Consider the following 72,089-nt stretch of genomic DNA (forward strand, 5'->3'; position numbering starts at 1 on the left):
TTCCATGAATCCAAATTAAAAGCAGCAAGAAACGTCAGTTTAAAAAAGAAGGAAAGAAGCCAGCACAATACTGGAATACGAAGAAAGGTAGACTGGTTCACCAGTCCGAAAGCCATAGGCCCACAGAGTAAATATACACATCAAAAAAAGTTTTGCATCACTCCGGTTCCAAGAGTTCCGGAATCTGTACAGATAATTGGAGTAGAGATAAACATAAACATCATTTCCGCCCTTTTTATTGCTCATGAAAACCACGCATTGCATGTTGTACCACCATACAGCGAGGCCTTCAGAGGTAGTGGTCCAGATTGCTGTACTCACCGGTACCGCTAATACCCAGTAGAACCTCCTCTTGCATTGATGCATGCCTGTATTCGTCGCGACATACTAACCACAAGTTCATCAAAGCACTGTTGGTCCAGACTCTCCCACCGCTTAACGGCGGCGATTCGGCGAAGATCTCTCAGAGTGGTTGGTGGGTTACGTCGTCCATAAACAGCCCTTTATCCCAGGCATGTACGACAGGGTTCCTGTCTGGAAAACATGCTGGACGCTCTCGAGCGAGGTCGTTATCCTGGAGGAAGTCATTCACAATATAGGCACGACGGGGTCCCGAATTGTCGTCCATAAAGACGAATACCTCGCAGGTCAATAAGCTAGCAGCCTGCTTATCCTCCTTTACAGCAAGAACTGAAAGGAAAACTATTCACGTTCGTGCATGACGATAACCGTTCTACTAATAACAGTAACTGCATGTAAGTGGCGCGCTAAAAGGTTTCGTCACGATTGCTTCACACAGTAAAGAGAAAGACTGGAAATGATGAATGCTCAAAAAGTAATAAGACTCCTTCACACATCGAAAGTAAAATTATTGTCTGCTACAATTTCAAGAGAACACATTCAAAAATCTATCAAAAATTGCGAAGAATATATAAAAATATCTGCATTGGGGTAGCCATTTCGATGTCGATATATTGATATATCGGCGACAGATATATACCTGACATATAATGATGCTTAACTAAAGATCAATATATAGGAATTTTATGAACTGGCCTAACGCAGATGACCTCACAAACGATGCTCTTGTTCAGCATCACCGGCACGACAGTCTTCTTATTTACCACCTCTCCGGAACATACACCATGGATGGCATTTTTCTTGGGAGCCAAGATGCCTGACACTGTCCACCCACTCATATCAAGAACCGATGTCTGTGCGTTGATAACAATTTGATTCTAGCCGCTAGCTCAGGTCTGGACTCCGCTGCCACCCATTACACCCAAATGAACTCTTAGCTTTACTTTTAAAAATATCAACAGCGCTTGTCTGTGGCCCGGCTGTGATTCATTAAGAACTGGTGCTAGTAGTTGTAGCTCCGTCCACAATGTACCCGCAGCAGTCTCTTTTTATCCCTTATTGAGTTCTTCCGCGTTGACACTCTACACACTGGCCAATTGCTCCTTCTATTCGCCGAGGTAGCCGTGGCCACTCCGTCCTCCATACGTACCAGCCCACTAACTCAGGTCGCTGGCACCCAACCTCCACTCGTCTCCCCACGTGCACGCTACCAGAATGCACAGCTTTGCTGCCACGCCGTCTTATTGGAAAAATTGCGCGCCATAGCTTACATGTTGGACTTCCATAGTGTAATGTATGTATCAAAGTCTCCGCAAGCGAGGAATGATTAGCGGAGCCATGTGATATAGTTATGGAGAGTCACTATATGATCAAAAGTATCCGGACACCTAGCTGAATATACAAGTTCTTGGCGCTTTCCTTCGGTAATGCTGGAATTGATTATGGTGTCTTCCCATCTTTAGCCTTGATGACAGCTTCCACTGTCAAATGGTTCAAATGGCTCTGAGCACTATGGGACTTAACATCTGTGGTCATCAGTCCCCTAGAACTTAGAACTACTTAAACCTAACTAACCTAAGGACATCACACACATCCATGCCCGAGGCAGGATTCGAACCTGCGACCGGGGTGATGCAAAATTTTCTTGTGCGTATAAACAAATGTTAACCAGTTCAAATGGTTCAAATGGCTCTGAGCACTATGGGACTCAACTGCTGTGGTCATCAGTCCCCAAGAGCTTAGAGCTACTTAAACCTAACTAACCTAAGGACGTCACACACACCCATGCCCGAGGCAGGATTCGAACCTGCGACCGTAGCAGCAGCGCGGCTCCGTACTGGAGCGCCTAGAACCGCACGACCACCGCGGCCGGCTGTTAACCAGTCAAAGATAATATAACCATAACATAAGAGCAGTCAACCCACTGGGATCTACTTTAACATAGAACCTTCCACACCTGCCACACATTTCAAGCAAGCACATCATGAGCGGGATGTGTCACTAATGTAAAGACAATAGTAGACAGGATAACACTGAACGCTAAAAGTATCGGGAATCTGATATATCGATATTTAGAGTGTATCACTCTCTGCCGTCAATATATCATAAAAGGTACCTGTATGTCTATGTATCGACTGAAAACTACCGTCATATCGGCCTATAAAAATACCGGCTGTATATTTAAGTATTGATTTATTATTAGATATTCCGCACGTCATACGTCGGATTTGTCCGGAACACTTCATGTCGACTTCCCTGTTTTTTATTTCTGTAAACGCTCAGGATTGGAATCACGTTCTCTTGCCTGCAACCGTCACCTCGCCAATATGGTGCCGATATGGTTGCACTATCGGTCGAGGGATGGCATCCACGTATTGTACAGCCGTTATGGTGCCCTCCATGACCACCAGCGACGTACGTCGGCCCACATAATGCCACCCCAAAACAGCAGGAAACTTCCACCTTGATGCACTCGTGGACAGTGTATCTAAGGCGTTCAGCCTGACCGGGTGCCTCTGAACACACGGAGTTTGTTGTGTCAAAATTGCGAGGTGAAGTTAAACGTTGCAGTGTCCATTGGCAGCGGCGAGTGCCGATTAGGTGAGCATTTCCCCTCACACGTCGCCGCCCACAGCAAAGACCAATCTTGCCACCATTTTCAGCGACTGTTTTTGAAGAATGCCGATGTGAAGAAATAGAACACTTCCTGTATTAAAAATTGTTTTCTTCACTTTGAAAACCTTGTTATTCCATTCACACCACAAGCTTCCCTCCCATACAGTGCAATCGGACTTCTTCTTCGCGCCACACGAGCACACCATAACACCACGCCTCCAAATTTTACTGTTGGCAGTACATACGCTGGCAGATGACGTTCATCGGGTCTTCACCATACACATACCCTGCCATCGGATCGCCACATTGTGTACTGTGATTCGTCACTCCACACAACGTTTTTCCACTATTCAATCTTCCAGTGTTTATGCTCCTTACACCAAGCAAGGCGTCGTTTGGCATTTACTGGCTGTGAGCAGCCGCTCGACCATGATATACAAGTTGTCTCTCCTCACGCTTAATTGTCATAGTACTTGCAGTGGATCCTGAGGCAGTTTGGAATTCCTGAGTGATCGTCTGGATAGATTGCCTCTTCAACCGTCGGCGGTCTCTGTGAGTCAACAGACTATGTCAGCCTGTACGTGTCCCTTCATGTGTCCACTTCACTATCATCGCCAACAATGGACTTAGGGATGTTTAGGAGTATGGAAATCTCGTGTACAGCCGTATAAGACAAGTAATACCGAATCACCTGACCACATTCGAAGTCCGTGAGTTCCGCGCAGCGCCCCATTCTGCTCTGACACAATAGCTACTAACTACTGACGTCGCTAATATGGATTACCTGGAAGAAGGTGGCAGCACAATGCACCTAATATAAGAAATGTATGTTTTTGGGGGTGTCCGGATACTTTTGATCCCATGGTGTATATGGAACCCCTACGTCAAGTGCACTATTGCAGCTGCTACTGCTGTTGAAAGCTGCTGATGCTGAAATGAGACGCCGTGTGGTGTTTGTCACTGATAAATTGGCCGCAACTCGTATAAGGCTTTCTCCAATGACGTTGTCCTCTTGTCCAGGCTGCACCCGGCTATGACTGTGGCATCGCCAAAATGGAGACGTGTCGCCGTAACATGCTTCGGCATAGACACCCGTTGTCCTGCTGGACTCAGTTCTTTTACACGAATCGCATACTAACTGACTTTCCAACAGGGCCGGCCGGGGTAACGGAGCGGAGGGGCATGGATGTGTGTGATGTCCTTAGTTTAGTTAGGTTTAAGTAGTTCTTAGTTCTAGGGGACTGATGACCTCAGATTTTAAGTCCCATAGTGCTCATAACCATTTGAATTTTGACTTTCCAACACATAATAGGAATCAATAACTAGGTGAGGTGCTTCCTTTCCTGAATGTCGCCATAGCTGTTAAGTTCAGTCATACCCTTTGAAAAAATTGTAAATCTTTGTTTTCTGAAAGAATATTTTTTTCACTCTCTTGCGATAAAAGAAATGCCAGTGACATAATGCTTGTGTATGTCTTCTGCTAGTTTTCCATTTCCTAATGCTCTTCACTATATGGGGGGTAGATGGTGCTTTTGCGCCAGGAGACCCACTGAATATGACAAGTTATTTTCTAGCAGTCGTTTTTGATTCCTTTTCTATCGTTTCAATAGTTTCAGTGTGATCTTTGTTAATATCACAATTACGTGTTCAGAGGTCGGTGGAAACTATTGTGAAAACCTTAGACGCTGTGCGTTTGCTCTTTTTACCGTTAACACACAAGCGGAAGCAAATACAGGCGGTTTCTTGTCGTTAATTTTTGTTTTTCCTTCACATGACGATTTTCTTCTTCAACTCTTAGCTTTTCCTTTCCTTACAGTACAAGGCATGGTCTCGACTTGGCTAAGCCGGCAGAGGTGTCCGAGCGGCTCTAGGCGCTAAAGTCTGGAACCGCGCAACCGCTACGGTCGCAGGTTCGAATCCTGCCTCGGGCATGGATGTGTGTGATATCCTTATGTTAGTTAGGTTTAAGTAGTTCTAAGTTCTAGGCGACTGATGACCTCAGATGTTAAGTCCCATAGTGCTCAGAGCCATTTGAACCATTTTTGAACCATTCATTGGCTGACGCTTGCTGTAGTACATTCCTCACAGTACACAACTGACATGTTAGTAAATATTTGACATTCAAGGAATCTCACTGGATTCAGTATAAACGCATGTATGACTGGAACCAACAGTTCCATGAATAGTTACTTGACAACCATTAAAGTGGTTGCCACATCTTATTCCTCTTTCTGAATGTAAAACAGCCACCTTTTCAAAACTACCTCCCTTTTCCTTAATCGCAATAATTTGATTCTGACACAAAACTGTCCAATTAGTACATTTTATTTTTTTAGGGGCTCTCAAATTAAAGCCGAACGCCCCCCACAGAGGGACAATGAAACGGTTCCATTCATCAGTAGTCGCCTCACGTGTTGAGACATTTATCCCACTAGAAGATGAGACGATCAATTCCTCTTTTGTAGGACGCGTTCGGCCTCTGAAGGAACCAGCCACTCTTGCACTTCCTCATCCGGGTGAAGCCGAAGTTCATTCATGACTTCCTTAGTCACCAAAGATGTGAAAATCACACAGTGAAAGATACAGGCTGTTCGAAGTATGTTTCAAAATATCACAGGCAAGTTGCCTTCTTCCAATCGGCACTCTGGGAGCGGGCGTTGCCGTGCAACGGGGGGATTCCAACTGACGCCTTTCCAGACGGTTCGGACTTTAAGGTGCTTCGAAGTTTCTGCAGAGTCTTCAGAGCGCTGCGTTTTGATTTTTATGCCACGCTGCAGAAATTTGACGAGCGGAGGGCCCCTGGAATCGAAGAACGCTGATAATAATAATGTCGTGTGGCTAGGGCCTCCCGTCCTGTAGACCGCTCGCCGAGTGCAAGTCTTTCGATTTGACGCCACTTCGGCGACTTGCGCGTCGACGGGGATGAAATGATGATGATGATTAGGACAACACAACACCCAGTCCCTGAGCGGAGAAAATCTCCGACCCAGCCGGAAGTCGAACCCGGGCCCTTAGGATTGACAGTCTGTCGCCCTGACCACTCAGCTACCGGGAGGCGGACAGAACGCTGATGATCACGATGTTGAGCGCCCCACGAACCAGCCAACCAATGGAATCGAAGAAGAATGAGGTCGTCATGTCCGTGTCGTAACTTGTGTGAATAGCTTCGGATTAGTTTTACGGGGTAGATTTGAGGTGTTTCCACTGATGGATTTGTCGTTTGCCCACGGGGTGTCGGAATGCTGTTGGGCAAAACAAAATCGGCGTAAAAACTTATTAAAAACTAAACTCTTCTCGTTGTATGTACGTGATGTAATGCTGCATGGAAATAAACATAGAGCCAATTTTGTAACTAATGTGAAACCAAAGGCAGACTACTGCAAAGTGGCGGGGTGTTGAGGGTAGTCCAGTATAATCCAGTGAAACCGACAAACAAACGGTTTGTCAGACCGTTCATTTCAAACAACAAACTATATAGTGAAATTGCATTGATACTTGCGATTATAGAGCACTATAAAGTGAAGCAGTACGTAAATAAATTACGAGGAGTGACGTTACAGATAAAGTGGAAGAACCTGTTTGCCGTAATACGATGACAGAACTTGTGCAGCAACGAGGAAACGTTGTAGGACAAGAACAAAATTAACCTGGTGTTGTTAGGCCGTATAGAGGGAATTGGAACGTAGATCTGAGAGTTGTGCTATAGGTGCGTACATGTGAAACAAATTGTAGAGGAATTTCGGTGTGCCTAATACAGTGGAATCCGATTTATCGTCAGAGATGAGAATTAAAAATTCTAATTGCGCCAAATAAAGTACCGAATCAAAGTAACCTATAGATGATTTGTGCTCGAATTCCCCGATAATCAACCAATATCTATGCATCCACAACTATACCCGCACACAGCAAACCACTTTACGGTGTGTGGCAGAGAATACTTCTGGCACCTTCGCTATTCCATAAGCGAGCACCGCTTTGGAAGAACGACTGTCTTTAAACCCCACGTTAAACTTAAATTCTCATTTCCCCTTCGCGGTTATTTCGTAAGACTTGTGTAGGAACACACAAAATACGTGTCGATTGAAAACCTGTCCGTGATGTACAACACCTTTCTAGTGGAATCTACACTGGAGCATATTTGAGTGTCACCTCGACGCTGTCGCGGCTTCGTCACTGTCATGTGACAGAATGGATTGCCCTTCTTTCTATTTATTCCGCTCAATTCTGCTTTCTGATGGCCACAGATAGAAAAGCAATACTTAGTTATTAATCCACGAGATTAGATTCAATAATTTCGACTGTCACCAAACTTTCTTCAAGATGTTATAAGTTTTGACTTGATGATAAAAAAATGGTTCTGAGCACTATGGGACTCAACTGCTGTGGTCATTAGTCCCCTAGAACTTAGAACTACTTAAACCTAACTAACCCAAGGACATCACACACATCCATGCCCGAGGCAGGATTCGAACCTGCGACCGAAGCAGTCGCACGTTTCCGGACTGCGCGCCTAGAACCGCGAGACCACCGCGGCCGGCGACTTGACGATAATGGCAGCCGCTGAAACGTCGTTATAAATGAAGAAATGTATCAAGTGATGTTGGCTTTATTGAAAAAATGGGCCACTTTTGCAGTGTCACGTGAGAACATAAAGTGAAAAGCTTGCCTTACAAAGCGGATGGCTTCGGTTGTACGTATTTCCTACCAACGGTGTGCTTTCTGTTCTGCGAACAGTCGTAGTGCTGAAATGGAGAGATGTTGTCTCTGCCTCAAGATTTCAAGTCACATAATTTTGTGGCATTTTCAAAGCGCATTCATTTAATGTGGGCCGTACGCCAACCCGAGTTTGATTTCTTCCTGTTACAACTTCCATTATATTTGATACAAATTTACTGCCTTTGGCGTGGCTCTCAGCAGAAACGGTATTATTTTTTCCCGTTTGAAGAAAACATGCTGAATGTGCAGTGAAAGAAATATATAAACTAGGAAAATGTATCACGGAAAATCGGCAACCTCTCGTAAAACGGTGTTTAGGATTTTTTAAGCTAATTCTTTACCTTGGCAGCGTACTTAGTATCGGTAATCGTGCAGTAATGGGTGGTTACGTTGTATCCGACAGAAAAAGAAACCTTTAGCTGCTAAAATGTTATCTAAATTATTTCATCGCTGTTGCACGTTTTGTGCGCTGACCGGGCGTAATATTTAAATAAGTTCCGTACGTTTTAAGCATTAGTGAGATGCAGATGCGTTTAAGCGTGGATGAAACTGCACCATCTCGAAGTAACATTCACTTTTTATTAATCGCGCCTTGGTTGCAATACACCTTAAGTTTCAATGCGAAGAAATTAGACTGAAATTTCCCATAATTAGAGATAAGAGAAGGCGACGTGCAGTTTCTTCGCAGAAAATTTTGTAGCTGATTATGATGCTGTACTATTTATATATTTTTTGATTGGTCATCGGGAATAAATGTTTCTGCCTGCGATCTTGGCTATTAAATATTCTGTGAAGAAATTCGTTATGTGTCGTATCGAATTCGATCTAGGATAAGGAGCATTCCGCATTGTAAATAATACTTTTCTAATCCGTCATTAATTGTTATTAATTAAGTCCTTAACTGTCGCCGGCCGGAGTGGCCGTGCGGTTCTGGGCGCTGCAGTCTGGAGCCGAGCGACCGCTACGGTCGCAGGTTCGAATCCTGCCTCGGGCATGGATGTGTGTGATGTCCTTAGGTTAGTTAGGTTTAATTAGTTCTAAGTTCTAGGCGACTGATGACCTCAGAAGTTAAGTCGCATAGTGCTCAGAACCATTTGAACCATTTTGAACCTTAATTGTCCATATAACAATATGCTACTGAAGAAACACATACGATTGGCCGATAAGAGAAATGGATGTGGAGATGGGTAATGTAACACTGTCACTTATATCTTCCAGGCAGTATTTCAATGGGAACAGAAAAATACTGCCTAAGTGAACATTTCCAGTCACAGCGAGACGAATGGATCACGAATGGATACTATTCACATCATTTCTTTCTCTTCTCGGTTTATTCGAAATCTATTTTAAAAAAGGTGTATTAACGATTACTAGAGAAAATATGCGTTCAAGAACCGAAAATGTCCGAAATCGCCTTCGTGACGCTATGTTATTCATGTAATAATTGTCATTTTCAGTATTTAAAACAGCTGTAACTGGCAGCCGACAGAAATAATAAACAAGAAGCAATCGTAAACAACAGCAGTCTGCTAATTTTCTGGACTGCTTAAGATGGTGGAGCACACCCCCCCCCCCCCCCACCACCACCACCACCACCACCGCGCCACGCACTGACATTCTGGCTTCGAAACAACGTACTGCGTAAGCCTACGTCCATGGATGATGTAGGGTCTTTGCAAGGCAAGCACTTATTTTTGTACCGTATGAATGTAGCTATGTAGGATAACGATGTTGACACTACGAGGTGTGTACATAAAATGTTAAAGATCGGCTCGAAGAAAATAAAGAAACGAAATTGTATGATTCCTTATTTGTTTATTTTCTGGTACACGTCTTCAGTTCTGGTAAACAATGAAATACCGGCAACACCCTGCCGCAGGATACTGCTAGAGGACTCAAAACAAAAAAGGGCATCCCACTCATAAGATGCGTTTTCCGTAGCTGAAAGGGAACAATGCTGCAAAGCAAAAACGTCATGAGTTTGTTCAAGTATGCGGTGACAATGCACCAACGTAACGGCTGTGTCAGTCGTAAAGGGCCCCGGGAAAAATTTTGTATAAAAATGGTTCAAATGGCTCTGAGCACTATGGGACTTAACATCTGAGGTCATCAGTCCCCTAGAACTTAGAACTGCTTAAACCTAACTAACCTAAGGACATCACGTACATCCATGCCGAGGCAGGCTTCGAACCTGCGACTGTAACAGTCGTGCGGTTCCAGACTGAAGCACCTAGAACCGCTCGGCCACCGCGGCCGGCATGTGTTGTATAAATCTTAATAAAAGAGGATATGGAACCCAATTTGTAAGTGACATACCTTCATTGTTCATGAAAGAGGAGTTCGCATCAACCTCGCCACCTCCCATCTGTATATGCAGTTCAATACGGCGCTGCTGCATGTTCGTGAATGTTACTGGACAGTGTTGCCGTGACTGCGTGGACATCACCGCGGATATTCTCACGTAACATTCGATGGAGCTGCAGGCAGCAGCAGCTGGCTGAGATAGACGCAGCAACAGAAGTAACCGATTTTGTTACTAGTACGAGTTCCTAACTAGGAGCTAATTGAATAATTTCGGCTGTGTGCTTTCATAGTTTAGTTTCTTGAGTTTCAGCGTGTTAACTTAACATCTAATAGCCATAGTTCTCGCGTTTTCAATTTATTTGCGAAGTAAACCGATTTTGTGATGTATTACAAGTTCCTCATCGGGGGCGAATTTATTTAGCTTCACCTGAGTGCTTCAGTTGTTAGAGTTTTGAATCTCTGCATGTTAATATAACTTATTAGACATAGTTACCAGGTTTTAGTCAGGGTCTACACTAAGGTTCCGCAGCATGTACCGATAGTCCATTTATCTGGATAGTTCAGTTTTCCACAGTCTTTAGTCTGGATAGGGACTGTGATTATTGCGTGCAGATGCGAGTCGAGATGGTGACACTTCATTCCCAGCTCCAGGCTGTGATGGGTTCGGTTACACAGCTTGAAGCTGCAGTGTATGGGCACCACTGTTTCAGTCCGGCCGTGGGGTTCCAACAGACGTCCAGCACGTCGTCCGATCGGTCCTCACCGGTGGCCAGTCCAGTTACTCCTCGCACTGAGGTTGACTCCTCACCTGCAATCGAGTGGGAGGTCGTCCCAGGACGTAGCAGGTGGCGAAAGACTTCCCAGGGGACGGCACGTAAGTCTCCCCAGTTAGTCAGACAGATTCCACGTGCTGTCTGTGGCTGACACTTCGCTCAGCCAGATGCTGTGGCCTGTCCTGTTTCAGAGAAAACCTCTCAGCTTGCCAGATACTGGAAATCACAGAGGGTAGGATTATTAGTAGTTGGGAGCTTCAACATGGCGCACTATGGAGCCCCTTATGGACATGCCTGCCAAGACGAGAAAGAAAGCCAATGTGCATTCTGTGTGTGTCATTCCAGACTTGGAACAGGTCCTTCTGGATGCCAAGAAGAGCACAGGATGCAGCCAACTGCATGTGGTTGCTCACGTCGGTACCAATGATGTGTTTCACTTTGGAACAGAAGATATTCTCTCTGGTTTTGAGCGGCTAACAGAAGTGGTAAAGGCTGCCAATCTTGCTTCTAAGATGAAAGCAGAGACGACCATTTACAGCAAAGTCAACAGGACCGATTGTGGACCTCTGGTACAGAGCCTAGTGGATGGTCTGAATGAGAGGCTCAGACGGTTCTGCGACCATTTAGGCTGCAGATTCCTCGCCTTGCGTCATAGGGTGGTTGGGTTTCGGATCAACTACAGTCAGCATGCGGCTACACGAGTGGCAGGGGCTGTGAGGAGTGGACTGGGTGGGGTTTTAGATTAGAGGGTCTCGGAAAAAAAGGGGCTCCAGTCACAAAGGGTGCAGGCCGCGCACAAGAAGAACGTTGGTACAGGAACCAACGGTGTAACAGTCGTAAATTGTCGTAGCTGTGTTGGGAAAATACCAGAGATTAAAGCGCTAATAGAGAGCACTGATGCCCAAATCGTTATAAACACTGAATACCGGTTAAAGCCGGAGATAAGTTCAGCCGAAATTTTTGTGAAAAACCTTACGGTGTTCCATAAGGATAGGCTAAACACAGTTTTCGGTGGTGTGTTTATTGTTTTATAAATAGTTTACCTTGTCACGAAAGCGAAGTTGATAGTTCCTGTGAGTTGTTATGGGCAGAGGTCATTGTTGGAATAAAATATAATTATTCGATCCTTTTATCGACCTCCCAAGTCAGATGATACAATTTCTGTAAGGTTCAATGAAAACTTGAGTTTGATTTCAAACACTTAACCGACCCATACAATTACAGTTGGTACTAACTTTAATTTACCCTCGATATGTTGGTGAAAACAGATGTTTAATTCCGGAGTTACGCGTAAAGCATACGCATAAAACATCATCCGAAATTGTGCTAAAGGCATTCACTGAAAATTATTTCGAGTTGTTAGTTCATGAGCCCACGAAATAGCAAACGATTGTAAAATCACACTTGACCTATGAGCATCAAATAATCCTGAGTTCATAATGAAGATCAAAAGGGATTAGTGAACATATGGTTTTCGTAGCGAAATTGAATATTGTAACCCCCAAAATCTGCAAAAGTAAACAAACCTATACCTTTAAAAAAAGGAGATAAAAATTCACTGACGCCTTCCTGAGAGACAATCTCCACTCCTTCCAAATAAACAATATACATGTAGACCATATGTGCCATGAATTCAAATAAATAGTATCGGCAGAAATTTAAAGATTTATACCAAAGATATTAACAAACGACGGAGGTGATCTTCCTTGGTCCACTAAACGGGTCAGATCACCGTTGCAGAATCAACGAAAGAAAACATGCCAAATTCAAACAGACGCAAAATCTCCAAGGTTGGTGATCTCTTACAGAAACTCGAAATTTAACGCGGACTTCGATGCGAGATGCTTATAATAGTTTCGACAACGAATCTTTGCCTCGAAACATGTCAGAAAGAGATTCTGGTCATATGTGTATGCCAGCAGCAAGACACAATCAATGCCTTCTCTGCGCGATGCCAATGGAGACACTATAGAAGACAGTGCTGCCTAAGCAGAGTTACTAAACACAGCCTTCCGAATTGCCTTCACAAAAGAACACGAAATAAATATTCCAGAATTCGAATCAAGAACAGCTGCCACCATGAGTAATGTAGAAGTAAATATCCTCGGAGTAGTGAAGCAACTTATTCACTTAATAAAAGTTAGTCTTCTGGGCCAGACTGTATACCAGTTAAGTTCCTTTCATAGTACGATCAAGCAATAGCTCCTTACTTAACAATCATATTGAGCCGTTCGCTCGACGAAAGATCCGTACCCACAACGCGGGCAGTAGCACGGTTCACACCAATATTCAAGAAAGGTAGTAGGAGTAACGCAACAAATTAAAAGTCCATATTATTAACGTCGATATGCTTGGAACGTATATTGTGTTCGAACATTATAGATTACCTCGAAGAGAACAGTCTATTGACACACAGTCAACACGGATTTAGAAAACTTCCTTCTTGTGAAACACAACTAGCTCTTTACTCGCTCGAAGTACTGAGTGCTGTTGATAAGGAATTTCAGATTGATTCTGTACTTCTGGATTTCCGGAAGGAATTTGACATCGTGTCACACAAGCGGCTTGTAGTGAAGCTGCTTGCTGATGGAATATCGTCTCAGATGTGTGAATGCATTCGTGATTTTGTGTCCGAGAGGTCACAGTACGTAGTAATTGACGGAAAATTATCCAGTAAAACGGAATTCATTCTGGCGTTCCTCAAGGTAGTGTTTTAGGATCTTTGCTGTTCCTTATCTATATAAATGACTAGGTAGACAATCTGAGTAGCCGTCTTAGGGTGTTCCCAGATGATGCTGTCTTTTATTGACTAGTTAAGTCATCAGAAGTTGAAAACAACTTGCAAATCGATTTAGAAAGATATCTGTTAAATCTAAAGGCCGCAAAATTCAACTAAATACCTAGGACTTGCAATTACAAACAACTTACACACTTGGCGGGCACATAGAAAATGTTGTGGGAAAGGCTAACCAAAGACTACGTTTTGTTGGGAGGAACACTTAGAAAATGTAGCAGATCTACGAAGGAGACTGCCTACACTACGCTTGTCTGTCCTCTTTTGGAGTAGTGCTGCGCTGTATAGGATCGTTGCCAGACAGGATTGGCGGATTACATCGAAAAAGTTCAAAGTTTTGTATTATCGCGAAATAGCGAAGAGAGTGCCACTGAATCGACACAGGATTTGATATGAACATCATTAAAACAAGGTCGTTTTTCATTGCGGAGAAATCTTCTCACGTAATTCCAATCAACAACTTTATCCTCTGCGAAAATATTTTATTGACGCCGACCTGCATAGAGAGAAATGATCACCATGATAAAATAATGGAAATCAGAGCCCGTACGGAAAGGTATAGGTTTTATTTCTTTCCACGCGCTACACGACACTGGAATAATACAGAATTGTGAAGGTGGTTTGATGAACCCCGTGCCGAGCACTGAAATGTGATTTGCAGAGTATCAATGTATATGTAGATGTAGACGTAGCATAATGGCGATGTCTCCTGCCCAATATGCTGGGTGGTTGTGAAATGAAGCGTCGCACGAAGCTGTTCAAAATGATGCTTTTGTTCCACGGCGATGCTCATGCTGGTAATCGCAGGGTATACACACATGTGCTGTTTCTCTGATTGAAGTTTGCGTCAGCGCCTCCCGTGCAGTGTGTTTCGTTAGTGATACGATCGCCGACTGTTGGCTCCTCACAAAGGATGTGAGAAGAGATTGAAAATACAGCACAGGATGGACTGAATAGAGACAGCAACAGTAATTAACCCTCGATGAAGGCCCCATATTTTGGATGCTCTGGACACCCCAGAAGAAAAAGAAATGAAATAAATTTAAAAAAATTGTACCCTTTCGTACACTGCATGGTTGTGAATTATCTTCTGTATATTAGTTTCCTATTTGTCTTGTTGTGATACATCACTACCGGTCAGCCTTCTAACTAATGGAAACAGTGCTGTCAGAACTTCATGTGATTTCGAAATAATTTCCTGGAGTCTATAATCTGATGGGGGACATCTCCTACTCGTCGAAATAAGGAGCGTTCAAATGCTATGTATGGAAGTCTGAAGGAGTCGTGAGAACGCGGCAGGAAAGCGATACTATAACGAAAGAGGAGTTGAGAGGTGTGCTCTATATCGATTCTTCTATTGTGGACAAACGTATTACAACCTCTCATATAGGTCTCGCGAAGTGACTGGAATGAGAAAATTAGGGGCTAATACGAAGATTTCTACAGAGACAATCAGCAGCAGATATTCCATCTTTCATTTTCTTGATAAGTAGGGGACAACATTCTTCCACGAGTTATGTGTGCCTATAAATGGATGGACTAACATCTTAACACGTAGACTTAATTTTCATTTACATCTTTACGGTTACTTTGCAATCCATCAAACGGTGTGTGGCACAGGGTACCCTGTATCACTTCTAGCCATTGCCTTCCCTATTCCACTCCCAAAGTGAAGGAAAAAGACAACCCATATGCCTCCCTATCAGCCCTAATTTCTCGTATCTAATCTTTGTGGCCCTTATGCGAAATGTCCGTTGGCGACAGAAGAATCCTTCAGTGTGTTACTCGAAAAGAAAGTTGTCTTCCCTCCAGGGATTCCCATGAGAGTTCTCGAAGCATCCACCCACTAATTTGTTGTGGAATTTTGAGAGCAACACTGGTCTGCGGACCTATAGACATCTGGGATGTGGCGGCCAGTAGACAGGTATTTAGTTATTGCTCATTGCGTCAGCCTTTGTGATATTACAAAAACCCCCCTCAGAACGTTTTGGTGTGCAGGAAGCATGATGGGAAGCATGTTGTTCACCATGCTGGTATTTACCCCAGCGGTATTTAAGCGCCCCGTCCTTCTGAGAAGGACTGGACAACCTTTGCGAGTCTGGAGTCATTAACAGCTGTCCGGCGCAAAAGGGATGGGTTGTAGGCTGCGAGAGGGACAGTCATGATACGCTGGTGGAAGTGGCAGCTATTCACATGCAATCTGATCTCGAAGGCGTCATAGGGGTGGAGAAGAGAGTAGAACGTTCTACACCTCCTCATAGATCAACAGGTATCAGAAGGACTAGCTTGGGAGCAGTGTACTAGGATTCCCTGTGACTTATTTCCACCAGCATGACAAGGCAACTGAGAGACAGAACGCAGTTGTTGTTGGGTGTCTTCAGCTATTTAACTACGGCAACAATCCGTTTTGGCAAGAGAGGAGCAGAGGAAGTGGCTACCTAGCATCTGGGTAGCCTCAGGAAACGTCACGAAAGCGTCTGTAACGATTACTTGGTGAGTGTAATCCGACTGCAGGAAAAAGTAACACACCACGCAGAGGGACTTTATGATCAAATTAATTAATTAGTCTATCAATTCTCTTTCGATGACGTGCCACCAGGCAGGTAGAAGCGAGGACAAGAGACATGAGTTAAGGGTTCGAGTGGTTATCAAGTGATCCGGAGAAATCTTTTATCGGAAGTTCAGTCTCCCATCTATACAGAGAGAAATGATCATCATAATAAAATCTTCTATAATATCGATTTTATAAAGTGTGTGTAGTGATGAAGAGTAGGCTGAAGTTCAAGACATTAGTCAGGAAGAATCAATACGCAAAGAAGTGGTATACGGAAGTACAAAGGAATGACGAGATACGTTTGAAGTTCTCTAACGCTATAGATACAGCAATACGGAATAGCGCAGTAGGCAGTACAGTTGAAGAGGAATGGACATCTCTAAAAAGGGCCATCACAGAAGTTGGGAAGGAAAACATAGTTACAAAGAAGGTAACAGCGAAGAAACCATGGGTAACAGAAGAAATACTACAGTTGATTGATGAAAGGAGGAAGTACAAACATGTTCCGGGAAAATCAGGAATACAGAAATACAAGTCGCAGATGAATGAAATAAATAGGAAGCGCTGGGAAGCTAAGACGAAACGGCTGCAGGAAAAATGTGAAGACGTCGAAAAAGATATGATTGTCGGAAGAACAGACTCAGCATACAGGAAAGTCAAAACAACCTTTGGTGACATTAAAAGCAACGGTGGTAACGTTAAGAGTGCAACGGGAATTCCATTGTTAAATGCTGAGGAGAGAGCAGATAGGTCGAAAGAATACATTGAAAGCCTGTATGAGGGTGATGATTTGTCTGATGTGATAGAAGAAGAAACAGGAGTCGATTTAGAAGAGACAGGGGATCCAGTATTAGAATCGGAATTTAAAAGAGCTTTGGAGGACTTACGGTCAAATAAGGCAGAAGAGAATGATAACATTCCATCAGAATTTCTAAAATCATTGGGGGAAGTGGCAACAAAACGACTATTCACGTTGGTGTGTAGAATATATGAGTCTGGCAATATTCCATCTGACTTTCGGAAAAGCATCATCCACACAATTCCAAAGACGGCAAGAGCTGACAAGTGCGAGAATTATCGCACAATCAGATTAACAGCTCATGCATCGAAGCTACTTACAAGAATAATATACAGAAGAATGGAAAAGAAAATTGAGAATGCGCTAGGTGACGATCAGTTTGGCTTTAGGAAAAGTAAAGGGACGAGAGAGGCAATTCTGACGTTACGGCTAATAATGGAAGCAAGGCTAAAGAAAAATCAAGACCCTTTCATAGGATTTGTCGTCATGGGAAAAGCGTTCGACAATATGAAATGGTGCAAGCTGTTCAAGATTCTGAAAAATGTAGGGTAAGCTATAGGGCGAGACTGGTCATATACAATATGTACAACAACCAAGAGGGAATAATAAGAGTGGACGATCAAGAACGAAGTGCTCGTATTAAGAAGGGTGTGAGACAAAGCTGTAACCTTTCGCCCCTACTCTTCAATCTGTACATCGAGGAAGCAATGATGGAAATAAAAGAAAGGCTCACGAGTGGAATTCAAAATACAAGGTGAAAGGATATCAATGATACGATTCGCTGATGACATTGCTATCCTGAGTGAAAGTGAAGAAGAATTAAATGATCTGCTGAACGGAATGAACAGTGTAATGAGTACACAGTATGATTTGAGAGTAAATCGAAGAAAGACGAAGGTAATGAGAAGTAGTAGAAATGAGAACAGCGAGAAACTTAACATCAGGATTGATGGTCACGTAGTCAATGAAGTTAAGGAATTCTGCTACCTAGGCAGTAAAATAACCAATGACGGACGGAGCAAGGAGGACATCAAAAGCAGACTCGCTATGGCAAAAAAGGCATTTCTGGCCAAGAGATGTCTACTAATATCAAATACCGGCCTTAATTTGAGGATGAAATTTCTGAGGATGTATGTCTGGAGTACAGCATTGTACGGTAGTAAATCATGGACTGTGAGAAAACTGGAACAGAAGAGAATCGAAGCATCTGAGATGTGGTGCTATAGACGAATGTTGAAAATTAGGTGGACTGATAAGGTAAGGAATGAGGAGGTTCTACGCAGAATCGTAGAGGAAAGGAGTAAGTGGAAAACACTGATAAGGAGAAGGGACAGGATGATAGGACATCTGCTAAGACATGAGGGAATGACTTCCATGGTACTAGAGGGAGCTGTAGAGGGCCAAAACTGTAGAGGAAGACAGAGATTGGAATACGTCAAGCAAATAATTGGGGATGTAGGTTGCAAGTGCTACTCTGAGATGAAGAGTTTAGCACAGGAAAGGAATTCGTGGCGGGCCGCATCAAACCAGAGTAGACTGATGACAAAAAAAAAGTGTCATGTAGCATAATCCTGAAGTTTAGAACTTCTCTGTGCTGTTAACTTGAGAGACTTTGCATATGATGAGAAATTTGTGAATTCTAAAAGAGTTAGAAAGTGAGGAGACATCCTGTGGCATAGGTATATCATGCTCTTAGCACTCCGTCATGAGCCATAAAAAGAGTGCAATATTCTAGTCCTGTGATGCAACATATGGCGAATATTAAGCTTATAAGAACAGATTTTTCTATATAATGAGAATATACTTAGAGGAAATACAACCTATGCCATAGTGTTGTAAAGGATTTTCACAAGTAACGATACCTTCATGATGTGAAAACGTGTGTATGGTCCTTCCATCTATCTTCAAAAATACCTAGTATTAATGGTAGGAATCAACATTTCGTGTGAGAAATTCGACGTATATTGACAAAACATCTACATTTTTTATTTTTTAAAATGTGCACTGTATGTCAGGTGCCACAGTCAGTCGAGGGAGTGGTCGTGAGGGGGTCGTGCTTCCAGAAGACGAGTATTGTGGCCAATGCGGGTGGTGTTTTCTCAGATGGCTGGCTCTTGAGGTACACAATTCGCTCGGTGGATGACGTTGGACTATACCGCAGCTAGCCGGCCGGTGTGGCCATGCGTTTCTAGCCGCTTCAGTATGGAACGGCGTGACCGCTACGGTCGCAGGTTCGAATCCTGCCTCGGGTAAGGATGTGTGTGATGTCCTTAGGTTAGTTAGGTTTAAGTAGTTCCCAGTTCTAGGGGACTGATGACCACAGATGTTAAGTCCCATAGTGCTCAGAGCCATTTGAACCATTTTTTTATACTGCAGCTGAATGTCAGGTTTATTTTCGCATGCAGATGTCATGTCCAGGTAAGATAATGAGCACTACATTCGTAAAAAATATCGTACAATATACTTCCCATTTTTCAGTTGGCTAGGATGTGCTTGTGATTTGCAAACAGGTCTTAAGTGTGTTTTGTTCCGAAATATTGTTGTTGCAGGAGACCTATACATAGGGGCAGGGTGTTACAGGCGTACTGGGTCATTGGGTTAATGTTCTCATATCATTATCCATCCTAATGTTTCTCCCAGCAGTTATTCACTTGTAGATTGGTAGGAGGCTACTTCGCTGTACTGCTGTTATATCTTGCTGTCCTACTATTATTATTATTGTTATTATTATTATTATCCATCCTTCACATACAGGGCTATCGGCTAGACTGTCTGGAGCAATTCTCTAGTGCTAGACTAGTAATGAAAATATTCTCTCCACATCCAGCAGTTATTGACAATACTGGACGGAACTGCTGTGTAGTGCTCTGTCAAAGACAACTACTCTTGCCCAAAACAGTTTAAATACACAACATTCCACACTGCATACAAAATGAAAGACTTATGTCCATCGTCTCTGACAGCTCATAAGGCTTGCAAGTAGAGGGGGAGGGAGGGCGGGAGTGGATGGGGAGCGCCAATAGCACCTTCTGGTGATGGTGCTGTAAACTAAGCCAGTTGGTCTCCGAACCTCAAGATGAAGACAAACAATTAGACATTCCCGCCAATAAACTACAGTTTACAGCCAGTTTTGAATTTGCCGCCAAAATTTCAATTTCCTGCCATTACCATAGGCGTGGGAGCAGGGGGGGGGGGGGTGGAGGGGAAAGCAACCAATGCACTGTCTAGGTAAAACCCATGATTTATCAGGGTGAGTGTGTGTGTAATTAATAGATCAAAATGCTTCAGATGGCTCTGAGCCCTATGGGACTTAATTCTTGAGGTCATCAGTCCCCTACAACTTAGAACTACTCAAACCTAGCTAACCTAAGGACATCACACACATCCAGGCCTGAGGTAGGATTCGAACCTGCAACCATAGCGGTCTCGCGGTTCCAGACTGAAGCGCTTAGAACTACTTGACCACAGCAGCTGGCAATTAATTAATTTATTAATTAATTAATTGATATAATTAATTTGAAACCAATTTGATGTCAAAAGTGTGCCAGAATTTAGTTTGTCCTACTACTTTTAAAAATTCATGTACAATATTCTACTATATCATAAAAGTATATCATGAAATTAATGTGAACCACATTGTATCACATATAACTCGATAACGGCAATTTAGACGAATTAAATCTGTAGTGGAAGGGAAAGGAATAAAAATTATTATCAAACAACACTGCGTCTGGATACTCCTTATAAAAAAAATCACTGGCACTCGTAATAGCAGGAGGCTGGTTCCGAGATGATCGTTCCCAGGCGCCAGCCCTTACCAATCAGTCTTTTGTTGAAGTTGCTTACGCCAGAAGATTTCCACATTTGAGTTCCATAACATCGATGGAGTGATTCCCTACCTGTCCCTGCGCTGCTCACACGCTTTGCTCACGAGACTGCACTGGATCTACCGGTGGGTAACTGGCGTAATGTTAGTACGTCAGTTTTCAGTAGATTTGACATTATCTGTTGAAACAGGAGAAATAATCGCGAATTCAAAATTACTCCACTACTGAAATATTTTTGAATTCAGAGCTATCTGACATTTTCATCTCGATGGAAAATACAGGTAAAAAGTCACGTGAAATGGCTCTGGATACATTTAGTACTGGGATTCGAATTCGTTTGGCAAAATCCATGGAACTACTTTTCGGAGAGGAAGGGGCGGTTAGCGAACATGGAAGTCAACTGCTCACCCCTTACGTTAGTCTACCTGGGTAAGAAGCGACAAGCCAGACGTGGGTAGCGCTGTGCTCTGCTCAGATCTCAAGACAGAATGGACACGATCCCACCAACTTATACGCATTAACAGCAGAGACTGTGGCACTGACTCCGCCAGGCCCCAGGGAATGACCGATTTACTGAACAAGAGCGTATCATAATCGGTAGGACTGCTATCGGTTATTTACACCGCAGCAACACGTCTTTGCAACTGTCTACTGCTATTTCTGTATCTCACAAGCCACGTTATGGCGTGTGGTGAAGGGTACTTTCTGCACTAGTGTCACTCTGCCCCCAATTCCGGTTCCAGTAGCGAATGCTCGGCGCGAAGAAAGATTGTTGGTAAACCTTCCTATGAGCCCCGCATCACTCCAATTTTACATCCATGTACCACTGGGAGCTACAAGTAGGACAAAGTAACACAAAGGTAGACGCTTTTAGGACAGAACGAGGAGTGGATGTAAAATAAAGGGACTATTGCAGTACAACATCTTTTCTCAAAAACGTGCTTATTTATTCTCACCCTTAATATACTCCCCTCCTCTGTCCTCAAAACGCTTCGTGCTAATTTTCCATTGGTAGTAGCCGTGGTGGACGTCTTCCTCTGTGAGCTCCTAGATATCACGTGCCGGTTTCTCTTTCACTGTTTCAAGAGATGAAATCTTGTTACATTTCGTGTAGATTTGACTTTGGGGAATAGACAAAAGTAGCATGGTTTTAGATCAGGTGAATGAGGTGGCTAGTCTAACTCTGAAATTCTCAACTTCGTCAGAAACCTCTTAACAGACAATACGAGATATCGGTGCGTTGTCTTGATGCAGGACACATGGTTTGTTATTTCACAATCTGTGTTTTCTTTATCTTACTTTCAAACGGTTTTGAGCAAAAACCTCAAGATAGTAATCTTCGTTGATCCATTATGGACTACTGATGATTTTACTACTATAACGTGGGGGCCTGAATATGGCTTCAATGTAATGACGAAACTGGTAGCACATAAGAAGTTCATAAAATAAATTTCTACAATACATACGGCTGTTGGTAAATTATGGCACCAAGAAAATCAAGATAGTAATGTTGATTAAAAATTTGATCTTCAGGAACACAGTAAAGATATTCCATGAATATCGAAAAAAAACGTACTTCATCGCATTGAATCATGGCTAGCGTATTCGAGCTTATTTCGCTCACGGGGAAGTTGTGGCTTTCAGCTGTATAGATCGGCGCTTAGTTTGTGGATCATAAGTGAAAAAAAGATTGGTCACTTACTGTTTCCTAGAATTTAGGATTTTCAGTGGCATTCAGAATGTCAGTACAAACGGTTTCATGATCTTTTTGATCGATCGAGAGAATTTTCGGCACCAATTTTGCACAGAGTTGAAATACTTGTGTAAAGACTGCCTTAAGCAATCTTTGTTGTTCCTACAGTTTCAGCAATCGGTCGATTTCTCAACCGATGGTCAGATCGAATGAGATTGTCTAGCTTTCCCAGATTTCCTTCCGTTTTTGATGTTGACGGTCGTACCGAGCATGAGTTATACTCAGCGTCTTCTTTGCCATCTTGGAAACACTTGAACCAATGAAAAATTCGCGTAGGTGATAAACAGTCTTCATCATACACGTATTTAACTAAAAGAAAAGGTTCAGTAACAGTTTTTATTTCAAGTCTACACTTATCATAATAAATAAAATACAACTCTTACGGAAAAGAAAGGCCACGGCCACTCTTATTTGTCTACAGACATCAGGGACGCCACTTTGGACTGAGAAGACTTCACGTTTCACAGCTATTGGTCTTTCATCTTAGGTGCACCTGTACTTACCCCGTTTCAGCATCAGCCTCGTTATTCTATATCCACACCTCTTATTTTCTCAGGAATTTAACAGTAAATCACATCGTGAGGCACAACATGTCTCTCACAACATGCGCTACTGGAGTCGGCTAATGTATCTGTGACGCCTACGCGCTTTCTAAATGTACCTGTAACGAAACGCGCTGCTCTTCTTTGGATCTCCCCTATTTCAGCTGTCAATCATATCTGATAACTATCCCAAACTGGCAAACAATATTCAAGCATTGGTGGAACGAAAGTATGGTAATCTACCTCCTCTGTTGCTGGACTACTCTTTCTGAGGATTTCTCCCATAAATCTCAGTCTGGCATCTGTGGCACTTCTGATTACTTGAGGCTGGTAATTTCACTTTAAATCATATTTCATAGATGTGACTGCTTCCTGCGACTGTTCTTCCATCGTGCTGTGACACAATGCAACATACAATACGCCATTTTGTTTAGGTTCTGGACGACTACCGAAACCCTCACCAAGCATCTTCCCTCTCAAGGTCTTCCTGAAAAACCTGTAACACTTTCATACCGATTTGCTCTTTGACCATTTATTATTGTATATATACTTGCTTTTATCTGTATATAAATTTATAAGTACACGATGTATGAATTAATTTGTTTATTTTGCTGTGCAATCAGTTATGTATATTATGTAAATATTGCTGAGTAATCGATGAGGGAATGTTAGGGAAAGGTTAGATTTTTGTCAATCAATAAGTATCGCTGGAGTAGCGGCGTCTCTGGACGCGGGAGGATGCTACGTCAGAGCGTGCGCTACACAGAGAGGGAACTCTGGTGTGAGACTGGGTGAAGTGCGGACGCATGGATGGCGTGCACTGTACCGGAGGAGTGGTTGTTTAGCGGAACGTGGCAAGTGAGGAGCGTGGGCGGTGGATATATTGGCTGCAGCAACATCAATATCATTGCCAATAACTTCCGTGCTCGCTAATAATCATGGAAAGAAGCCAGCAGCAGTATCGTCGTCAGCAACTTCGTCACGGCGAGATTGGACTGAAGTAAGACTGCTGCATCACACCTTACTGTCAACTAGTTTTGTAACGGCGCTACTCAGCTTTGTGGTGTTTTGCAGTGAATAATTACCATCAAAACTGTTTACCCGTGATTCTCCTAAAATCATTCACCACGTAGGTTTCTGTCCTGTCCTATTGTTAGAATAATCCGAGTACCGTTTACGAAAAATGAAAATTGCAGTGCCAGTTAATTTTGCTTATGAACTAAATGATTCAGTAAGATTAAAGTTTTGAACTTAAAGCATTCAGTAATTTCAGTCTCACTAACTTTAAACTTGAACTTTTATCTGACGCGATGTAATTGTTGCAAATAGTAAATCAAGTAATAAAATTAAATTGATTCCCGGCACTCTGAACAAATGCACTAACTAGAATTAACGACTGAGTGCAAATATCAGTGATTGTTGTAATTTGTTGTTAGTTAAGTTCTGGTTCACATTTTGACTTGCAGTCGTGCTAAAGCCTAATAATTACCTTTTGATACAGTAATTATCAATTTCTACTTCCCTGTTCAGAAGTCAATAGAGTTTCCTTTAATTATTTTGTGCCATTTTCCTAAATTCATATGAAAATAGTAGACGTGACTGTGAGGTAGCACCATTGTCACTTACAACAGTAAGTAACCATTATCTAAGTGTTATCTTGTATGTTTTCAAAATTTCAGCTCTATTACTTAATGATATTTCGAGTGCAAACTATTTGCCGGCCGCGGTGGTCTAGCGGTTCTAGGCACTCAATCCGGAACCGCGCGACTGCTACGGTCGCAGGTTCGAATCCTGCCTCGGGCATGAATGTATGTGATGTCCTTAGGTTAGTTAGGTTTAACTAGTTCAAAGATCTAGGGGACTAATGACCTCAGAAGTTGAGTCCCATAGTGCTCAGAGCCCTTTTGCAAACTATTTTCTTTCTCGCCTTATTATGTAAATGTTTGAATTGCTTTTGCTAACGTGCGTGCAGCCCCCTGTTGCCGCGCGTGTTCGAGTAATTCTTGACATTTACTGTTCGGCTCATTAATTCACCTACCGAACAGAAATTTTACCCAATTGGGCTGGCAACCGTATTTCTTTTAGCTATAATTATTTCAGTAACTCTTATTATCGTGTTCCGATCCACATGGTACCCCTTCTCGTTGGCACAGTACGTGAGTGATAGCACAAACCTTTCGAACAACCATACTAAATTTTACATTAAGTAAGTAGGCGGAATAAGTGGTCCCAGAAGGCATCTTGTTCTTAACCTCCACCTCATTTATCGACTTTATATTGAATCTTCGGAACGATAGCCTTTTCTAAATTTTATTCCAATTTTTTAGGCACATGCTTACACGACCGTATATTTCTAACATTGCCGATAGAAGGGAAGGGGGACGTTACAAACCGTCCACTTTCCTAGCGCTACGACTTCTCTGTGTATAGCATACTGCCGGCAGGTGTGGACATGGTCACAAGGGATAGATGCATACTTGTGTTGACCCACTGAGCTTTCCATAATGACGAGATCACTCCGGAAAAGTAACGGAAACGCTCCCGGGCCATAACATTCCCTCCCCCCGACCTAGACCTGTCCGTCGACGGTTGCTGCGTGTTTTATTTCTTTTTTAGGCCTATGGAGCATAAAACGTGATTCATCTGGAAAGCTCAGCTGTCGCCACTAAGTGAACATCGAGCTCGGTAATCGAGTGCAAATTCCAGTCTTCGTCGCCGAAGAACAGCGGTCACCATTGGTGCATGAACCAGGAGCCCGCTACGGAGGCCATTGGCAGCAACATTCGCTGAATGGTCGCTGAGGAGAAGATTTGGGTACCTCCTGTGTTCATCTGGACGGTCAGTTCCTCAACAGCGGCACGTCTATTCACCCGTACATATTTCCGCAGCGGTCGTTCAATTCTGGCATCTATGTCTCGTCGTGCACAACAGTTGCCTCGGCACCGGTTTTGTATAGCGCAATTTTGGCACGCAGGGCGTCCTCCTCGAAAAGAACGTCGCCCTCCCTCCCATTTCAGTTCCGTAGCATCTCCGTAGTAATTGCGTGACGTTGAAACCTGCCGATAACAATTCTAGCAACCCGCGTGTGGAGTGATTCGATGTCCTGGAGTGCTGTAATCCGGTCTTCTGCGATTCCAAAACACTACAGCAGGGCTCAAGAATAGGTAGCAGTAGCTTCCTGTATGCAGTCTCTTTTATAGATGAACCATATTTTCCCCGAATTCTCCCAGTAAACCGAAGTTGACCATTCCTCTTCACTACCACAATCCTCACACGCCCGTTCCATTTCATATCGGTTTTCAGCGTCACGGGCAAGTATTTAAACGACGTGACGATGTCAAGCAGGGGATTGCTAATGCCGTATCCGAAAATTACACGTTTGTTTCTCCTACTCATCCGCATTAACTTACATTTACCTACATTTAGTGCTAGCTGCCATTCATTACACCAATTAGAAATTTTGTCTATCATCTTGTACCAGCAACTCACACCAATGCAACATCTGCAAACAACCGCACATTACAGACCACCCTGCTCGCCAGATCAGTTATGTACATAGGAAATAGTAGCGGTCCTACCACATTTCCCTGGGCACTCCTGACAAGTCTCTAATGAACACTCGCTGTCGAGTACGACATCCTTGGGTTCTATTACTTAAGAAGTCTTCGATTCACTCACGTATCTTGGAATCTATTCCATGTGCCCGTACCATTGTTAACAGACTACAGTGGGGCACAGTGTCAAATGGTGTTCGGATATCTATGAATACGGAATCTGAATGTTGCCCTTCATCCACAGTTCATTATAAGAAAAGGGCAAGCTGAGTTTCTCACGATCGACACTTTCTGTGGATATAAATTTTTCGGTCCGTATTGCAGCGACCTGTTTACCACATCCCTCTCGACACGCTTTATATACCCTCCACTGTCAGTGCTGCCACCTAACGTCTGTGAGCTGCTACTGCACGTTGACGTCGAGACATAGGCGGTTTTCACGATAATGTGAGTGGACCGTTTGTATCAGACAGTGGTGCGCTTGATATTTCCGCTGGTCATCTGACCAAAGAGAGTTACTTGCTTAAATGTATGGTGCAACCATGGAAGGTACAAATACGTCTGAAGAGCATGGTGCGCTGAACATTTCGAGATCACTTATATATCGAAACCACCTGAATTAAATAATGTCATTAGGGTACAGAGTATGGTCACCGGCTGTACTTGGAAAATTGATAACTATTTTACCCTGGGGACAGAGTAACGCGAAAAGAGTCGTATCAGCAGATCCGTCTTCTTTTGTCGCCAAAACCCTATTCAGCTGCTGCATTTAAATTAACAGAAAGAATGGTTTAATCAATCAAAGAATACAATGGATACCAACGTGGCAGCTGCTGTCATACACACCACCCAACATTCGTAAAATATATGTTTCTCCTAATTTATTATTTTCTGCCTGTTTAATAAGAAAATCGATCTTAGTACGAAGTATATTACAATTACAAGAAACATTACAGCGCTAGGAGAAAGGGCAGCCAATTTATCAACAGAGTGGTGTGGCACTTTATCTCTCAGTAATAAAGTTTATTAATTATTATTGAATGCATTGTGCGACCGTGATAGTTACATTTTTAGTAATTGTTAGAAAACTATTCAATTCACAATTAACTGTGATGACTTGACAGTCAGACTAACCTAACCGTCCGTCACTGGTGTACACTTATGAATTTACATGGAGAGGTGTTCCGTAGACGAATTGTGCAATGCACGTCGTAACACGTTTTCTGAACGTTCTCCTCATGTCCATCTAACAAGCCTTGAAATCATTCTCAAATGGTGCTTCGTAGCTCGCTGATGCTGTTTGATTACTGTACTTCACTGTTGCACGAGGATTATGTATTGCCACCTTTACTGGTACAAAGATTTTAATTTTTTTCATTAACATTTGCTAGATATGGTAATAGGTCCTAAGTATCACTATTGTCACACACCATCAAAGAAGACGCATTGCTTATTATGTGTACACAAGGTTGGAGCTTTTCTCTTCTAAACAGGGATGCGTAGATTGATTGTGTTAGGTACGGACACTTGGTATCAGTCCCAGGAATACAACCAATGATATAAAATTCTTTGCATACCTGTCTGCTTTTAATAATAAACAGGTAAAAGGTGACGCGGGCAAAAAGAACCAAATTTTCAAATTTTATATCTGAAATTAAATGATTTTAAAAGCGAGTTTCACATATTAAATTCCGAAACTTTACGGACAGCAATAGTTGTAAAAGTTCAATATTACCTTCTATGACAACAGAAAGGCAATATTTAATGTCCGCATAACGAACGTTACATCGATCGCGGAATTAGCAATGTCTACCCTTCATTTTAATATTAAAAGCCCTGTGGTTCGATTGCCATACGGAGATGTATGCGAAACTTTTACGTGAGGAACAACACAGAAAAAGCTGCAATGTGGCCTCCTGAAAATGTGACAGAACACGTAGAATGAAACCTGTAGAAGTTGGTTGGACTGCTATACTTGTTGAATCGAGAATCTAAGAAATGGGGACTGCATGTGTCGATCAAATAGTGTTTTCGTGTGCCAAAGAAGAACTTTCTTTACTTCCCTGTTCTCAGTCTAGGCTACCATGTCGCTACACGTTGTCAATATGTGGTACCCCCCATTTCCTAGGTTTCACTGTTACTCTATGTTCCGTATACAGAGCTGCCAGACAACACTGTGAGACGGAATTACAGCCCGTCCGTAACCAGTACAGGAATAAACATATAGATTTCACAGCCTGAGTGTGATGGAGACTGAGTCCCATAAAATGTTCAGTTCGAGGAAGCATTGGTAACAACGCTTAGCTATTAGTTCTTACCACAATATTGTAGTGTGGAGTCTACTTCTATAAAGAAGTCAGTGATTTAACTCCTACACAGACAATGAAATTTGCTGAAATCCCTTATTAAGAAATATAAACAATTTTAGGAACATCTAAATACTGGACTACTAAATAAACATGAGGTGTTTATGAAATCGGTGGTTTCTAAATGTGGCTCCTAAGAGACTAACAAATAAGACCGTTACAGAACATGGAGCAACAGAGAAACGTGTTTTAGTGTGTTGTCAAAGTTTACTGCTTTCATTCCGTTTATCCGTGACGGTCAAGACGTAGCCCAAAGCAAAATACAAATTGGAATCATAGTTTGATTTATTAACTGAAATGATAAGGAAGTAATTCCTTTATTGCACTCACTCCCATGTATTCTGCCGTTAGAGATGAGCAAAATTGAAATTAGAAATGACTATAGCTAATTTCAATTAATTATACCCATGACCTATTGAGTTACACACCCACTGACCAGCATGCACCAATGCTTTTCGTCTTTGAAACACAGAGAGCCATAGAGACGCACCATCCTCCGTAACTTATTAATCACTATCGACACAGAAGCAAACTGTCCGACTAACTTCGTTCTTTTTTTTTTTTTTAGCACACCAAAATAGCCTTTGTTAGTGGACCCATGAAAAAGTTTCACAGAGTTTTTTTTAACAGTAAACGGCTTTTCTTTCTTTTATAGGTTAGAGCTACAGCATCATCAATACGAGAAACTGATGATGATCTCCTTCTTCTTATACTTCTGCGGTGGAGATTATTTTTTGCATATTGGCAAAGCTTTTCGTGTATTTGTCATATGTAGTGATTTTCTAGCATTCGTCTTCATCATATCGTAAATAGTCGTAGTACATTGCTACTCGGTGAAGTGTATTATGTTTCAGGGTGTGCTGCCATACAGAATGCAGTGCTTTCTTTGTTCTCGGGTATCTGAGTCCTGACGGTCGTATCAATTCAGTTATATCTACATTTGCAGGGGTTGACATGTCCATCACTGTCAATTTCCGACGGAGAAAATTCCACATATCACCTACGTGTCAACTATAACATCTGTGGATTGCTGTATCAACGTCTCTACATATTATGCAGGTTTGAGAGTTTTCCATTGGTTGGGAATTTCTCACTCAGTAAAATTTAGATTTCGCGTATGCTAAACGGCGAGCAGATATCAGGTCTAATGTAGGCGACAAACGTACCCATACGTCTCTAACTCGTTGTCCCTTGCAGATGTAGTGGTTATCGGATTAAATTAAAGTACTTTCCAAGTAGGTGACGATACGACTGGCGCAATCGTCTTGAATAATAGAGAGGAGTGCCATTGATTGATATTTACTCAAGGCAACCTAACATCCTGTCCTAAATTGAGAAACATGTACAAAACTCTCACTACTTCGTCTACACAAAGCATTTATATACAGGGCGGTCCATTGATACTAAAATGTAGACTTTCACGGCCGGAAATATCATGTCCATTATAATTATCCGGACTGTTATGCCGTGGTCGGTTGATGAATTTTGTTTCAATTCCCAATTCAAGACGTTAAGCGGACAGAGCTATAAATATTTGTGCACCTGAGTTGCTCGACGCTGAGATGGAGCATCACAATGCAATAACGAAGAACGGATATTCGTCCGCCGAAATAAAAAGTGCGTTGAGGCAGCCACGCAGAAATCATACTGACGTACAGGCTACTGCAAAATCCAAGGTTTTCCTGCCGTTTGTTAAAAATGTAACGGAAAGAATAGGGAGGATCTGGACGAAGCGGAATATTACCGTAATTTACAAGCCCACCAGGAAGATACAGGTATACCTTAAGCCTGCCAAGGACGCTCGCAAACCTTTGGAAATAGTTGGAGTGTATAGTATCCCATGCAGCTGTGGTGATGTTTATGTGGGTACCACTAAAAGAACTGTTTCTAAACGTTTGGAAGAGCACAAGGGAAATTGTAGAAGAGGAAAAACGGAACGATCAGCTGTTGCGGAGCATGTTTTCCACCCAGGGAACCACAATATTCGTTTCGAGGAGACGCAAGTACTAGCGGCCACAAGCGCATACTACGAAAGGCTCTACAGGGAGGCAATCGAAATCGCTAAACATCCAAATAATTTCAACCGGAAGGAGGAGGGCGTGAAATTAACGGTATATGGATGCCGGTGTTAAAGAAGATGTGTACCACCCGTCCACTACTAGGTGATGGCAACGGCGATCGACGGCGACGGACAGCGGCCAATTGCACTGGCGTTTTCAAAACACGTGACGTCACACCGCGGCGCGGGAGCGTGCGGACACGGAATTTAGCGGCAGTCAGTAGCGAGCCAGTGGGTGTGTTGAACCTTCCATCGACCTACGGACCCCCTTGAAGATGGCTCCCGCAGTCGGAGACGAAACGTTGGGAATTGAGTTAAAATTCATCAACCGACCACGGCATCACAGCCCGGATAATTATAATGGACATGGTCCATTGATAGTGACCGGGCCAAATATCTCACGAAATATGCATCAAACGAAAAAACTACAAAAAACACGTCTAGCTTGAAAGGGGAAATCAGAGGACGCTCTGGATGGCCCGCTAGATGGCGCTGCCATAGGTTAAACGGATATCAACTGCGTTTCTTTAAATAGGAACCCCCATTTTTTATTACATATTGATGTAGTACGCAAAAAATATGAATGTTTTAGTTGGACCACTTTTTTCGCTTTGTGATACATGGCGCTGTAATACTCACAAACGTATAAGTACGTGCTATCACGTAACATTGCGCCAGTGCGGACGGTATTTGGTTCGTGATACATTACCCGTGTTAAAATTGACAGTTTACCAATTGCGGAAAAGGTCGATATCGTGCTGATGTATAGCTATTGTGATCAAAATTCCCAACGGGCATGTGCTATGTACGCTGCTCGGTATCCTGGACGACATCATCCAAGTGTCCGGAACGTTCGCCGGATAGTTACGTTATTTAAGGAAACAGGAAGTGTTCAGCCACATGTGAAACGTCAACCACGACCTGCAACAAATGATGATGCCCAAGTAGGTGTTTTAGCTGCTGTCGCGGCTAATCCGCACATCAGTAGGAGACAAATTGCGAGAGAATCGGGAATCTCAAAAACGTCGGTGTTGAGAATGCTACATCAACACCGATTGCACCCGTACCATATATCTAGGCATCAGGAATTGCATGGCGAAGACTTTGAACGTCGTGTTCAGTTCTGCCACCGGACACAAGTGAAATTACGGGACAGTGACAGATTTTTTCACGCGTTCTATTTAGCGACGAAGCGTCATTCACCAACAGCGGTAACGGAAACCGCTAATATGCACTATTGGGCTACGGAAAATCCACGATGACTGCGACAAGTGGAACATCAGCGACCTTGGCGGGTTAAGATATGGTGCGGCGTTATGGGAGGAAGGATAATAGGCCCCCATTTTATCGATGGCAATCTAAATGGTGCAATGTAGGCTGATTTTCTACGTAATGTTCTACCGATGTTACTACAAGGTGTTTCACTTCATGACAGAATGGCGATGTATTTCCAACATGATGGATGTCCGGCACATAGCTCGCGTGCGGCTGAAGCGGTATTGAATAGCATATTTCATGACAGGTGGATTGGTCGTCGAAGCATCGTACCATGGCCCGCACGTTCACCGGATCTGAGGGCCACGGATTTCTTTCTGTGGGGAAAGTGGAATGATATTTGCTATCGTGATCCAGCGACAACGCCTGACAACATGAGTCAGCGAATTGTCAATGCGAACATTACGGAGGGCGAACTACTCACTGTTCAAAAATGGCTCTGAGCACTATGGGACTTAACTTCTGAGGTCATCAGTCCCCTAGAACTTAGAACTACTTAAACCTAACAAACCTAAAGACATCACGCACATCCATGCCCGAGGCAGGATTCGAACCTGCGGCCGTAGTGGTCGCGCGGTTCCAGACTGTGGAGAATAGAACCGCTCGACCACCCCGGCCGGCTTTTAGGTAGGAGGCTAGGATCTGTTTTACGATAGGGCCTTCTATCTGTTCTAACCTAACGTTTATCGTCTTGAAAAGTAAGTGGCGAATACTGTAATCTTTCCATGGAAATTGGAATAACTGGGCTAGTTTAACTAATAACTGACAAGAGGAGAGAATTGTGCTTATACCTACTCGAGATAATTTTTGGTGGCGTTGAAAAGCAAGATTACACACACTCTGGACAACTTGAAATAAAATCAGCGATATAAACGTACGTCAATAATATATAAATTGAAGATATAGCTGAATCGGGACATTATGCGAAATCAGCCAGCCGAGGAGCCACTCAACCGACTGGTGGCGCCTCCAGTGTCAAGAAAGCTGACAACGGCCGGGCAAGTCGTGTGCTGACCACGTGCCACACCATACAACATCCTACGAGGCCATCGTAAGAGGATGTCATGGTGGTCAGCCGGTGCCGATAGGCTCGTCTCGGCACACAACGAGTATTTTTTTGTTCATATAACAGAATCACCACCCCACTGGCATTAAAACGTCAGTAAGCAGTAATCATAATTCATAGACCGCTAATGGCGGCCTACCGCAAAGCAAAAGGCATCTACTACAGTTAGTTTAAGCACCAGACTTTACATCTTCCACCTTCCTCCCATGAGCACATAATTATTTTGGTCTATCATCTAGGTCCAAAATTTCTGAAACAGTTTTTGTCCTTGTTGCAGATGACATTCTGTATAAAGTATAAACATGTTTGGTGTATTTGTGTTATAACGTTTTCGAGAAGGGAAAGCCCCTCTACAAAAATCAATAGCATTCCGCAAACAGAAATCGTGCTAAACTCAGTTCGCTCTGTTCGCCGATGAGGTCCACAGCGCTGTAGGCATCGGCGCTCAGGTCGATGCGTGTACCTCGACCTCACGAAGGCAGTAGACACTTTCCGGTAACGCCGTTTAATGAAAAAAAATGACCTTACCGAATATCGGGCCGGACTAATAACGTCCCTCTACAAATTTTGAGGAACCACAAGGTTGTGTAGCAAGACCGTTACTGTCTCCACTGTATCCAACTGATCGAACAGAATGCGTCGGTACCACTTTAAGGCTCTTCGCAGATGATGTGGTTGTCTATAAGAAGGTAGCAACCCCAGAAAACAGTAACGACTTGCAGAAGGACCTACAGACGATTGATGAATTGTGCAGGGGCTCGCAACTGACTCTGAACGAAAATAGCCTATCATAAGAAAACAAATCCACTACCGTATAACTACACTATCGATGACTAATTGCTGGAAACAGCAGCCATAGTAAAATACCTAGGACTATCGATCCTTAGGACCCTTACGTAGAATGACCACACAGGACAGACAGCAGGTAAAGCAGGTGCCAGACTGAGATTCATAGTAAGAATATTAAGGTAATGTAATTCAGCCGCAAAAGACATGCCTTACAACGCACTCGATCGACCGATTCTTGAATATTTTTTATCATTCTGGGACCCATACCCACACCCATACCCATACCCATAGACAGAAAAGATCCAGCAAAGAGCGGCGTGATTCCTCACAGGATCCTTTAGTTGGTGCAGGCACCTTACAAATATACTCAACAAACTCCAGTGGCAGGCGCCACAAAAGAGGCGTTGTGTATCACAACGAGGTATGCTACTGAAATTTCACGAAAGTACTTTCCAGCAAGAGTAGGACAGCATATTACTAGTAGATAGCGTATGTATGTTCAAGCACAGCCACGGCCGGGGGCCCTCGAGGTCTTATCAGTAACGTCATAATGACGTCATTTGATGACGTTATTGATAAGAGTGCTGAAGTGTCTCATCGGTGACGTCATCAGATGACGTCATGTGATAAGGGTCCTGAAGTCTTATCGGTGACGTCATCAGATGACGTTATGTGATAATGGTGCTGAAGTGTCTTATTGGTGATGTCATCAGGTGACGCCATGTGATAACAGTGCTGATGTATGTTATCTGTATCGTCATTGAATGTCGTCGTGTTTTTACTTGGCGTTGCAAGTTCTAACATGTTTTATCCTGTAGCTTATGGAGTTACGTTTCAATTTCTGTTAAGAGTAAAAAATTGGTAATTTTCAGTGATGTGACGTTATAGCCCTATGGTTTGTACCATTGATAACATCCATTGTTGTTTTGCTGTATGCATTCTAGCCTTGAGGCTAAGATTGTAATATTTTGATTTTGTTTTGGAGAGGTGATTGCCTTCAAACTCTCTCTCTGTTCCTCTCTCTAACGCGCCACACACACACACACACACACACACACACACACACACACACACTCACACACACACACAAACACACACACAGACAATGGTAAGGTAATAAATAAGTAACTTATTGACTTTGTTAGCGTTGTTTATTGTAGTAAAAATGTGTAGATACAATATATTGACAGATTATTTTAGTCATGTTCATCATATGACTTTCTTTCATGTATTATTTTGTCCTTAAGCTGTAAGTACTTGCCATGAGGATACCAGAATGTGTGCTGCTGCCATGGATCATCGCCCACCTCCCAATCATGTGGTCCTCCACCGCAATAGAAGCAGATTGTAGAATCACCAGTGCCCGTATAGATGAAACCAGCCTCTACTAACTTTTCTGGTCTTGCTAGTAGATATTTTGACCAATTTTTGAAATATTCTTTACGTGCTATCCGAGAACAGTACTGAAGCCATGCAGGTAGTCTGATATGTGCCAACTTCTGTTCATTAAACATGAATTGCGTACATAAATCAATAGCTGCAGACCACACGAAAGGACATTTTGGAGAGTGACATAAATGTCTCACTAGTGGATCTTTACCCAGTTGCCAGTCACTCTGTTCAGTTTCACAATAGATACATTTTACAGTATCATCATCACCACGATTTTGGCGATTAGGTCTGTAGAAACCAGCATGTGCTAGATCCTCAGACTGCAAAAATTCTTTCAACCAATTTCCGTTTTGAAAGGTTTCCAACCACTCAAGAAATGTGAGATATATCATGAAGCTTGCTCTCTGTAGTCAGTTAGCAGACACTATGCAGCTGCTAGTTTGATATTCATGAAGTATATTTTACACCTATCAAGGTTCCCTACCCAAGTATCTGGTAACTCATAAAGTTACATACTTATTCCAGCTTCTCTCAACTCTTCTTCGATAGAAATAATTTCATTGTCATGAGATGTATTGCCTGCAGCTCTTGAACCATGTAAGAAGAAAAGTCGTTCAATAAGTTCATTTGGATTTTCCCAATACACGTAATCTACAGGTAAATAGTTATTGTGTATTTTCCACTGCTTTACAACAGGGAATATTTCTCTTCTTTTTACTGTGATACCTTTAACACTCTGAACACTAGGTTCACTTTCTGAAGTATCATCACTCAGTTGAGGATGTTCTTCTAATAATTGTGCTCTAGATTCTTCGAGAATTAGTCTTATATCTGGTTCCATATACGTCTGCATACCTTTTGTAATTGTCTGGTACTTGACACTCTTATTAGCATTAACAGGTTTATAGCTAGCATAGTTTACCCTATGTGCATTAGTAGCTTTCAAAATTTTTCCATATGTTGAAAGATCAACTTTTTATATGTTTTCTTGGAGGGTCTCTTTCTAAACAGTAAATGGTACAGTCCATTTGTTCCATTATACGTTATACCATTAATAACTAAATCGTCCCCATCAATTAGCACTTTCTCACTTCCTATCATCCACCCATTATCAGGATCATCCCTCATTCCATACACTTCATCACGTTCTCTAATAGGAATTTTGTTTAAAATTGATGAAGCTAAAGTTTCTTCAGGTAAGTCAAGTTCCGGTTTAACATCAGTACTTTGTACCTTAGTGATATCTGTTTGTGCAGATACAGGATTTGAAACCTCTTTCCTTTTGCTGATTGATAGAAGTTCTCTCAGACGCCCAGAAACTGGCCGTAAGTTTTCTTCCATTTCTACTTTCCTCTTAATTTCTTTTGCCTTAAGGGATAGAAACTTATTTCATATATTTTTTCTAGCAGATATAATTTGTTTTTTCAACTTCATGTTGTGACTGACAATCCGTTGAAACATCTTATCTCAAGTGAGACAGTTTATGAGTTTAAGTCTCATCTGGTTCAGATATCTGAAATATTAAGGTTTTATACTAGTTCACTAGTACATACTCAAACTCTAAATGTAAGCCACAATTTCCTAGTTGGATAGGATATGGTTTATTGAAACTAAATGTATCTCTGTCCTTCACACCTACAGGTATCTCTAATTGAAGATTGGCTTTGATTCCAATATGTTCAAACGTTATTACTTCTATGTCAGGCGTTACAGAACGCAGTATCGTGTGACCAGTGTACGGTAGATTATATTCATATTTTCCGTTATACAGCAAATACCGTATATCACTTGGATTTGTGGAAGGTATGCTATCTATTCCCATAATGAATTTCTGTTTTGAAAATTTCTTATCTACATATGCTTTGTTTACTGCATCAGTATCTAATACTGGTTCTTGTATATGTATTAGACGTTTATTTTATATATCAAACACAAGATCAGCTACACTAAAATGATCTAACATATTTAAAGTCGTTTGCAACATTCTTCTGCGAATATCGTTGCTATTGTTGGCCAGAGATGATATTTTATAATCAATTTTCTTTATAATGTCTTCAATATATTTCTCATTTACAGCAGCATGCATATGAATAGGATCAGAAACATTTTTAATGCGCAGATTTCTTACATCAAACTCTTCATACTTTATAGCAATATGTTTCAAAAACTGATGTAAACGATCAAAATCATGCAGAAGAGGTGTTATTTTGGATTCTAATTGGTTCCAAATACCATCCACATATTTTTTAGTAATAGCATCACTCATAGTTAATGGATGTGCAACCCGACTTTATTGCTTACTTTTGAGCTGTATTACATTAGTTCCACTATCTGAACCTAATACATTTTTGTGATTTAAATCAATTTTTTGCCCCAACTATTTCTTAAGTTGTAGGCAAGTATAATCCACATATTTTTTGTGCTAGTATCGTTATTTTCCGATGGAGTAGAAAGATTAATTATCCATTTCGAATTAAGCCTCATAGTATCAGCATGTATATCGAATGCTTTTAAAATGACATTAAGTTTGTTCCATGACACTACATTGTCAATTAATATTCTAACAGTAGCCACAAAACTGTCAACATATCTCTTAGTAGATGTATCATTATTATTTAATGGATCTTTCAAACCAGAAACTCGTTTGTTACCAAAATCTATTGCTTTAGGAGAGACATGTAGAAAACTGAGAAATGAGTTTAGTTGAAGTACCCAGTTACTAAAGACATATGAACAGATTGTTTTGTAGCAATATCGCTTACAGCTTCTGGTTCAGAGAGGATCAGATGAATGTTTCTTGGAGAAGCCATCACACCAATTAAATGTAGAAGGTTATGACATCCTTTATATACACTCCTGGAAATGGAAAAAAGAACACATTGACACCGGTGTGTCAGACCCACCATACTTGCTCCGGACACTGCGAGAGGGCTGTACAAGCAATGATCACACGCACGGCACAGCGGACACACCAGGAACCGCGGTGTTGGCCGTCGAATGGCGCTAGCTGCGCAGCATTTGTGCACCGCCGCCGTCAGTGTCAGCCAGTTTGCCGTGGCATACGGAGCTCCATCGCAGTCTTTAACACTGGTAGCATGCCGCGACAGCGTGGACGTGAACCGTATGTGCAGTTGACGGACTTTGAGTGAGGGCGTATAGTGGGCATGCGGGAGGCCGGGTGGACGTACCGCCGAATTGCTCAACACGTGGGGCGTGAGGTCTCCACAGTACATCGATGTTGTCGCCAGTGGTCGGCGGAAGGTGCACGTGCCCGTCGACCTGGGACCGGACCGCAGCGACGCACGGATGCACGCCTAGAACGTAGGATCCTACGCAGTGCCGTAGGGGATCGCACCGCCACTTCCCAGCAAATTAGGGATACTGTTGCTCCTGGGGTATCGGCGAGGACCATTCGCAACCGTCTCCATGAAGCTGGGCTACGGTCCCGCACACCGTTAGGCCGTCTTCCGCTCACGCCCCAACAACGTGCAGCCCGCCTCCAGTGGTGTCGCGACAGGCGTGAATGGAGGGACGAATGGAGACGTGTCGTCTTCAGCGGTGAGAGTCGCTTCTGCCTTGGTGCCAATGATGGTCGTATGCGTGTTTGGCGCCGTGCAGGTGAGCGCCACAATCAGGACTGCATACGACCGAGGCACACAGGGCCAACACCCGGCATCATGGTGTGGGGAGCGATCTCCTACACTGGCCGTACACCACTGGTGATCGTCGAGGGGACACTGAATAGTGCACGGTACATCCAAACCGTCATCGAACCCATCGTTCTACCATTCCTAGACCGGCAAGGGAACTTGCTGTTCCAACAGGACAATGCACGTCCGCATGTATCCCGTGCCACCCAACGTGCTCTAGAAGGTGTAAGTCAACTACCCTGGCCAGCAAGATCTCCGGATCTCTCCCCCATTGAGCATGTTTGGGACTGGATGAAGCGTCGTCTCACGCGGTCTGCACGTCCAGCACGAACGCTGGTCCAACTGAGGCGCCAGGTGGAAATGGCATGGCAAGCCGTTCCACAGGACTACATCCAGCATCTCTACGATCGTCTCCATGGGAGAATAGCAGCCTGCATTGCTGCGAAAGGTGGATATACACTGTACTAGTGCCGACATTGTGCATGCTCTGTTGCCTGTGTCTATGTGCCTGTGGTTCTGTCAGTGTGATCATGTGATGTATCTGACCCCAGGAATATGTCAATAAAGTTTCCCCTTCCTGGGACAATGAATTCACGGTGTTCTTATTTCAATTTCCAGGAGTGTACAAAAGTACTTATCGAAAGTCTTACGATATCGACCATTGTTTATGTTATCATCTTTCCTGATAACTAAGAAGTTATGTAGTCCACTTTCCCAAACCTGCTTACGCATGCTTTGACAATCTGCATAATCCATACCTGTACTCACATGTTCATTGTACACATGTCTCAGATTACGCTCATCTTGTTTGAAGAGTATAATCAAGTTAGCATTATCTCGAATTAGTTGCTTTGGAATTCGACTATATGTTTGAGACAAATAGAAGCAGTATACATCATAATGTTGTCCCATGCAAAAGTAAGCCCTAATATTACCCTGTTTATCACACACAACATCATATAATATAAAAACGGAACATGGTAAGACTTTCTCAGGTAAAGTAATGTCTTCATTATTGGAAAATGTGAAAAACTGAATTGCTTCAAGACCAGATAATATATGTGAAAGGAGTTTATACTTATCTTGATGTAATGATTTTGAATATATATATAAAGATTTTGAAATTTTAGACCATTTTCATGGATTTAGAAGATTTATAACAACATTAGTTTTCCCACAGTTTGAAGGACCACAAATAATGCAGCGAACATAGTCCAGTAACAATTCTCCATGTTATTTCCTCCTGTCTAAATCGTTTGCAAATGTAATATTCTTACAATGTAGCTGAAGAGCTTGTTTCTTCAAATGCATTCTGATGAAAATTGCTGTTGTAAACACATGTTCAATTGTATATAAGGCTCTTTCTTCCTATACATTTATTCATTCAATGGATGGACGCAGACTGAGGAAGACCGGGCGAGACCTTATAAACAAGGCTATTAACAAACTGCCTATAGAGTTGCACTTACCTGGCTACAATTATTGTGGTCCTGGTACAAAACTTCAGAAGAGACTGCAGCGTGGGTATCGTGGAATAAATCCCTTAGATGACGCATGTAAAGAACATGATATAGCGTACGAGAAATTTCCAGATAACATTTCAGAGAGACATAAAACACATAAAATACTAGCAAAAAGAGCTTGGGAGCGTGTAACAGCCAAAAACGCAAAAATTGGAGAGAAACTGGCTGCATTAGGTGTAGCTAGTACAATGAAAGCGAAAGTTAAATTTGGAATTGGTGTTAAGAAGCAAGTAGGTAAAGACACAAATACATTGAAAAAGGTAATTACAAAAGTAGGTAGAGCAGTAAAGGGATTAAAGAAGGATAGTAATCTTCTTAAAGCAGCGAAGTTCGCTCATAAATGGTCTCTAAACAGTGTTCAAAGGAAAGGAGTAAGTGGACTGAAAACTAAAACTCGCTTTATCCCTATTCCAAAAACCGGTGGTGCCCTACCTCTTATACCCATATTTGCCGCTTTATCAGCTATAGGTAGTCTTGCAGGAGGAGCATCAGGAATAGCAAAAGCAGTAAATGATGCAAAGAATGCACAAACGGTTAGCAGATATGCAACGCCATAATCAAATGACTGAAGCTGTAGCACTGCAAAAGGATAAAGGGCCTTATTTAGCACCATAAAAATGGTATGGGTCTCTATTTAACAAATAATTCTAAAAAGAAACAATTCGATGAGTTTACCTCATCGAGCTCTTACTAACATTGATTTACACTATTATGCTACAAAGATGAAAATACCTAATTTTCGAGGAAGTTTTATGTGAGATGCTTTACCCAAAAACCTAGAAAATTTGAAATCGCAGTTGTAAACCTTAATAAATCCAATGAACTTGGATCACACTGGGTGGCCTACAAAAAGGATGGTGATACTGTATATTACTTTGATAGCTTGTGAACTACATGAAAAACTGTAATTTAAAATACAATTATGATTAGTTTCAAGCAATTAATAGTTACAACTGTGGTCATATATGTTTAAAATTTATAAGAAAGAAATAAAAAGATTGGTTCACACTTCAACATAAGCATTTGCATGATGGAACCTGGACAATGTGCAACGTTAATTGTTAGTGGAGAAACATCAGTTTTGGTATCTAAATTTAATCCTGCATTAGATTTGTCTAATGGTGTGTATGAAATAGCACTTCTGAACTACTTTTCATACGATTCAATAGCTAATGTCACACCCTCAAACTGCAACGTCTTTATCTAAATATGAAAATATATATCAAAAATTTATTCTCCCGACAGGTTCTTATGAATTGTATGACATTTTTCTTGAAATTTTGAGACTGAAGGATCAATATAATAGTAACCTTCCGCAAAATGCTAAAGAGTTAATGCTAGATTTTTATTATGACAAAAAACTACATTGTTGCAAAATTAAGCACAATGTTAATATAAACTTTTCGTTGGAAAACAATAATGGCTCAATTCTTGGGTTTGAGAGGCGTTTGACAAAAGTTCCTACTAATGGTAATGATAATATAGAAATACAGTAGTAGAAGAGCATCCTGTAAATAATCAGACTATAAATGTTTTAAGTGTAGAGTGTAATATATCAAGAGGTTCCTACATTAATGGTGAGCCAACTCACATTATACATCAGTTTTGACCAACAGTAGCCCCTGGATATAAGGTACAGGAAATGCCAAATTCTCCCATTTATATGCCAGTAGTTGCATGACATGTAACAGATTTAATAATATGCATCGGGCAGGTAGGTTAGAACATTTAAAAAGGGAAATGGATAAGTTAAAGTTAGATATAGTGGGAATTAGTGAAGTTCGGTGGCAGGAGTAACAAGACTTCTGGTCAGGTGATTACAGGGTTATAAACACAAAGTCAAATAGGGGTAATGCAGGAGTAGGTTTAATAACGAATAGAAAAATAGAAATGCGGGTAAGCAACTAAAAAACAGCATAGTGAACGCATTATTGTGGCCAACATAGATACGAATCCCACACCTACTACAGTAGTACAAGTTTATATGCCAACTAGCTCTGCAGATGACGAAGAAATTGAAGAAATGTATGATGAAATAAAAGAAATTATTCAGATAGTGGAGGAAGACGAAAATTTAATAGTCATAGGTGACTTTAATTCAAGTGCAGGAAAAGGGAGAGAAAGAAACGTAGTAGGTGAATATGGATTGGGGCTAAGAAATGAAAGAGGAAGCCGCCTGGTAGAATTTTGCACAGAGCGTTACTTAATCATAGCTAACACTTGGTATAAGAATCATGATAGAATGTTGTATACATGGAAGCACCCTGGAGATACTAAAAGGTATCAGATAGATTACATAATGGTAACACACAGATTTAGGAACCAGGTTTTAAATTGTAAGACATTTCCAGGGGCAGATGTGGACTCTGACCACAATCTATTGATTATGACCTGTAGATTAAAACTGTAGACTTGGATAAACTGAAAGAACCAGAGGTTGTACAAAGTCTCAGGGAGAGCATAAGAGAACAATTGACAGAAATGCGGGAAAGAAACACAGTAGAAGAGGAATGGGTAGCTTTGAGGGATGAAGTAGTGAAGGCAGCAGAGGATCAAGTAGGTAAAAAGACGAGGGCTAGTAGAAATCCTTGGGTAACACAAGAAATATTGAATTTAATTGATGAAAGGAGAAATTTATAAAAATGCAGTAAATGAAGCAGGCAAAATGGAATACAAACGTCTCAAAAATAAGATCGACAAGAAGTGCAAAATGGCTAAGCAGGGATGGCTAGAAAACAAATGTAAGGATGTAGAGGCTTACCTCACAAGGGGTAACATAGATACTGCCTACAGGAAAATTAAAGAGACCTTTGGAGATCAGAGAAACACTCGTATGAACATCAAGAGCTCATATGGAAACCCAGTTCTAAGCAAAGAAGGGAAAGCAGAAAGGTGGATGGAGTACATAGAGGGTCTATACAAGGGCGATGTACTTGAGGACAATATTATGGAAATGGAAGAGGATGTAGATGAAGATGAAATGGGAGATGCGATACTGCGTGAAGAGTTTGACAGAGCACTGAAAGGCCTGAGTTGAAACAAGGCCCCCGGAGTAGACAACATTCCATTGGAACTACTGACGGCCTTGGGAGAGCCAGTCCTGACAAAACTCTACCATCGGGTGAGCAAGGTGTATGAAACAGGCGAAATACCCTCAGACTTCAAGAAGAATATAATAATTCCAATCCCAAAGAAAGCAGGTGTTGACAGATGTGAAAATTACCAAACAATCAGTTTAATAAGCCACAACTGCAAAATACTAACGTGAATTGTTTACAGATGAATGGAAAAACTAATAGATGCCGACCTCGGGGAAGATCAGTTTGGATTCCGTAGAAATACTGGAACACGTGAGGCAATACTGACCTTACGACTTATCTTAGAAGAAAGATTAAGGAAAGGCAAACCTACGTTTCTAGCATTTATAGACTTAGAGAAAGCTTTTGACAATGTTGACTGGAATACTCTCTTTCAAATTCTAAAGGTGGCAGGGGTAAAATACAGGGAGCAAAAGGCTATTTACAAATTGTACAGAAACCAGATGGCAGTTATAAGAGTCGAGGGACATGAAAGGGAAGTAGTGGTTGGGAATGGAGTAAGACAGGGTTGTAGCCTGTCCCCGATGTTATTCAATCTGTATATTGAGCAAGCAGTAAAGGAAACAAAAGAAAAATTCGGAGTCGGAATTAAAAGCCATGGAGAAGAAATAAAAACTTTGAGGTTCGCCGATGACATTGTAATACTGTCAGAGACAGCAAAGGACTTGGAATGGCAGTTGAACGGAATGGATGGCGTCTTGAAGGGAGGATATTAGATGAACATCAACAAAAGCAAAACGAGGATAATGGAATGTAGTCGAATTAAGTTGGGTGATGTTGCGGGTATTAGATTAGGAAATGAGACACTTAAGGTAGTAAAGGAGTTTTGCTATTTGGGGAGCAAAATAACTGATGATGGTCGAAGTAGAGAGGATATAAAATGTAGACTGGCAATGGCAAGGAAAGCGTTTCTGAAGAAGAGAAATTTGTTATCATCGAGTATAGATTTAAGTGTCAGGATGTCATTTCAGAAAGTATTTGTATGGAGTGTAGCCATGTATGGAAGTGAAACATGGACGGTGAATAGTTTGGACAAGAAGAGAATAGAAGCTTTCGAAATGTGGTGCTACAGAAGAATGCTGAAGATTAGATGGGTAGATCACATAACTAATGAGGAGGTACTGAATAGGATTGGGGAGAAGAGGAGTTTGTGGCACAACTTGACCAGAAGAAGGGATCGGTTGGTAGGACATGTTCTGAGGCATCTAGGGATCACCAATTTAGTATTGGAGGGCAGCGTGGAGGGTAAAAATCGTAGGGGGAGACCAAGAGATGATTACACTAAGCAGATTCAGAAGAATGTAGGTTGCAGTAGGTACTGGGAGATGAAGAAGCTTGCACAGGATAGAGTAGCATGGAGTGCTGCATCAAACCAGTCTTGGGACTGAAGACCACAACAACAACAACATCTTCGATCAAGTCAGACATCTTGTACCATTAAATGAGGAAGAAGTAACTGTTAGACTACACTTTCCGATGAATACTATAATGCAATTCATTTATACTGAAAACGTTAATTTTAGAGCTGGAAGTGGAAGTGTCACCAAAAAAGCAAGGAAAAATAAAAAGAAACTGCTAATGACACATAGTAAGCAGTTGTCGAAGTCCTTAGGTTACAAATTAACATAAGTACAGGAGCATCCTAAACAACACCAGCACTTCTGCATGAAATGTTAAACAGTGCAAAAGGAGGCATAAGCAGCATTTTGAACGTTTGTGAAAATATTGTATTTGATGATACACTTCATCGTATTGAGAATCATATGTATAATCGTTAATGTCAGTCAATATTTGGATACAATGATTCAGTGTCAGTTGTAATACTAAATGAAATAAGTTATTTGCTCCCTTCCGAGAGTAGATTATTCATTGAAGGAAAAATAACAAATTCTGAGAAAAAGAAACTGACTGATGTTTATCTGAGTATGAACTGTATCTTTTTCTTATTTTCTGTACTTCAATACTGTATTAATAATGAAATTATTGATCATGTTCGTAATCCAGGAATAACAACACTTCTGAAATGGATTGCATCTTTCACACCAGATCATTCTAATATACTCCTCAATGCTGGATAGGGTTCAACTGAAAATTTAAAAAAATTGGTGGATGAAAGTGGACATTTTAACTTTTGTGTATCTTTAAAAACGATATTCGGCTTTTGTGAAGAGTACAAGAAGATAATAGTTAATTCTCGCCATGAGTTAGTTTTAATCATAACAGGAATTATGTATCATCATTCATATCTAGTAAACCAGATACTGAAGCACAAATAATATAGGAAAAGGTATGGTGGGAAATGCCTCATGTACATGTGTCAGATAAGATGTAAATTCCACTATGGAACATCCTGAAATTATGATACAAGTCTAACACCTGCGTTTCGTCACTGGGATTTAGTAGAAAGTGTAGCACTTGAGTTCAATTTTTGGTCATGGCAAATTAAATTTACCACATCTCTTGAGACAGCTAGATATGTTATTTTAGGATTTCAGGCTGATAGGAACAAGTATGAAAAAGATTCGAGTTCATTTGATTTAAATTACTAATCTGAAACTGTATCTAAACTCTACTTGATTTCCAGAAGAGAGATCTCTTTGCGATTTTGAGACAAAGACTTTGGCTCAAGCATATGACTTATATTCTAGATTTCAAACCTCATATTACATGCACCATGGATTAAATAAACCGCTGTTGAGCCCTATTGAATTCCATAGGAATCCAATATTTGTTATTGACTGTTCACATCAAAATGAATCAGTAATAGATATGAAGATTGAAATAGAAACAAAGAAACCTTTTAGGAGTAACACATTAGCTTACTGTCTTGTGATACATGATGTGATTATTGATATGAACCCCACTACTAACCGTGTGACAAAACGTTCACAGATATAAGCTCACAAGTTTCCATCATTTCTTTATTGCTGATCAAGGACTTCAGTGTGTCAGAATGAATGAGGTGATACTCATCGAATCAACACAAAATGTTGTAACTTGTGTCGTTGGGGATCTGACCAAGGATAGCGAGAAAATAATAAGTGTTGATATTATTCTGTATTCAGCTAGTGACATAGAAAATCTTATTAAAACACTACTTATAGCTCACAATGAGTTTAAAACGATTGTATAGTCAAGACATCAAGTGAAGCTGGAGGTTTTGCAATGTTTAAGGAATGTTATTACTAAAACTACACATCTTTTACAGCTAGAAGATTATGGTTTACAAAAAGATGATTGTAGTGTTTTTGAATTATTTATCTGGTTAAAATCAAGAAATGTATGTAGAACATTATTAAATATTTACCAACAGTTGGATGAACCTCAAAATTTAAATGCTTCACATTATTCTACTTTTCCTGTACAACTGTTACCTAAATTAATGTCTATACCTGATGTATTTAACTCATTACCATTATGTCTGCAAAATGATTCTATCTTAAAACTTTATAAGTATTATAGTCAACATCATTATGACTGTTATGATGAAGTAGATAACTGAAATGTAAGAATGTTTATATTTTATAAATAAAAACAATGTATAAATGAAATGTAAGGGGGTTTATTTCTTATAAATAAAAACAATGTATCTAATAGATAGATTTTTTATTTTGTTCACCTTAAATACAATTAGACATATACAGTTACACATGTTTCAGCTATGTATTGATGCTTAGTTCACAGAAAGTGAATTTGTTTCTATTCTATAATGCCCCCATGGTAATGTATTTATACCATTTTCTTCCACATAACGTTTATCATCATCATATGATAATGCACCTTTCTTTGTTTTACTGTACGGACTACATGAAAATTTGATTGAATACTGAACTGTATGCTCAATTTAAGCACATTATCCAACAAACATGTACAATAGTCATTAATATTCATCTCATTTGGAGATGAACGTCTCACTCCTTTTGCCTTTTGCAATTCATGGTGAGAATCAGTCTGAACAGCATACATTTTAGCTCCTAAACCAATAAATTCTGTTAAAATTTCTCCATTAAATTCATCTTTCATTAGATCTATTACTTGTTTATCACATAGAGTGATATTGTACCTATTATTAAACAAATATCCAGATGTATCAAACATGTTGCAGATATCAGGTTTAATATCCTCACATAGATCCCTTGCAGATATATGGTAAACAAAGCTATTAGTGTCTGTGTAACACATTTTCACCATTTCTGTAAATACTTTTTTAGCATGTAACTATTGTGAAAGTTGTACCTACATGTCTCAGAAATGTCTAGAATTGCCATGCCTACAGAAATTGGCTTGTCAAACAATACTGATGTCTTAGCCAATTCTATAGCTACTAGTGATTCATCAAAGATCATTCTCTTCTCAAAATTTGGTAGGGCTATTAATGAACCAGCACCCTTTCTACGATGCCATGAGGTTGTCAATCGAACATCACGCATTTTTCGTACATTTTGCATCGTTTTACCAAATGTACTATTATTCATCAGCTTAAAAAAGTTTTTTTTTCAAAATCGTTTATAGCCTTTGCCATCTTAATTGTATTAATCTCAGTCTATGGTGTCATCCAAGCCTTTTGTGTAAATGAAAGAATCCTATGAATTTTGATCACTTTAAGACCTAAACTCAAGCACTGCTTCAGGTTCATGTAGTGAATAACATATCGGCTTTTATTATACAGAGTACACATAAGCCTACGTGGTGCTTTGCTGTTACTCTTTGGAGTTTTCATTTTCTCAGGAAAAGGGGTAAATCCTTAGGATATTCCAGATCAACTTCTAAGATATAGCCAACATCTGCCTCATCAGATAACATTTGTTACATCAAATGTATATACCTGACCCTCATTTAACCAATTAAATTTACCAAGTGGTAGATGCTGCATCATAGCCCAACGATACAAATTATTTACATCAAAGTATGCTATAAGGTGTCTTCCTTAGAACAATCATAATTTTTCATATACTTATTATTTGCCACAGCATGTCTATGCGAACAGTGAACAATTCCCCGTCTGATCCCTCTTTCAATGAACTGTAACTGTGTAACAGCAGTTATTAATTCCAAACTTTCACCAGTAGATTTAAGTAAAGCATCCCACGCTAAACCTGGTGATGTGATATAATGTGCAGGATCTAATTTGTGTCAAGACAAAACTTCCTGAAATTCTCAAATACATCAGCTAATAAAAGAACATCTGATTTCAAGTATATATCTTAATAATCTACAATAGTCTTACACTAAAAAACTCTCCATACAAGCACGTCTATACTCTACATCAGTTACAGTTTCACCAGTAAGCAAACTTCTGAAATTTTCTCTTGTAGGTAACTGTGTTTCTAATAATTTTCCTTCTTCAGTTATATATTTGTAAGGAAAGATACCTTTCTGACAGACTAAATTAAATTTGGTTCCATCATTAAAGAATTTTTTTGTAATTTCTAAATTGTCTTGAGCCATATAAGAAACACACTTTTCTAGCGAACATGCTAAAAAGTTTAGTGAATCTATAAAGCGATATTTTATAAAACCTGTTGAGTTATTTCCAAGAGCAAATTTCAAGTATTTTGTGAATGATTTGTATTTTTCAGTATAACTTGGTATTAAACTGAAATATCCTTCATTCTTCGTAATTTCTCTATCACCTTGCAACAATTTGTACTCAAACAAATCTTTTATTATTAAGTGACCATCATAATTAGTCAAATTATGAAATACTGCAGGTATAGTAAAACTACATGTATAGTTTAAATTACATGCTTGATGTGATGCTCCACGAAACTGTCCAGTAAAGTTACAATGATCTCTTACTCTAATATCAGTCTCTAAAAACTGCTTTTTACATATATGACATATTTTGGTTTTTTCAAAAAAATTTCTATGTTCATCATTCATATACATCTGCTAATTGTCTTGTAAGCACTGTACTAACTCATGTGAAACTGAAGTAAGTTTCTCAACAAACAACTTTATACAGTCTTTTCCTCTATATAAATAAAAATGTGAATGGTGTTCACTATAAGTGCAATGAATATACATTGCTGCAATGTAAGGAATGTGAATATGAACAGATTCTGAATGTGATTTCTCAATAGTTCGAGCACAACTTGTAACTGGCTGCAGGATACATTCTGTATCACCATAAATAATTAATGGCGCCTTTTCCTTATTTCTATAATTCTCAAATTGTATTATTTTATTTTCCTCACTTGTCATTGTCGTTCTCACAGATTTAAATGTGTTAAAATCTTCTAAATGAATCTTTAGTTTCTTTTGAGTATATAAGTAACACAACCATCTTTCAGAAAAGTGAATAGGGAGAGTATGTTTTGTAAGTGAAGATCTTACTAGACGAGATAAACTAGTAATACAAAAGAAATGAAAACTGTTTGACAAACCAGACTGGAGGATTAATAGGTTTGCATGTTTTTCATATCTTTTTTTACTTACATAAACAGTTACAAAATTAAATTCTCTATTAGGATCAACCTCCTTTCCAACTATCATCCAATCGCCATTATTATATTGAATACCATACACATTTACAGACACCCACGGATCTTTACTCTCAAATACAGTAATGTGTTTCAGCTCAATTGGAAATGTAATACTTGAGAAATTAAGTTTATCCTCATGTTTCTTATAGCTAGACACTCTCCATTTATTCTGTTCCACAAAAAAAAATGGCTCTGAGCACTATGGGACTCAACTGCTGAGGTCATTAGTCCCCTAGAACTTAGAACTAGTTAAACCTAACTAACCTAAGGACATCACACACATCCATGCCCGAGGCAGGATTCGAACCTGCGACCGTAGCGGTCTCGCGGTTCCAGACTGCAGCACCAGAACCGCGCGGCCACTTCGGCCAGCCCGTTCCACAGGATAGAGAGCACATAATACAGCCCATTTGAAACATTTCTTGTCATTAGACTCTGTCTTAACTACCGCTTTTTTCTTTTTAATAAATTCAGGCAACTCAACATCCTCTCCTACATGAAAACCTCTTTTCTTATTTAGGTTTTCACAGAGTTTCACAATGTCCTTTAGAGCTAGCCCTGAACCAAGCTTCTGAAATGCATCAATTTTTTTCATAAATTTTTCTACAACATTTTCTATGTATCATGCTTCTGTATCACTTGAAATAAAATAGTCTTTGTTCTGACAGTTAAGATGAATAGTATGTTCTTCACCAGAGGTTGGTTTTATAAATGTACATTCAAGACTACAATTGATTTTAGAGGATGATTCTGTGCTTCAACTTTTGCTATAAATAAATTAAAATATCTTTCAAGGAATTCTCGTGGGTCTTGAATATAATGATTATATATTTCACGTTTACATAGACGTCTTTGGAATTCTGATTCTTTGTCTGCCCACTAAGTCAATATCACCACCATCACTTCCTCTTCTTCTCCTTAACTGGTTGTCATCCATTAAATTACACTTTCATGTATCTGTTTAATACCAAGAAGTATCTGAATACAGTTTGAGTAAATGCACTTAATATCCCCATTTTGAAATTCAGATCTTAATTACTCTCTAATTCCAAATAATCGTAATCACAAAATATAGATGCAGTTTTTGCACATGTTTGTAAAATGTACAGCATTTCCTTGAAAAAATATACATTGTCTCCTTGTCATTAAATATATACAGCTCTGTCACACACTCACATTAAGTTTTGTCATATCTTTGACATAGTAATAATTTTCAACTTTTACAAACACATCATTAAGCAATATCATGACCTTTTTGTAAATTTCACTGTTTTCATAATTCCCATTAATTTTAAATGTGAAATTACGCGTATTTTCCTTCTTAAAATATTCCATGCAACTATAAAGATCAACTACTTTAATGTTCCAATGCATGCAGACTTTGTATTACTCTACAGACATTTCGATATATTAAGAGGACTTAAGTAATGGTTAGTATTCTCTACAAAGTTATAAACTTCTGTGAATATAATTCAAAGACTAATCACATAAATATAGTACATTTATTTATAAACATTAATAAAAGTTAAGGTTAAGTCACACTATAACTTTACAAAACTTTTACTACATGAATGAGTTTATGTGCTGAAAGAAAGTGTGTCCAATCCATTATCTCTACCGTTGTAAGATAGTCGAACTTTTCCGTTATTGAGAAACGTTAAGTCTTCCTCAGACATGTCAGAGAACCGAGCTGGTAAAAAGAGTTTTTCTTTCTCAGGTTCTATTAATACAGATGGGCCAAATGGTGTGTTGACCCGCTTTGCTCCCACCACAAGGAATTCTTCATTTAATGGAAGATCGGATGTTCATATAATCGGTTTCTGACGACCAGCTCCACTGCCAAGATCATTTAATTTCTGCAAAGAAGGGTTCCTGTCTTGAAATATAAATTATGTTCACTTACTGTAATGCTAATGCTTTACTGTATGTTATACAGTTGCAAGTACTTACATCTTGTCTTCTTCTGTAGCAGATGTCTTCTTCCAAACTGGCGCCCGGTCTCTACACACAACACACACAACAGCCACAAGGTTGGCAACTTCAGATTCCTCTGATGAGCATATATAGTCAAATGAGTTGATAACGATTTGAATATCTAAAAATTCTATGGAGTCAAAGACCCGATATCAACTGAAACTTCCATTCACATGCTCCTACACTGTTTGCAATGTGTATAAGGTTATCCATGTGCGTCAGCTGATAAAGAGGTTGCCATACTGGGATCATTTACATCAGAAATATAGCATGCTCCACTGACATGAGAGGAGTGAAGGACCTTAGAACTTTATCTGTAGAGGTCAGACTCTAAAGGAGTTGTTATGCTTAGATCATTTATCTTAGCCAAATACAGCTTTCATGACATGCATGAGGTTATCATAATAGGTCAGCTAGTGTATTAATGAACTGTGTTTGTTTTATCACATGTATAAGGTTATCCGAATAGGTCAGCTAATGTATTAATTAACAGCGACTGTTTCTACTCATGTATGAGGTTATCTGAATAGGTCAGCCAATGTACTAATTAACTGCATCTGTTTTATCACATGTTTGAGGTTATGCGAAGAGGTCAGTCAATGTACTGCTTCAGAGTATCTGTTTCATCATAGGTCATCCAACAAGTTTGGAGCGTATTTTATCACGTGTTTGAGGTTATTCGAAGAGGTCCGACAATCTACTGCTTCAGAGTACCTGTTTAATCATAGATTATCACTTCCAACAAGTTTGGAGCGTATTAATACAGCGAATTCACAGAGCAGTTTCAGTTTGCTTCACTTCATGCAAGCAAAATATATTTGTCAGAATGTATACTGTAATCTTTGACTGTCTGGGCTTCAAAACGACGAGCAATGTCTTTATGTTTAAAGAAATTGCTTTTAGTTTACTGTGTGATAAGAGTGTAGTTTCCACAGGATACTACATAATAAACTGCACTGTACCCTATGAAGAGCTGGATACGAAAACAGCAGCATGGCTCAGCAGTCATCATCACCAGCAGGAGGTATATTCACCTGGTGTGCCGCTATAATATGTGATTCAGACAATTCAATCTACACTCCTGGAAATGGAAAAAAGAACACATTGACACCGGTGTGTCAGACCCACCATACTTGCTCCGGACACTGCGAGAGGGCTGTACAAGCAATGATCACACGCACGGCACAGCGGACACACCAGGAACCGCGGTGTTGGCCGTCGAATGGCGCTAGCTGCGCAGCATTTGTGCACCGCCGCCGTCAGTGTCAGCCAGTTTGCCGTGGCATACGGAGCTCCATCGCAGTCTTTAACACTGGTAGCATGCCGCGACAGCGTGGACGTGAACCGTATGTGCAGTTGACGGACTTTGAGCGAGGGCGTATAGTGGGCATGCGGGAGGCCGGGTGGACGTACCGCCGAATTGCTCAACACGTGGGGCGTGAGGTCTCCACAGTACATCGATGTTGTCGCCAGTGGTCGGCGGAAGGTGCACGTGCCCGTCGACCTGGTACCGGACCGCAGCGACGCACGGATACACGCCAAGACCGTAGGATCCTACGCAATGCCGTAGGGGACCGCACCGCCACTTCCCAGCAAATTAGGGACACTGTTGCTCCTGGGGTATCGGCGAGGACCATTCGCAACCGTCTCCATGAAGCTGGGCTACGGTCCCGCACACCGTTAGGCCGTCTTCCGCTCACGCCCCAACATCGTGCAGCCCGCCTCCAGTGGTGTCGCGACAGGCGTGAATGGAGGGACGAATGGAGACGTGTCGTCTTCAGCGGTGAGAGTCGCTTCTGCCTTGGTGCCAATGATGGTCGTATGCGTGTTTGGCGCCGTGCAGGTGAGCGCCACAATCAGGACTGCATACGACCGAGGCACACAGGGCCAACACCCGGCATCATGGTGTGGGGAGCGATCTCCTACACTGACCATACACCACTGGTGATCGTCGAGGGGACACTGAATAGTGCACGGTACATCCATACCGTCATCGAACCCATCGTTCTACCATTCCTAGACCGGCAAGGGAACTTGCTGTTCCAACAGGACAATGCACGTCCGCATGTATCCCATGCCACCCAACGTGCTCTAGAAGGTGTAAGTCAACTACCCTGGCCAGCAAGATCTCCGGATCTGTCCCCCATTGAGCATGTTTGGGACTGGATGAAGCGTCGTCTCACGCGGTCTGCACGTCCAGCACGAACGCTGGTCCAACTGAGGCGCCAGGTGGAAATGGCATGGCAAGCCGTTCCACAGGACTACATCCAGCATCTCTACGATCGTCTCCATGGGAGAATAGCAGCCTGCATTGCTGCGAAAGGTGGATATACACTGTACTTGTGCCGACATTGTGCATGCTCTGTTGCCTGTGTCTATGTGCCTGTGGTTCTGTCAGTGTGATCATGTGATGTATCTGACCCCAGGAATGTGTCAATAAAGTTTCCCCTTCCTGGGACAATGAATTCACGGTGTTCTTATTTCAATTTCCAGGAGTGAATTATTCCGCCTCAAACATGAGTACTTGTTAACGGTACAGAAAAAGTGCTTTGGGTAAGAAACCTGCTACCTACATTTACGATCATCAACACTGAAGATAAGGGATGTCCATCACTGCATGCACTGCGCATGATAATGGGTATTAGCAGGACACAACCCAAAAAAGCAAAATTAAGTGTTGACTTGCTTCAAAAATGGTGGATCGATTCTACTCTTAGCAGCTTCCCTCAACAAAAGAGTCGTCTGTAATTGGCTTGCTGTTGATGAAATGATTAATCTGCCTTCCTTCCACAAGAAAGAAGAGAAACGACTTCTCACCATCTCTACTTCATCAGTGATACAGACATCGAATTTTGCTGCTGTGTGCTCTTCCAAGTGCGTCATCATCATCATCATATTTTTTGTCGTGAACGTAGTGACTGTAAGCTGAACATTCCACTGTTATAGTGACTGTTAGTTCAGTAGTTCAGTGTGTGAGCATTTAGTAAAATATGTCAGTGAGAACAGATTTCTGAAGATATTAACTCAAGGTATCTGTTACTGTTCTGTATTAATGAATGGTATGTGATGTGAATCCCACAAGTCCTGCAGTCGTCGTTTTATAAAGAAGTGAACAGTGTTTATTACTTGTATTACAATGTACAGCAATGTAATAAATTTCGTTTTATTTTAAGTAATCCAGCTGTTATGTGTTTTCTCAAATCCTAACCATTTCAGAAATGCGTTCTTTCCCTTCTTCCTCAACACTTTCTCTACAAGATACGTATGTGGATAGCCAGTTTTCTGTAACACATATCCATAAAATGAGCCAGTAATATTACGTGACTAATTGTCTTGTATTAGATATGTTCTTGGACTTGTTTCTTGAACTTTATCTACCTTAAATATTTCAGGAGACCTATTTGGAGTGTAACCTTTATCAAATATTGCTTTATGCTTGCTGATTCTCACATAATCACCTATCTTAAATTTCTTTTAGGACTTATCTACAGCCTGTATTTTATTATATACTGTAGATAGAAGGCTGTTATCTTTAACTTCACACGGCCTCATCTTAATAGTAGAATGCTTTGTTTTATTATATTTATCAATTCAATGTCGAAGCAGGTCAATCCATCGTATAGTACCTAGAGCTGTAAACTCTTTGAACATCAGTCCTTTTAATGTTCTGTTAAATCTTTCAACAACAGAAGCCTTCATATTACAATAAACAGAATAATGATGGATACGAAAACGCTTCATTAAAGATCTAACTTTAGAATTATAGAATTCTTCACCCAAGTCTGTTTGTGGTAATACAGGAACTCTCTTACTATTTTTGTATAGCTTTTCAAAAGCTCTCAATACTTCAGCCCCCGTTTTTGTCCTTAAAGGTACTGCCCAAGCGTATTTAGAATATACATCAATGACTGTTAGTATGTACTTATATCCTGAATTGTATTTAGAATAATCTCTCATTTCTACCAAATCAGTTTGATGTAAATCATCAAGTCCTTTTGTAATGACTAATCATCTAGGAAATACTCGTCTAGCACTGCGATGCAGTTCATTAGCAATACCATGCTGAGCCATATTCAGTGACATACTTGTACGAAAATGAGGTACATATTTATTTACATATTTATGTATTAGCATTGTCTTATACAAAGATATCATAGACTCTGATCATAACAGCTACGCAAGTTCCAACATGTCTCTTACCTTGTGTGTGTGTGTGTGTGTGTGTGTGTGTGTGTGTGCGTGTGTGCGTTAGAGAGAGGAGCAGAGAGAAAGATTGAAGGCAATGACCTCTCTAAAACAAAATCAAAATATTAAAATCTTATCCTCAAGGCTAGAATGCATACAGCAAAACAACAATGGATGTTATCAATGGTACAAAACATAGGGCTATAACGTCACATCACTGAAAATTACTAATTTTTTATTCTTAACAGAAATTGAAACGTAAGTCCATAAGCTACAGGAAAAAACATGTTAGAACTTGCAACGCCAAGTAAAAACACGACGAAATTCAACGACGTTACAGATAACATACATCAACACTGTTATCACATAGCGTCACCTGATGACATCACAAATAAGACACTTCAGCACCCTTATCACATATCATCTGATGACGTCACTGATAAGACATGTCAGGATCCTTATCACATGATGTCATCTGATGACGTCACCGATGAGACACTTCAGCACTCTTATCAATAACGTCATCATATGACGTCATTCTGACATCAGTGATAAGAGCTCGAGGGCTCCCGGACGTGGCTGTGCTTGAACATACATACGCTATCTACTATTATTTCCTCCTAAATACGTCTCGCGAAATGACCACAACGAGAAAATTCGAGAAATTAGGGCTAATACTGAGGCTTTCTCGAGAATTATTCTTCCAACAGGCCATCAACAAATGGAACAGGAAGTGAGGGATCAGTTAGTGGTACCAGAAGTACCCTCCACCACACACCGTCAGATCGCTTTGAGCACTGATGTAGTTGTATACGTGAGGCAGAAATGCCTAGACAGTCACAGAACATTCATAACATACTTAATTATTATTAAATTTTTAAGTTGCTAGAAAATGGTGGTTTCTAGTACTTAGAAGTTTCAGACGACAGTTTGCGAGACATACCCCTGTTATTATGTTTCACATCCCCAGGGTGCTACGAACTCCTTCTTTCTTTAACAGATGTTCAAAATTTCTCACAATCCTTGTTTCGTGTGTGGGAACGTCGCCCAAGTCCACCGAAGAAAACTAACTGATCTAAACTCCGTCGACCTTCGTGCGCACTTTCGGGTGCTGAGGTCGGCTGCACACTCGTATTTGAACAGATAGGTCACCTTCCAACGATGTAGGTCAGTGTCGCTGCAGAACGCGTTCCCACGCTGGAACGTTGCCATCTGTCGATATTTACTTGCTTGCTGAAAGCCTAGTCACGCAAGTTTACGTTTTTCAGATCCTTTGAATCAGATACCAGCCTTTGAATTCAAAAACTACATTCCAATGCGCTAATAGCTATGAAATTTTACGCAACCTTTCACAAAAACTATAATTAACAGCTATACGATTTTCAGCCCTACACTAGAAATTCGTCCTGAGGTATTCAAAAGCACCTAATAAACAACTATTATAATCTGTCATTAAAGCAACAATCTGACACGTTAATATGTTTCTGTACATAATACGAAGATAATCAGGTTCACGACTTTGTGGCTAAATAATAAACTACACAATATTTTACATGTAAGTCACTATTGTTATCAGTTTCTAACATTGTTATTCTAATTTGTTTGATATAACTGCTACTATCATTTATTATACCATCAGAATGAATGAGTGTGTGAACGCAGTGCTTGTGTGATGTAGGAATATTGAAATTTTTTGATAAGTAAGGCTGATACAGTTAGATACTTATATTGCGAAATCGTGTAGTGAATCACATAAGGGTACGCTCTGCTTAATTTAATATAACGATGTTCAAGATTTTAGAAGGAAAATCATTACTTCAGTTCTTAAGACCACTGTACATGAGTTTGTTTCAGGAATAGCTGCTTTTCGAGAGATACATGGTGTGTAAAATTATTGAATTGAACTCGGAGTTGGGCAGTGGCGCAAGGACGATTGTACTGTGCAGTCTGCAAAATGCTACGGAGCCGACTAGCTTCAGTGTGTTGCAACAAGAGGGCAGAGCGAGCGTGCTTTCTGGAAGCGGACTATATTTTTACACGCACCAGCTCTTGGCGTTTTGATTCAGCCATAATAACGCGATGAGCTACTGTTTGGTTCCCTTGTAATTCTGTAAAAAATATTAAACATTCTTTCGCTGAGATGCTAAACGGTTTCTAAACCGAGGAGGTGAAATGATGTTAATGAAAATATTGGCATTTGTTCAATATCTTGTTATTTTCTTTCTTTAGGCTAAGGGATTCCAAGTGGCAAGCTATGCTGACGTTATTCGGATGCCTCACATTATTTAATACTGGTGAACTGTAGCATATTGTGCGAGCATCATAAACAGGTAATCATTGTATCCAACTGTTTCTAGACCGATTCAAGTTGCGAGTGCTATGCTGCCTAATAGTGGCATAAAGTGCATTATGAATGAACGGAATGGTAAAGGTTCGGAATTTAGTTTTACGTTCGGAATTTAATGTTACGTTTTTTTTTTTGAATAATGAGACTCCAGGCCAGACGTTTCAGCCATCGATTAGTTTTATTTGGCAGCTTCAGCTGGAAATGATAGAACGAACCACTTTTTTTAACGGTCATGCAGAAGAAGACTTATACGTTCTATTGACACACTTTGTGAAGACTGCCTTTTAAAAGACTTTTTCAGGTAGATCCATATAATACGTCACTTCTGGATAGGTCTGGTTTTTAATGAACATGATAAGGAATCTCAGTGAATTCCAGAAAAGAACGACCCAAGACCGCCGCAGTACGAAGATTTATCGATCGTCGTTCTTCCCATTCACCACTAGCGATTGGAAGGGGGAGGAGAGGAAATTATAGCGATATCCGAAATATACTCCGCCACATAACGTAGGGGGACTTCCTGCGTACAGATGTTGGTAGCCATGTGTGTTGTAACCACCTCGTCAAGACAGTCAATAAGAGTGATACTACCTTGATTCGTTAATGAAACGAGATTAAATGGACACTGTTAAACTAAGGATGCGGGTCACTTACCCTTCCACATACAAGTAAACGAGTAAACAAATGGGCGAACTTGCAGTTGTCTAGGACACAAAATCTCCAGACATACATTTCAATTTAATTATTTATCTACATCTACATGTACAGGGATACTCTGCAAATCACATTTAAGTGCCTGGCAGAGGGTTCGTCGAACCACTTTTACAGTTCTCTATTCCAATCTCGTACAGCACGCGGTGAAAAAGAACACATATAGCTCTCTGTGCGAGCTCTGATGTCCCTTATTTTATTATGGTGATAACTTCCCCCTATGTAGGTCGGCGTCAACAAAATATTTTCGCATTCGATGGAGAAAGTTGATGAATGAAATTTCGTGAGAAGTTTCTGCCGCAACGATAAACGCCGTTGTTTTAATGATGTCCACTCTAAATCCTGTACCATTTCAGTGACACTCTCCCCCGTATTTCGCGATAATACAAAACGTGCTGCCCTTCTTTGAACTTTTTAGATGTACTCCGTCAGTCCTAACTGCTAAGGATCACACACCAAGCAGCAGTATTCTAAAAGAGGACGGACAATCGTATTGTCGGCAGTCTCTTTAGTAGATCTTTTATATTTTCTAAGTGTCCTACCAATAAAACACAGTCTTTGGTTAGCCTTCCACACAACATTTTCTACGTTTTCTTTCCAGTCTAAGTTGTTCCTAATTGTAATACCTAGGTATGGAGTTGAATTTACGGCCTTTAGATTAGACTGATTTATGGCGTAATCGAGGTCTGACGGATTCCTTTTGGCACCCACGTGGATAACCTCACACTTTTCATTATTGGGGGCCAGTTGCCAATTTTCGCACCATACACGTCTCCTCCTAAATAGTTTTTAAATATGTTTTGATCTTCTGATGACTTTACTAGTCGGTAAACGACAGCGTCATCTGAAAACTACCTAAGACGGCTGCTCAGATTGTCTCCCAAATCGTTTACATAAATAAGGAACAGCAAAGGACCTATAACACTACCTTGGGGAACCCCAGAAATCAGTTCTGTTTTACTCGATGACTTTCCGTTGATTAGTGCGAACTGTGTTCTCTCTGACAGAAATCTCGAGTCTAGTAACTGCGCCGATATTCTATAAGCACCCAACTTCACCCACAAGCCACTTGTGTGGCGCAATGTCAAAATCCTTCCGGAAATCATTGGCTAATAACATCCAGCTTTAGGTAATTAAAGTATAATTCGTTTGGGCCCGTCTCGATATGAGCGATATTAACAATAAGAACAATATCTGGTGCTAATGATCTGTCTGATGCAGAATCTCTTACCTTCTGTCCATTCACCCCGTCCCCGTCAGCCAATTGTTTCTGCAGACGCTCACGTATCTACGTCACTAAACGATTTCAAATTTCGGAAATAAGAAATGTCACGTGGTCAACATTTTCTAACATTTAGCATGGACTTGAAGTTTGTGTATCAGTTTTGTGATCGTCTCGACGTTCGAGTGCTCGGGATCGTACTTTGCCTCCAATATCAGCTTCTCCCGTCTGCTTTATTCACTTGGTACTTTACTTGCAGCACCGAACGAGAACAGGCAAGTCTCCCACCACCCGAAGCTCTCAAAGGTAAAGTTTGATGGAAAACTTGTGAGCTAGCTACGTAACTTTCTAAAACGTCCCTCTTGAGAGTACATATTTCTTACGGAAGTGAGACGTCCGCACATACACATCGTTCTGAAAACTCTCTCAGGGGTAGAACAGCAAAGGAATAGTTTATTTTTTCACATCAGTTAGGAGTTAAACAATCCTAAACAAACCCTGAGTGGCATAAATCGGATGACAAGTGAATCTGAAGGTAAAGTCCTCAATTAAACAATTCACAAATTCGCAGTTATGTTCTAAGCCCCTACAAACAACCGTGCCTAAGAGTGCTGCAGTTTCTGCTCTTGTGCTGTATTAAATAAATTTCAGTGTAAACAGAACAGTACAATGACGTTCAGTGCGAATATCAGAAAATTGCACTGTGCACGATTCCCCACTACATTGGGTAATTGCCCACAGTCGTGTCGTAAGTGTGACTTGGGAATTGAAGCTATATTAAATGGATTAGTAGATTAAAACTGAAGAAACTGCAAAAAGGTGGGAATTTAAGGAGATGCGACCTGGATAAACTGACTAAACCAGAGGTTGTACAGAGTTTCAGGGAGAGAATAAGGGAACAATTGACAGGAATGGGGGAAAGAAATACAGTAGAAGAAGAATGGGTAGCTCTGAGGAATGAAGTAGTGAAAGCAACAGAGGATCAAGTAGCTAAAAAGACGAGGGCTAGTAGAAATCCTTGGGTAACAGAAGATATATTGAATTTAACTGATTAAAGGAGAAAATATAAAAACGCGGTAAATGAAGCAGGCAATATGGAATACAAACATCTCAAAAATGAGATCGACAGGAAGTGCAAAATGGCTAAGCAGGGATGGCTAGAGGACAAATGTAAGGATGTTGAGACTAATCTCACTACGGGTGAGATAGATACTGCCTACAGGAAAATTAAAGAGACCTTTGGAGAAAAGAGAGCCACCTGCATGAATATCAAGAGGTCATATAGATACCCAGTTCTAAGCAAAGGAGGGAAAGCAGAAAGGTGGAAGGAGTATATAGAGGATCTATACAAGGGCGATGTACTGGAGGGCAATATCACGGAAATGGAAGAGGGTGTAGATGAAAATGAAATGGGAGATATGATACTGCGTGAAGAGTTTGACAGAGCACTGAAAGACCTAGGTCGAAACAAGGCCCCGAGAATAGACAACATTCCATTGGAACTACTGACGGCCTTGGGAGAGCCAGTCCTGACAAAACTCTACCATCTGGTGAGCAAGATGTATGAGACAGGTGAAATTCCCTCAGACTTCATGAAGAATATAATAATTACCATCCCAAAGAAAGCGGGTGTTGACAGATGTGAAAATTACCGAACTATCAGTTTAATAAGTCACAGCTACAAAATACTAACGCGAATTCTTTACAGACTAATGGAAAAACTGGTAGAAGCCGACCTCGGCGAGGATCAGTTTGGATTCCGCGGGAATGTTAGAGCACCTGAGGCAATACTGACCCTACGACTTATTTTAGAAAATAGATTAAGGAAAGGCAAACCTACATTTCTAGCATTTGTAGACTTAGAGAAAGCTTTTGACAATGTTGACTGGAATACTCTCTTTCAAATTCTAAAGGTGGCAGGGGTAAAATACAGGGAGCGAAAGTCTATTTACAATTTTTACAGAAACCTGATGGCAGTTATAAGAGTCGAGGGGCAAGAAAGGGAAGTAGTGGATGGGAAGGGAGTGAGACAGGGTTGTAGCCTCTCCCCGATGTTATTCAATCTGTATATTGAGCAAGTAGTAAAGGAAACAAAAGAAAAATTCGGAGTAGGTATTTAAGTCCTTGGAGAAGAAATAAAAACGTTGAGGTTCGCCGATGACATTGTAATTCTGTCAGAGACAGCAAAGGACATGGAAGAGCATTTGAACGGAATGGACAGTGTCTTGAAAGGAGGGTATAAGATGAACATCAACAAAAGCAAAACGAGGATAATGGAATGTAGTCGAATTAAGTCGGGTGGTGCTGAAGGAATTAGATTAGCATCCGATACTTCAGATGTCTTTGGTTTTCCTCCTCATTTCTAGGTTTCGTTTTCTTCTTTTCTGGTTGCTCAGTAATGCACGGACATACAGTATTCCCATTCTTGTCTTTCAAACTAGACAGTTGCTTCATTTCATTCTTTACATGCTTCTTCTTTTTCGTAGCGTCGCACACCTGTTCTCTTTCAGCGCACCATTATCCCATTGTGACCGTACGAGCTTACTTGGCCACATTTCGCAAGTTACATTTAGAATACAAATCAATGCAACGATACCATGAACTACATATTTCAATAAGATTTCAGATAGCTGTTATTCAGTTCACCGGTTCACATCAGACCACCGAAGTTAAGCTCTTTCGGACTGGGCTCACACTTGGATCAGGTGAACCGAGGGCTGTTAGCAGGCCGTGTGCACTCAACAAACTGAGAAGCTGCTTGATTGAGAGTTAGCGGCTCCGGTCTCGTAAACTGACATGCGGCGGGGAGAGCGGTGTGCTGAACAAATGTCCCTCCACATCCGCAGCGGCGGCTGGTAGGAACCTTTGGCCCTTCAGGGCGTTTCACATTAAGCCATTGTCAGAAACATATGTGAATGGTGACTGAGGCTCAATAACTCGACAGACTTTCATGTACCACTCTACCCACCTCTCTACGTTATGTCCTCTTCGTAAAACCGTGATGACACCCTCGGTATCAATGTCTTTTTAAACATATTTCTGAGTGTGCTAAAGCGGAAACGTTTGGAGTTGCCTGATATACATAATACTAGTACTATAACGATACTGGACATCTCCTGGTATTTAAGAACAACAAAAATCGGGTGATTCACATATACAGACATTAGCATATTTACAGGTGTAGTATCACAAGGATGGGTCAGGTAGTCGGCGGTATACTTACGACAGCATCCGTTCTGGCATTTGCCTGAAGTAATTCGGGGAAGCTACGGAAAACGTAAATCAGGATGGCTGGATAAAGAATGGAACCTCCACTCTCCCGAAAAGGGCCACAAGAATAATAACCAAAAGTGGTAGTTGGGCTCATTGCAATGATTTGTTCAAAACACTTAGGATTTTAACTACACTATGTGAGTACATTTACCAATCACCTGTGCACATCAAAAATATCGTTGATATTTACTGGACGAATAGCTGTAGACTATAATAAACGTAAAATTCAATACATCGTTTTCTCTAATGAATAACATTGTACAATGAATTTACAAAGGAGGTGAAAGAAATTGCTAAAACAATCTTACCTAAAAAGGCAATCATCGAATACCTTTTAAGTAATACATTCTCTGTAGTCAAGGATTAGTTATGCGGTATTTTCCAAACATCGCGTCCCCACACGAAAGTTAGCCACGCATCTTGATACCACTGAAATTAGCAATGTCTCGCTGCATCCCAGAACGACAATGGGAGACGCTGAAGAAGATATATCATGTCTCTGAGCATAGCGGAGTCCTCGCACAGAGGTCAATATAGAGCTGAGCGTGGAAGCTCTCTGCCCAGTTCGTGACTTCAGTTGAAGCAGTCAAGAGCATCCAGTAGGACTAAAGAGTTACTCAAGTACCAAATGGAAATTTAATTTTGTAAATGTTGGACATTATACTTGAAGAGAAGAGTTTGTCATTTTATGTCTCAAGGGATGCTTAAATAGTGAAATGCCAATAGTCTACGGATTCCTGTGGCATGTGATTGCGTCATTCGTGTTAAAAAGTTAACCAATATTTCATCTGATGCAATTACTGATGAGCCATCCCCCATAGCAGTCCAAAAATCCACAACTGGGGCCAAACTATTACAGGTTCATAATGTCATAACAACTTAGATAACGAGTAGGCCTTTGGTAATAAAATCTAACGCAAATAAATAATAATAACGATAATAATGCATCTATCGTTGTGTACAACACACTCACATTGTATTTTTCTTCTTTTTTTTCTTTTGTGGAAAATCTTACTCCAAAAGGTATATAATGTACACTACTAACATCTCATCGTCTTCCTACTCTGAACGTGTCACTCGCTATAATGTGATAGTGACGTATTTTTTCAGTCTAGCAAATGGGAAGTCGGAGTGCAGAAAATGGTTCCTACTTCAGGTGATAGTGTCTGCAGTGTTATGAAGCAAGGTGTATATCGAGTGTGTAGCGTGCGTAGCGACTAGGAGTGTGAAATGAATGAAAAATGTAGCAATAACCTTTTACATTATTAAGCAACTCATTTGTAAAACGGTATTGTACCCTAGGGTTAAACCGAATTTGGGCGATGAAAAAAACATACAAATGCAACGTTATATTAATTAGTCCCAAACAAAGATATCGTGTTTTCGATTATGCCATCATTTACATCTTATGATATACGCTGTGTTTGCCTTTTATAGGTACAAACGAAAGGACGAGTATAGGATAATGAAAAACGTAGGTCCTTATACCATTCGTCTCCCCGATACGACATACTGCGACTGAATGCATGAACACCTAACAATAGAGCCCAAGGGGATCCAAACTGCAGCTATGCATGTGAAGACAAAAATGTGACAACAAGTGTTGCACGTGGCCACGGTTCATGTGAAGGTGAACTCCGGCAAGTCTCCGCATCCATTCTCGTACATGTTCAGAAGGTCATGACGTATTCCGAACGGGTGACAATCACCCAAATTCACTGCCAGGGCTCACAGAAATCATCAACAGGACTGGAATATACCAATCCCGTTAAATATACCCACACAAAATGATAACACACTTTAAAGGAAAGGAATCTGCGAGGTCATGGTATTTGTGACCCATGGCCGATACACTCGTTGTCGACATGTTATTTACCAGCATTCAGATTCCAGTAATGATGATAAAATCGGACAAGGGCAGTTTATCACATGGTCATTTACACCTAATGAGCGGTGTTCCGAAATAAATGCAGCCATTAGACATTAACAGTGTTGTAACACTGGCATGACAGCACCTATGCATACGTCGTATAGGAGAAATTCGTTTCATGACCTATGTGTATTAGGATTGATTGCTTGCTTTGATGTCCTCTACCAGGCGCTTTCATTTCTATCTGCATGAAGCCCAATACATATAATCATATTACGCTGTGAACAGGGATATGACATGCGCATCACTACGTTGCCTCAAACGAAATTTCGTCGAAATATGACGCCACGGACAGGCAATAATTCCTTAGCTTTGATGACATCTACCAGCTCAGACGGGTGTACAAAGACGGCGTCAACTACAAAGGGCCGTCCCAACTGCTGCCAAACTGATATTGCTTCCACGCGACCTGATGGCTAATTAGCTGCTGTCTGGCCGTTTATTACACAAATGGCACGTCGCCCGGCTTTCAGTTTACATGATTTTCCGTATTAATGAGCAACATTCTCGATAACTACAAATTCTCCCAATCGACCTCCGGCTGGAAAAAACTGTTAACTCCCAGTGTTCACACGATGGGCATTAATAGTCTTTTAAATTTCTTTCCTATGGAGTTGCTGCAATAGTAGATCAATGCCTGACGCTGTACTTTAGTACTTCCGCTGCGTCATAATTAACGAGATATACGTCATTTCGTGTATGTACTGGTGCAGCAGTAATTTTGAAACTTGCTGTTGTTTCCGGTAAATCAAACAGAACACTGATATACTCCATTTGGCTCTTTTTACTTTACAAAACATTAGAGATATAACAACTCACATTTACTGATTAGAACCGAACATGTTTCAGTCATATTAGGTCCATTTCGTAAGTTCATGAGCCTTTATTTGTGCCCAGTTTCAGTATTTCAGTTTGACAATCGGCACAGATCTATGTAAAAATTTAAAGAAATTAAGAAATATAAACATATATTCTGAGTAAACGAGAATAGTGCGCATCATACACAAAGTATTTACATATTTTTTTCTAATTGTTCCACTGTTTCTACCCAATACCAGAGAATAAGATCTATCAGTTCGACAAACAGTTGTTGCTCATAGACCCAATCTAAGTTATGCAGAAAGGCTGTGATGAACTTCTAATCTACTTCTCCACCAACAGAGATTTGGTCTTAACCCACGAATGAAAGAGTCAATTTACTGCCTTTAATTTCATATTAAATGCAGCTGGATTAAATGCCATAGTAATGAATCATACTTTCGTAATACCTCTGAAGGATCTTGATCTCACTATGTGAATCAAAACACGAATCTCATCATTTTAATTAAGAATTACGTCACACTTTATAAAAGTGACGTTGTCTCACAAGCTTTCTCAATATTTGGCGTATATTAATATCATCGTTGAAGGATATTAAAATTAAACTTGGTGAAGTTGTAAGAATCTGCCAACGAGTTGTGAATAAAGGTTTGCCGTAACCCTTGACGAAGGTTTCGACAACTGTAAAATTTTCTTCTTCAGAAGGTCGAATCGATCCTAAAATTACATTAGTGGTTGCAACAATATTGTAAACAAAACAAAGAAGTAACAAATGTAGACAAAACTAAATGGAAAACGGTATTAAACTGCTATACACCAAAAGTGTACACAGGAAATGACTTGCCAGCCGAAGCCAACGGAGACCGATAAAAACATACGTGTAGTATTCGGTCGTGGGCAGCGGGCTGGATACATCGGAGTTCTTGCATAGCATTTGCAGCTCATTATTCGACATGTTACCATCAGTTTTAGCTAATTGCTTTCATACTTGAAGTTCTGATAATAAACCTGATATACAGTCCTTTTACATAAAATCACTTCCTGCTATTGTCGTCCGGTAATGACCAGAAATAAGTAAATCATCTGCAAAAGATATGTACACATTGGCCCCTTTGTTTTCCAACAGGTGCTCCTTATAACTTTAACAGCCCTTCCAGTCTGTTCTGTATAATAACTATGGCAACTTTTACGAACCAGCTTGTAGATACCTCAGTCTGTAAAAGGATATTCTTCAGTTTTTAGAGTGTGTACTAAACTTTTATTGAAACAGTTATTGGACGAGAAAGAAACGTTACAGTTGTAAGTCTTTTTAGTCAGTAGGCGGCTAATCCTGTAAGATGTATTACCTAAAAGTGATGCAGAAATTATCTTTCCCTTTTCTTGTGTACTACTCTTTCATTTGTTATAACCTGGAGTTAAGATATTTTTGTTATTTTATCACTAAGAATCTGGTCCACTATACACTGTTTTAGACTTTATAGCTTGCTACAGATTTAATGAAATTAATTTCTTCCTGTGAACTGTACGGGGGAAAGGTGGCGTTTTTATGCGCGATTAGTTGTGGAATGGAAAAATGTTGTTTTATGAGCCTGTGGGTGAGAAGACACTGCTGGGATAATGTTGTCAGAATAACTTGGCTTATGATGAATAGCAAAGATTACACTGCTATTCAGGTAGCTGAGGCGAGCCTGTAGTTTTCCTGACTATGCTTTCTCTATACAATCATATCCTTAGCGCTAGAGCTTGTTACTTGCGACACGCATAGCACATCATTATAATCCAGATGCCTTCATTGCGCCTTAATGCGTTAAAGTATGTTATGTTATGGGCCACTACACTTTCCATTTAGCTTCACGCTTGAAATAATATGTTACCGCAGCCTTAAGTCACCTCCTGTAATGAATACTTCATATAACAAGTACCATTTAGCTTTACTCAATGTACTTTATCAGCAAGTAATGTAATGAGCGAGTACGAATATCTCACAGTTTTCGGCAACAGTTGTTACTTCTTTGTTTTGTATAAGATAACTAAGACAACTAATATAATTTTTAGTGTCCATTATACCTTCTCAAGAAGAAAATTTTAAAATTGTGGAAACCTTGGTCAAATGATACAAAAAATGATTATTGGCAACTGGATGGCTAATTCTTCAAACATTTTCAAGTTTCCTGTCGTACATTTGCCGAATTTACAGCCACGTTGAACAGCTAAGATTAAAATTAATTATCTCGTATGACAAGTGGAACATTGTGTTCACAGTAATACAGGTAAATGAACTTTCAGTTCAATGAAGTGGCTCCCATATGCACTGCATTGTATCGTTGCTGAAGATATTTTATAAGTGACGTTTTATTCATATTCTTCCTTTAATGTTATCATATTGTTGTTCTGAATATAACTGAATCTTCAAATATAGTCAGTACACGATACCACGGCCGGTAAATGCACAGACGGCAGAACTCGAGTAGGAAGAGGGCTAGTGGTGGGTGTTACGGCCAGGTGTTGTAGTGGAAATGCCGAGAGCTGGAGGAGAAGAGCCGTTCTAAACTGAAGCCAGCGCTCTAATTTTTTTGTAAATCTTTAGTGGGACCCCTCCACATCCACAATTGCACGGTGACCATTGAAAAAACTGTCACCTCTGCTTTGATTAGTATCTAAAAAGAAATCCACAGAAAATGCAGCGATTTATTTTCGCCTTGCATGTTAACCATTTGCAACTATCACACAACCGAATGAGAGGCGAATTTTGAGTTAAGTCAACACATTTCCCCAATTGTAATGTTAAAATTTGCTTCTTTTACCAAACCACAGTGGAGTTTACACAGTCTCACCTCACTAACATGTTGTGCAGATACAAATGCGTCAGAATTCTGTAACCGTGGCTTATTAAGTTTATTAAGGGGGGACGTTGATGAAAAACACACACTATTTCAAAACTGCACCAAATCCACAGTTTTGGAGATATGGCAATGAGATTTTGTGCCACGCTTTACATGAAAGTAACACATTTACATATAAAATCGTTTGATCATATATATTGAAATTTTTAATGAAATTGGAATTTTTATTTCCCAAAAATGATGTGTGTTCTTTTTTCTCAGAAAGTATTCAAGAGATTTCTACAAAAATTTCTCTGTTTCATCTCTTTATGTGCTGTAAGCTTCCCTCATGAGGTCATAATTTTTTAATTAAAATTCCACAAGTACAATTTTAAATTCATGCAAAATTCCAAGCAATTTGCCCCATATCTCCGCTTGCAATCAGAATTTCTATATTTGCTCCTAAGTCAACGTTTATTAGGTTTACATAAATATGTGTACAAAATTTCATAATTCTAGCATTCATAGAATCTTAGGAAAAGGTACATAAACTCTGAAGAACAAACTTTTCAGGAAACGCAATTTAAAGTTTAACCTAACTTTATTCCTCATGTCACTTCTTCAGAAGGCACCACATTTGTACTCTAGGTCGTCTTTCCCTTCGAGGATTCGCTTCCGGTTTCTTGTTGTCTGTCTTCTTTCCTTTACCAGGTCTTCAACTGACTTTTCAGCTGCACAGACGCGCTGTAAATCTATTTTTCTCAGGATGTCTTGAGTAAAATTTCCTATCTTGAAGCCCATTCTTTCTAACACCTTCATCCTCCCGACGTTCCCATCATTAAATTCAATAAGCTGCAATTCTGACAATTGTAGCAGATGCAAATGTGCATTTAGGGCATCGTTTCCATATGAGAGAATTTAGAGACTCATATGGATTTCGGGTTTTGCCACGAACACACTTTTTGAGAAGTGCAGGATCGCCCAAAGATGGTCTATAAAACCAAAGGGTATGTATCACGGCCTTCTAAATGTATCCCGCACACGTTAGGTTGAATGTAATACACAGAATCTTTGTTCACTTAGCTGATATCGAAGAGCTGCTTAAAAACGTGGGCGTGGCAGGGAGGCACTTCAGTTGTGATTTCAACATTGGCACTTTGGGAACTTATTGTCCATGAGTTGTACTAACAAATAAAAAATAAATCCAAAATTCACATTTAAGTTAGAAACTGGGGAAAAGTAAGGTGAGTAGCTTATTAAAAAGCACATGCTCGGTACAAGAAAACGTGTAATGTCTTCACTTACGTCGTTCCAAACCCACATCACTTCTCATTACGGCAGCTATCGATGATCCTTAAAAAATATGTTGTTTCATGAAAGAAATCTGTAGTTATTGGAATAACAACGTAGATAATGAAGTTTTCATAGCAACGATATGGAAAAATACACTTCGGTTTGCGTGCTATCTTTTTGCAAAATCTCATTACGGTATCTCAAACCGTTTATGAAATATGACGAACGTTGTGAATATTTCACTCTGGCTTCATAGCTGGCGTGGCATGATCGCAAATGAGTTTGCTACGTCAGATAAATTTTCTCGAGATTGATGACAGACAGATACCTCTACCCAAGTCTAAAGAAAAGTTCAGTATGTTAGCTACATTTCATACGCAACACTATGTGTAACATGCACCAAAAGCAAAGCCTTAGCGACCTCTATTTTTCATTGCAAAGTTTTCACAATTTCACGTAGTGCCTTACTACCGCATAAATATTACTATGATTATGGCCATTAACGAAATGATGGCCACATAATCATGACCATGACATATAAAGTTATAAGTAAAGCAAAAGTGACTTTTTTCTACCGAATAGCTTTTTGAGAAAGATGACAGGGGACGCAGCTCAATTCTGTCCCCGCTGACCGGCCGAAAGGTGGGAAATACTTGTCGGCCTCCGCTTTCGAAACAACAAATGAACTGGCCTAGCACTTGGTGGACGAAAACTGATCACTGTGCATCGCCCACTGTATCATCCTGGGCGTAGTATACCTCATCTCCAAGCTTCTAGAACGGAGAGGACCCATTCTTTTTTTTTCTTTTTTTGTTTTTTGTTTCTGTTCCGCTCCAGCAAGATCAGTGACAACGTGTGCCATTCCGGCTCTAACCGGAATCCAATCGACAGGAACAGAGTAACATCGATAAATGGACAGGTATAAGGCTGCCGCACTCTGTCCACTATAGTGTCACTTTTGCGCCTGACACTTGCTCCCTCATTTGTGTCATACATGTGCGGCGTCATGTGCAGGTTTATAATTAATGATACGCCACCCTCGCCGCTTACATGTTTCAGCGAGAAAGAGTAATTGACGGATGTTAACCAGGCCTTGCATACCCGCAAAAACTGGTCACTGTTAAAGCGTCATAAAAATCCAGAAATCAGTTACAGCAACTGATTAGATTTCTTTCCATTTCATGAACCTTGCCTTATTGGGCCACTGTACTATTCGGT

Source organism: Schistocerca nitens, chromosome 6 (assembly GCF_023898315.1).
Source record: "Schistocerca nitens isolate TAMUIC-IGC-003100 chromosome 6, iqSchNite1.1, whole genome shotgun sequence".
NCBI lineage: Eukaryota > Metazoa > Arthropoda > Insecta > Orthoptera > Acrididae > Schistocerca > Schistocerca nitens.